Source organism: Helianthus annuus, chromosome 16 (genome assembly GCF_002127325.2).
Source record: "Helianthus annuus cultivar XRQ/B chromosome 16, HanXRQr2.0-SUNRISE, whole genome shotgun sequence".
In the NCBI taxonomy this organism is placed as follows: Eukaryota; Viridiplantae; Streptophyta; class Magnoliopsida; order Asterales; family Asteraceae; genus Helianthus; species Helianthus annuus.
Genome location: NC_035448.2, coordinates 203814785 through 203886873, shown reverse-complemented (window position 1 = coordinate 203886873; position 72089 = coordinate 203814785). Strand labels below are relative to the sequence as shown.

General features: G+C 38.1%; 3 protein-coding genes and 1 long non-coding RNA gene across 5 annotated transcripts; 3 read left to right on the top strand and 1 right to left on the bottom strand.

Annotated features, from left to right (window-relative positions):
• The first annotated feature begins 7975 nt into the window (after window positions 1-7975).
• On the top strand, window positions 7976-10604 carry LOC110915598. The gene is made up of 3 exons (XM_022160324.2): window positions 7976-8448; window positions 8537-8653; window positions 10338-10604. The coding sequence occupies exons 1-3, from the start codon at window positions 8134-8136 to the stop codon at window positions 10413-10415; spliced, it is 510 nt and encodes a 169-aa protein (XP_022016016.1). The 5' UTR covers window positions 7976-8133; the 3' UTR covers window positions 10416-10604.
• An 8777-nt stretch (window positions 10605-19381) lies between these two features.
• LOC110915597 lies at window positions 19382-31656 on the top strand. The gene is made up of 4 exons (XM_022160323.2): window positions 19382-19511; window positions 19602-19799; window positions 20284-20349; window positions 31536-31656. Exons 1-4 carry the CDS (start codon window positions 19383-19385, stop codon window positions 31635-31637), a joined length of 495 nt encoding a protein of 164 aa, XP_022016015.2. The 5' UTR covers window position 19382; the 3' UTR covers window positions 31638-31656.
• A 7777-nt stretch (window positions 31657-39433) lies between these two features.
• On the top strand, window positions 39434-41626 carry LOC110915596. Of its 2 annotated transcripts, XR_002579101.2 has the most exons (6): window positions 39434-39678; window positions 39751-39945; window positions 40604-40880; window positions 40986-41055; window positions 41200-41433; window positions 41510-41626. It is a non-coding gene; the product is annotated as an uncharacterized LOC110915596 (long non-coding RNA). The 2 variants fall into 2 exon arrangements; XR_002579100.2 differs by having other exon boundaries at window positions 40986-41433.
• A 6059-nt stretch (window positions 41627-47685) lies between these two features.
• Window positions 47686-48348, bottom strand: LOC110920408 (velvet complex subunit 2-like). Its single transcript, XM_022164620.1, has one exon. It carries the CDS (start codon window positions 48346-48348, stop codon window positions 47686-47688), a length of 663 nt encoding a protein of 220 aa, XP_022020312.1.
• Window positions 48349-72089: the final 23741 nt, after the last annotated feature.

The following is a 72089-nucleotide window of genomic DNA, read 5'->3' as shown; positions in this document are numbered from 1 at the left end:
TTTTTTTTACTTGAACACATCATGTGTTGTATGCAAATCTTCTTTTTTAATCAAAAGAACTATACTTATCAAGATAAACAGAGAACCGAACAACTGGAGTGATTCACTGCGTAAAAGCAAACTGAGATAAAAATTGATTGCCAATATGTTTGGAGTACAATAACGAAGGCATATAACGACGGGAATGAGAACATACCCGAATAACACAAAATATTAAAAGATTACAATGTAAAACATATGTCACTTGCACCATGTTTTAATTATGTTCACAAACAAAAACCAACATATGTCACTTGCACCATGTTTTAATTCTGTTCACAAACAAAAACCAACATATGTCACTTGCACCATATTTTAGTTCTGTTATTTTGATTCAATCATACGTTTTTGCCATATTTTTTGTTTTTTTCATTCTTGGGTTAGATTTAATTAAATCCAAACATGATAAATACGAAAATCATAGAAAAAAAACGGATTGAATCGATTGAAAACAACTTGGAATAGTACCTTGGAGGGAGATCGTAACACTTGTTCTTGATTTACGATGGGTGATTGAGGGGAGTAGAAAAGGGTTTGGGGAAGAAGGGCGATTGGAGAGTCATAGAGAGGGCTAACATTAAGAAACGCACATGAATTATAAATTGAATCTAAATGACATTGAATACAGTTTTTTAACTATAAAGATGAGACGAAAAACACCTGTATTACAAATTTGAATTTAGATACAGTGAATAAAGTTTGTTTTAATTATAGGAAAACGCGTGAGTTAAATCACAAATAACAAATGTGAACGGTGCGTCTTTTGTTTATTTGACAACCGGGGCCTTTATTAATTAACCAAGGGGATGGTGTGAGGCACATATCTTGTGTATGTTGGTTTTTGCATTATATAAATAATGAACCAAAGGGTGTGACTTTTAAACAAATGATTTAAAAGTAATTTGAAGGATTATGACTTTTTGAAGGGATGTGAACCAAAGGGTGCGACTTTTAAACAAATGAGACATAACGCAAGTTACTAATTGTATAAGGGTATAATGTTGGTTATAATTTATTTCTATTTAAGAGGATTGGTAAAATATAAACATTAAACCTTAGTTAAGAAGTTCTTTCTGTTTTTTCCCTTCTTTTCGAGGTATTCACATTTGATTTGATTTTAATTTTAAGTTTGTCGGTTTATAATTTTTTTTTATTTAGGAGGATTGGTAAATTATAAATACCATATCTTTTCGAAGTTCTCATTTGATTTGATTTTTTATTTTAAGTTTGTTGGTTTCTAATTTATTTTATTTAGGAGGATTGGCAAAATATAAATATGATACGTTAGTTAATTTAAAAAGTGCATATATCAAGTCAAATTTTCCTATTGTTTCTTTAAATTAAGTTTAATTAATTAATTTATACATTTTTTTCATTATTTTTTTTACCGATGCAAAAAAAAAGTCTTAATGCTTGGTTATTTGTGTTTCTTTTCTATTTGATGATATGCTTGGTTATAAATTCGTTCGACTTTATGATTTATATAAAAAACCAAGGAAGAAACAAACCATTTTGATTCTGTGATTGGATTGTATTTGATCACACATTCCCATTTAACAGGTTCCTTTGAGACTAACCACCTGTTAAAAAATGGTAAATTAAATAAATTAAAAGAATGACTAAATTACCCCTCTATTAACTTAGTATTGTTAGAGTATTAGTCATTTTGGATGGATTTAACAACTTTTTTTGAAACCTCGGTGATTCCTTTGAGAAAAAAAAAAAAAACCTTTTTTGGATGGATCTAGCAAATGTGAACAAACGTTAGAGACGATTTTTGCAATTTACTCGAGAAAGAATGTTTGGATGAGTGAAAATGAATTTTAGAAATAACTTTTTGCATAAGGCGGAAAAGTAATTTTGAAAAGTTAGGAAATCCTGACTTTTTAAAACTCCTTTTAACTTTTAAAGAAATAGTTACAAAAATGTCTTAACCTAACCCTTTTACATTAATAAGCTGTGCCAAACACCTTTTATAAAAACAACTTATTGACTTATTAACTTTTTTCACCACATAAGTTAATTCAAACACTTTTTTTAAAAACTTCTTTTAAATAAGTCATAAGTCAATAAGTTCTTTTGCCAAAAAATGTTTTTTTTAGTTAAGTAAGAAATCCCAAACACTCCAAAGTTGATAGTTGAAATTAGTATTTTGTATTAAATTTGTCTTAACATGTACTGTAACACTATTATTATGTCATCTAAAGTATTATATAGTCGTATAGATTAGCGTCAAAGTGTGAAGCCTTCGCCCTAGCCCGGTTCAAATTTATAGCCAGTTTTATTAGTTTAATATTTGCTTAGCCCGTTGTGTAGAGAAGCAAAAGCCCATATATAAGTGTGATTTTTTTAACTAAAGATGCCAACCCGGTAGGCTGGTAATATGTTTTATGGGCTTGTCTTCAATCATACTAGGGGTGTTCATGAGTCGAACCGAATCGAACGGAGGTATGCTCGTGTTCGGTTCGGTTTGAAACCGAGCCGCTCGGTTCGGTTCGGATTTAGGAAATCGAGCGGAAATCTTATGCTCGTGCTCGGTTCGGTTCGCTTTTGCTCAGTTTTATTTAAGATTTCTACACAGCCATTTATTCACCAAAATTCATGGTTATACATAAACACTTAAATAATTCAATACGTCCATTAAAAACAAATTCAAATGTACCAAAATTATCAAAACTAGAAAAAAAATCAAACTGTGATGAACCTCCAACGGAATAATATTCTACAAAATAAGAATCAAATTGGAGATATATACAAAAAATACGAATGAATTAAAGAAGAGGTGTTTAGCGTGGGTACTTCAAACCGTGGAGTGGTTGTGCGTTTTGATTGACCGGCGGCTAACGGACGGTGGAGTGGTGCATGACCGGTGGTGGAACGGTTGTACGGTGGAGTGGCGGTTGTACGGTGGACGGTGGACGGCCGGCGGACAATGATGCCTGCGGACGAGGGATGTGGACGGTGGAACTTGATCTGGATCTGGATGGATGTCAGTTGGATGTGTGACTAGAGTTGAGAGAGATTAGGTTTTTTTTTTTTAACTGAAGAAGGATTCTAGTATATGAGGATTTTAGGGTAGTTTTGTATGTCGGCTGGATATGTTAAATGTTTATATTTAATAAATATAATATATATTTAATAAATATAATATATATATATAATAAAAATAAATTCGATCGAAACCGAACGAGCGACGAGCGAGCGTACCTATGCTCGTGCTCGGTTCGTTTTTAAACCGAACCGAGCTGCTCGGCTCGGTTTTAACCGAGCAAAGAATCGAACGCGCAAATTTCCGAGCTTTTTCGAATGATCGTCGAACGATCTTCGAGCGCCGAGCAGTTTGGACAGTCCTAAATCATATAATAAAAAAGGATCAAGAGAAAAAACTAATAAATTAACAATTGTAACATGGTTTTATTAGGAATATTTTTACTTTTTAAGTTTTTTCTTTACTGCTGACTTGTAATTTTCAGGTCAAATTTGACTTATATAACGTAACTTTATTTGATTTTAAAAACTTTGGTCTCATATTAATTTTAAAAACTCTGAAGGGGTATGGTCCCAAAAGAGAGTGTGCATGTGCGCACCAGAAGAGACCTTACCATTTTAGGAACTTCGTTGTCTAGATAGATCTAGAACGTCGATGGACAGACCCGACGACAGACGTGGGGCACCACTGACAATGGCAAGAAGAGCATTAGCGACAGCTAAGGAAAAGGACACCACGTGGCACCAATCATTGGTTGTCAGACTCTGGTGCAAGATCCCCAGGAGACAGCTAGCGACAACCCGATATGAAGCACTAGGGGAAGCTGAGGTGGAACGACTAACATCATGTCAAGTCAGCCATAGTACGGATTAACGGCCCTGTCATGTCAGAGGGGACAAAACGGATATTCCCCCACGATTGACACCTGGCTCCTACCTCCTTCACAATCCTTCGGCTATAAATAGAGGGCTTCACTACCAGATTCAGGGATTGTTTCTCTTACTCTCTCACTCTATACACACACTTATTTCCTCAAAACGAGTTCTTATTCTCACGCCGGAGGTTGGTTACAAGGAGAACCCCTAACCTCTCCTCCTTGTAACGAGTTCACCGGTGTTGTTTCGTTTTGCAAGATCAATTGAAGATAGTTAGACCACTTGTTGAGGAAAGAATAGAGATTAATCATTGTTGACGAGATAAATCTGCTAAGCCTAACCTTGAGTTGACTTAGTGTTCCTTCAAACTCTATATCCACGAACCAAGCTTATTTATCGATTTTTGCATGAGAATTTTATAGAAGTTTTTTTTGATGTCTTTGAATTCTTTGCAAGGAATAAACTTAGTACTATACAAGTTGATTTACTTAAAAAGATAATTAAAGTAATTGAAAATAGGATTAAAGTGTAGCAATCCATTGAATTTTATACAATTTAGTATGATGTGAAGATTAAAATGTAAAAATGGTATCATTACTTAAACCATTGAATTTTATACAATTTTAACTAGGATATACGCTAACACTTCAGTTCTATTTTCTAAGGTTTTTTTCTCTAACAACGGATATATTATACTCAAACAGACGGGCTATCACAAAACTAGAATAGTTAAACCATCATTACAATGATTTATCTAAGAAGACACCTTTATGATCTAAACATGACTCGACACCAATTTTCCCACTCAACCAAATTATCGTGAATGAATACCCAAGAAATTGATTGAACGTTAGTATCTTCCATAATTTTGTCCACATCATTGCATACCCACATTTCTTGATTTCCAAAGAGTCCACTGTTTAGACTAAGCAACAAGAAGTACTTTGAATGTATATGTGACGTCGAGTGCTTGCTTGAAATCCAAAAACTACCGTTCAAGTTTAACTTAGTAATATTTAGAATATAATAGCCTATAAACATATCCCTTAAAACTTATAATATAATAGCCTATATAGAATATTGGATTTTATCACTTTCAACTATTGGGTAATGGGCGTTGCCATTTCCAACTATCACTTTGACTTCCACTACTCGCAAGTTAATACTTTGTGTGTTGTGTCACTCCCGTTGAGTGGTTTTTGGCTCCCCTTTTCTGTTTTAGGAGTAAATTCACTTGCAATCATTAGTAATTCGCAATGTGTTAGGTAGGAGGCTTAGATGGTGTGCGGGGATGACTTCCGCACAGGAGCCGTGATTTCGCAGGGCATATGGTTTTTAAAAAAATCCGAAATATATAAGTTAATTTTTTTAAAATAGTAAACTCATACCAATTTCAAGTAAGGCTCCTTTACAAATCATTTTTTATGGTTTATACTTTAGAATTTAGCCCACTAGGTTAATTGAGCCCATTACTAATTGAAAACGAAGTCTTAGATAATATAAATTGTGAAGAGTTGATCCACCAATTTGTTATGAAGAATGCAAAGAGGACTGCACGAATCATTGGTTAGCTATTAGCTTATTAGTTATTAGGTATGTAATGTAACTCATTTGAATACTATAATTTTCTCATTTTTCATAATTGCATTGTTTATCGAATACTACAATTTTGTCATTTTCGTAATTGCATTGTTCATCGTTAAGACATAAGGGCACATTTTTCAAGTTCGAACAGGGTACATGAATTCTCAGAGACGCCACTGGTTAGCCGAATATCACCAATAAATCATGGTTGCAAGAGTCGCTAGTCCCTTCCTAGTCGGATTTGAGAGTACTCGGGAAGTACTCAGCCTAGGCGGAGATTACTCGGGGAGTAATTAGCATAGGCGAACAGTACTCGGGCCTCGATAGCCTACCTTGTAGCGAGCATTCGGGGAGTACTCGGAGCCTAGACGGGACTTTTACAACCATGCCAATAATATAAGTCAAACACTAAGAAATATTCACCTACAAAGTGACACTACACACAAAATGTTTAAGTTGAGAGTGGTGGTAGTTAAAGTGATAAGGGGACTCGGGGCGGGCACGTTATAGAGAAGTTCCACGCGTTGAAAACATTTTGCACACCGCCGCCGCCCCTTTATTAACGCGTGATATAATCAACGCGTGGTGCACATAACGCGTTGAAATTTCAAAAAAACGACCGTTGCATATGACCGTTGGTTGTTGAACGGTAACTTTAATAAAAAAAAAATTAATCCATTTTATTTATATATATATCCACATTTTAACCATTTTTTCACACACCAAACTCTATCTTTTAACCAATTTAAACCCATTTCACACAATTTTTATATCTTTCTCAAATGGAATTCCCTACCGATTCGACGTTTCCGATGTCTAGCGATACCGATACCGAGTCGTCTTCCGACAACGACACGCTAAACTATTTTGTGTCGGTGTATAACGAGCTTGATGCCGAGTCGTCCCGCCCAAAGAAGAAGATGGTCGGCCGTGATCGTATACGTGCCAACGAAGTTTTGATGAACGATTATTTTGTGGAAAACCCGCTATACAATTCCGAAACGTTTAGAGATCGTTTTCGTTTACCCAAAGAATTATTTTTAAAGATTGTTGGAGACATCGAGGCAAGCGAGGGATGGTTTCAAGAAGGTTACGATGCGAGGGGCAAACCAAGTTTCACGCCGATTCAAAAATGCACGTCCGCCATTCGCCAACTAGCGACAGGTAACCCACCCGATCAATATGATGAATACCTAGCTATGTCTGAAAGAACTTCACGTGAGTGTTTGCAATTTTTTTGCAATGCGGTCATTAAGTTGTATTCTAACGAGTTTTTACGTAAACCGACGAGCCACGACATCTCACGTATTTATGCCGCACACGAGGCTAGATGGCATTTTCCCGGGATGCTCGGTAGCATCGATTGTACACATATCGAGTGGAAAAATTGTCCAAGAGAGTTGCGAGGGGCGTATGTGAGGGGAGACATCAAAAGACCAACCATCATACTAGAAGCGGTGGCGTCGAATGATTTATGGATTTGGCATTCGTATTTCGGTGTCCCAGGTTCAAACAACGACATCAATGTGTTGCACACGTCGCCGTTGTTCCAAAGCGTAACGGATGGTACCGCACCTTCCTCTCCTTTCTATGTTAACGGTCGACATTACAGACGAGGCTTTTATCTTGTGGATGGTATCTACCCGTCTTGGTCTGTTTTTGTGAAAGCTCCCTCATTTCCCGTCGAGGCTAAAGAAAAGGCGTTCAAAAAATTGCAAGAATCGGCAAGAAAAGATGTTGAGAGGGCGTTTGGTGTTTTAAAGGGTAGATGGGGTATACTACACCGACCGGTTCGTTCGATGACCAAGAAAGCAATACATAGCATAGTGTATGCGTGTATCATATTGCACAATATGTTGATCAAACACGACAGACGTTGCAATATCTCCGGATTGGGTACCGGATCCTCCTACACAAGTTCAAGTTCCACAAGATATCAATTTACAATTGCGTAACGAAGAAACTCACTTTCGGTTGAGATACGATTTAATCGAACTAGTAGGTTCTCTAGGTTTGGAGTTTCCGGATTCGGACGAGGAGTAGGTTTTTTTTTTTTTTTTTTTAAATTGTATGTTCCTAGTATGTTAAATTCGAGGAGTAGGTTTTTTTTTTTTTTTTTTTTTTTTTTTTTTTTTTTACAAATTGTATGTTTCTAGTATGTGAAATTAAAGTAGTATGTTTTAAAATTAATGAAATTTTTAATTTTAGTGTTTTATTGTTAATTTCTAATTTAAAAATAAAAATTAAAAAAATTGGGAGGAAGTGATAGAATTCCATCACTAGTGATTCCACCCCTCCTACATTTCTATCACTAGTGATGGAAATTGGATTGATGACATGGCATTACTTAATTGGATAGTGGGAGTGATGGAATCCATCACTAGTGATTCCACCCCTAGTCCCCTAATTGGAAGTGGCAACGACCAATACCCAAAAAAAAAAAAAAAATATATAATGAGTAGTTATGTGTAGAAAAATTCTATGAAATAAAAAAAAAATTGTTGTTTAACACATCTGTTGTACTTCACCCAAGCGAAATTAAGATTTTTATAAGAACACTTCTGGACCAACGGTTTCGAATCTCCCTGTTCTACAAACAAACACAATAATCTTTACATTTGCAGGTTCAATCCAACAACAAGAATCATGCATATGCAATCATTATCCATCACCAATTCACACCCCCATCGTCTCCCCTTATCCACCTTCACAAAACCCCTAAAAAGCTCCCCTCTTTTCACCGCCAAAATCCATCAAAAAACCCATCAAAATTTTCCCAGAAAGTTAACAGTGTTTGCTGTCAAAGAAGACGAAGAACCACAATCAACACCTTCTTGGGCCAAACCCGGATCCGAAGAACCTCCACCGTGGGCCCGAAATGAAGCCCAACAAGCTTCATCTAGTATTGAGCTTCCTTTTTTTGTTTATTTGCTTGCATCTGCTATCACTGCCATTGCTGCTGTAAGCTTCTTTCTGTCTGTTGGATAATGTGTTTGTTTGTTTGTTTGTTGATTATTGTGATTGATGAATTGTGGGTTGTTTGATGTAGATTGGGTCGGTGTTTGAGTATGTGAATCAGAAGCCGGTGTTCGGGTTGTTGAATTCGGATAGCGTGTTTTATGCACCTGTGCTTGGGTTCTTTGCGTTTACTGGTCTCCCAACTGCTGTAAGTTTAGCATTTTAGGAGTGTTTGGATGTGCATTTTCAAGATTATTGTTGTGTAAGCAGCTTGAAAGCAGGGTAATAATCCCAAGGTGTTCATCAGTTCGGGTTGGAAACTAATTCGGTTTGGACCAACAACCGAATGTGTAATTTGGTTAGCTTTTAAATAGTTTCATTTTCGGTTTAATAGGTTCGAAACAGAGTATCGAACACCCCTACCGAACAAGCTGTAAAAAACTAAGGGGGCGTTTGGTCCACAGAATGTTTTGGAATTGGAATTGAAATTTGTATAGGAATTAGAATTTGAGGGAATTGGATTTGGAATTTAAACATTCCAATTGGAATTGGAAATTGTTGGAATTGGAATCTCAATTCCATTTTTGTTGTGTTTGGTTGTCAAATGAATTGGAATCCATCACCGCGTCACCCACAACTCCCGGTTCTAATCGAAACGGTACGGGTCAAAACGGTTCGCGTCGAATCGGTTCGTGTCGAAATTGAGTCGGGCCAATTTTCCTTTTTTTCCTGGGAGAACGGGCTAGATTGTCAATATGATTCTGAGCATGATTTTCTTTTCTTAAATCATAGTGCTGAACGTTTATTGGGTGTTGACTTGATTGTCAAAAGTCAAAACAGCTCAATAACCTTTTGACTATTCTCGTCGCGACTAAACGGTACGGGGCGAAACGACTCGGGTCGAAACGGTTCGATTCGAAACGGCACGGGTCACACGGTTCGTATAGAAACGGTTCGCTTCGAAACGGTTCGCGTCAGAACGGTTCGATTCGAAACGGTACGGGTCGAAACGGTTCGCGTAGAAACGGTACGGGTCGGAACGGTTCGCGTAGAAACGGTTCGTGTCGGAATGATTCACGTCGAAACGGTACGGGTCGAAACGGTTCGGATCGAAACCGGTACGGATCGAAACGGTCGAAGATTCCAATGAAAATACTTTAATTCCTTCACATATAGGAAGGATTTTGAATTCCTTCACATAAAGGAATTTAAAGGAATTCATGCTAATTCCAATTCAAATTACATTGTCAACCAAACAAATGAAGATTGGAATTGAGATTCCAATTTCATCAAATTCTGCGAACCAAACATATTAAGAGATGGAATTCAGATTCCAATTCACTTAAATTCCATTGAATTCCTGCGAACCAAACGCCCCCTAATTATTAACAGGTGTCAGTCAGTCGTGTAGGGTTGGCGGGGCTGATATGATGAATCCAAACACGACCCATGTTTCAAACTCATCAACCCTAACCCATACACACTTAAATAGTGTATCCTGGTTATCTAAATGAGTCAAACGGGTTGGTGGGTTGTAAACGGGTTAAAAGGTTGTAATCGGGCTAAACATTTCAAAAAACGGGTTGGAAAGTTCTAATAAATGAGTTAAACTGGTCTTGAAGGGATAGCGGGTTGACCTTTAAAAATAAGTGTACTTTCTTTGTTCCAATTTTAGAAGACTTGACCCATTCAATTGAACTATAGCGAAACAGAACACAAAATTGGTTATTAAACGAGTTAGAATGACATCAAAACCTGATTATATTTGTGTTCTATCGTGTCTTGTTTCTGGTAGTTTAGACTGAAAGTGCTGACCTTGTAATCAACTTATTAAGATTAATTATTTGTAAATTGATCCAAAAGACGTCTACTAAAATGAGCTAAAAATACAGGCGTATCTTTGGTTCAAATCGGTTCAAGTTGCCAATAAGGAGGCCGAGGAACAAGATAGGAGAGATGGTTATCGCTAGGTCAGTTGTTGCATATTGTTTCATGTAAAATGCAATCTCGTTTTTTAAGATTTTGTGTAACCATGTATTAATGTTAGTTTCTTTTCTGGCTTAACTAAGGTACATGTAAAGAAATATGTTTTATTTTTGTGACTCAAAAGACTCTGACCATTTGAGTCGCAAATGATTACACCCACAATTACTAATGAATGGTTTGAACCGGTCAAGTCGGTAAAACAAGAACAATTATGTATATTTTTGTTATTTATATTAAAAGTTGGACAAAAAGTGTTAGGGTGAACCTGACCCAGTTAATTTCGTCATGTAAAAAAGTTACCCAACCCATTCAACATGCCTATATTGTCACAATGTATGAAGGACTAACTGTACCTAAAAACGCGTCACTACTCACATGTCATAAAGACAGAACGCGCTCCCCCCTAGTGTTTCATGTAATTTGTCTTATAGAATTCAAACACGTTTCATGATTCTCCTGGAACACTTGAGGATTGTGGTGGCCGCACGCTTCCCATTAAGAACGAAACGAGCTGAGTGGACTGATTACAGAGAGCTCAGTGGCTATGGCCTATGGGCAGCCCTTTTAGGAGCAAATGTGGGTTATTTTACTACTTGGATGATGGGGCGTAAGTTAGAAGTGGGTTAAATATGTAGTGGTTTTGTTCTTTCAGTTATAGTTGTCTATAAAAGGTTTGCAAATGTTTTGATTTGTTATGAATGAAAGTCTACTTGTTGCTAATTTCTTTGGAGTTTGACCCATTCAACGGGTTATTACTTATCTAAATCCGATTGGTACATATCAGAATAGTAACAAACCGTTTAATCAAGTCAGTCTGGTCACGGGCCATTTTGGTCAGGGTTAGATTTTGCACGTCTTTATATTTTAGTCATGGTTTTCGGCATCTCTACATCGAGAGATGTATTATGACACCTTTAATAACACTCTTAGATGGTTGATATTAAATTTATGATTATCTCAAAGTCTACTTGTTGCTAATTTCTTTGGAGTTCGACCCACTCAGCGGGTTATTACTTATCTAAATCCGATTGGTACATATCAGAATAGTAACAAACCGTTTAATCAAGTCAGTCTGGTCACGGGCCATTTTGGTCGGGGTTAGATTTTGCACGTCTTTATATTTTAGTCATGGTTTTCGGCATCTCTACATCGAGACATGTATTATGACATCTTTAATAACACTCTTAGATGATTGATATTAAATTTATGATATGAATACTTGTATATTACTCAATAACAAATAAATTAAGGGTCGAGAGTATAGTCGGCAAAATGGGCAGGTTGGGTTTGGGTAACATGTCAAAACGAGTTTGGGTGTAGACTGGGTTCGGGTCATGATGGGTTTTGAGGAAAATAAGTTTGGGTCAAAATGGCCCGTGTTAAAAAGTTTATCAATTTGGTTCAGGTCAAAACAGGTTTGGTTTGTAGTTTCATAAAAAAATAAAAACGGAGTCAACACTACTATAACTATATTATCACGCTTAGTGGCGAGGGGTGGAGGTAGCTGCAACAATGACAATGGTACGGGCGTCGCAGTGGTGCCGATTTTGGCGACAACAAGGTGGTGGCGAAGGCAGCGATGGTGGTGCTGACAGTAGTGGCGGATGCAGGTGGCGGTGCCTGCTGGTGGAGGCGGCATCGGTTGTTAATAAGGAAGCAGTCATGGCTGCACTTTCTTTTTTTTTTTTTGCTTTGCTTTCACCTGCTAGGGATTTTTTTTTCTCTCTCTAGTTTTTATTTGCAATTTCTGTTAATTTAAAGCAGGTACGAATTTATTTGTGTACTTACTTATGAATGTGTATGTCGAGTTTAATTAAGATGATTGTATTTACCAAGTACATGGCAAGTGGTCTAAATAAGTTATAGTGTACACTTGATATCCTAAGATCCCTATGACACCCCCAAAAGTATAGTACCAAGATCAAAAGTTAGTGATCAGTTAACGACGTGGTGATATAACACACTAAGTGTTAAGTTGGGGGTGACGGACGTCAAAGTGATAGTTGGGGGTGACAGCGGCAAATAGCTAATAATTATGGGTGATAAAATCCAATAACCCTTATAAAAATGGCCAAAACAATACAAATACTTTCACAACTTCCACCTTCAACTTACCAACAATGGCGGTTAAAAGATTCATTTATCTACTATCCTTTACTCTACTCTTCACTCTCTCTCTTTTCTCAAATCCAATCGGAAGATCACCTGCTCCAGCTCCACACCCTCTCCGCTTCATCCATCTTCAACATCTCCCACCACCACACACACATACCTGAACGATGACCACCTCCACCACCCATTATGCCCACCACCGTCATCAAACGACCACCCACCCATACCCCACATCCCATGGCTATTCTCTTCAACCAAATCATCGGCCAATTCCTTTTCTATTGATGAATTCTACCAATTCCGAGCACTACACCGCGCATCGCTCATACTTCATCTCAACCCCTCAAGTTTTCCGGTAGGCCTCAAGTTTTCCTACTGACGTCGATTGTGATAGGGAAAATTAGGTGGCCGGATCTGAAGAAACGGGGAGAGTGAAAAGTAAAGTGAAGGATACTGACACCGTTTTGACATTTTTTAGAACTAATGACTGTAATAGTCATTTTTAACAAACCAAAGGGACGAAAATCCTAACCAACTCTTTGTTTATTTTAATTTTAATAATAGTGGCATTATGGTCATTTCAAATAAACTAACAGAATAACTGGATGACATTAGTGTGGGTGGACTGTAATAATTACGAAAGCGAAACCATAAAGACTATTTTGGCAGATTTTAAACTGCTGAAAGAATGATTTTATACACATTTGTAGCATTATACACATTTGTAGTATTTGTTTGTTGTAAATTTATAGCATTTATAAATATAAACCAGGACAAAATCTTTGTTGGGCCTAAAATGTTTTTTTCTTTTTGTTTCATCTAAGCAACACCCATGCGGCCATGCCATGGATTTGATAGTATTTTATATAGAACTGCAACGTGGACAAAGTGGCAGCCACTAGATCAAAACTTGCTAACTAAAAAAGACACGTCATTAATTAAACCTATCAGCGTCAGTCCAAACGTTCGTTTTCCAACCACGCCAAAAATAGATCATGACACCTTAGGCCGTTAGATCTGATCTGAATGGTTAAGATAAGAGTTAGCCAAATCATGTTGTACCGAATTTTCTTAAGCATTTTACACTGGTCATGTTTAAAACATGTTGTACCGAATATAATATGAGAGGATTCGCGTTCACTTGGAGGTCAGGTAATGGAAAGAAGATGAGCAAGATTGACAGGTTCCTTGTTAACTCGGAATTTTTCAATTTATGGCCGGAAGCTGACCTAGTGGTTCTCCCTAGGGTGTGGTCGGATCATAGCCCGCTTGTCTTATCTTGTAAAGCAGTGAACTTTGGGGCTCGTCCGTTTAGGGTGTTTAATTCGTGGTTTAATAAAGAAGGGTTTAAGGAGACGGTGGTTGAGGCTTGTGTCAACTTCTCGGATCCGGGGGGTTCTCGTGACTTGTTCTTGATTAAAAAACTTGGGGCTATTCGTGGTAAAATTAAAGAATGGCGTGACAAAATGATCAAGAGAGAAGGAGAGGTATATAGTCTCGCAAGAGAAGAAGTGGAGACTTTAGAAGAAGCTCTTGAGGTTAGGGATTTGACGGAGGAGGAGGAATGGGTGCTTTCGGAAAATAGAAACCTCCTTGCGGAGTTGGATTTGGCTAAAGTTATGGATTTAAAACAAAGATCTCGGGTTAGGTGGGCTTCGGAGGGTGATGAAAACTCGAAGTTTTTCCACTCGCAAATTAATTGGAGGAAGGCTAGTAATGTTATTCATGGGATTATGAGTGGCGGTTCTTGGGTATCTAAACCTTCGTTAGTCAAAAAGGAGGTGTTTTCGTTCTTTAGATCGAGATTTAAGGAGGAGTGCACGAACCGGCCTAGTATCTCCTTTTCTAACCTATTGAAGATCTCGTCGACGGATGCGGCTTGGCTGGAGTCTCCTTTCTCGAAGGAAGAAATTAAGGAAGCTGTGTTTGGCTGCGGTGATGACCGGGCACCTGGCCCGGATGGGTTCAATTTTCGGTTTTTCAAATTTTTCTGGGACCTGTTCGAAGAAGATTTTATGAGGGTGCTCTCGGATTTTCATGGGTCAGGGTCTATTAGCACGGGGTGTGGTTCATCTTTTATAACGTTGGTCCCGAAAAAGAAAGATCCCCAGTCTCTGGCCGATTATAGGCCGATTAGTCTCGTTGGAGTGATAAACAAGGTGATTTCAAAGATTCTTGCAAACAGGCTCAAGATAGTTCTTCAGTCGGTTATCTCTTATTCTCAATCGGCGTTCTTGGGGAATAGATTTATTCTTGATGGGCCCCTCATCATAAACGAGGTTTGCTCGTGGCTCAAGAGAAGTAAAAAGAAGGCTCTTATGCTCAAGATTGATTTCGAGAAGGCGTATGATAATGTTAGTTGGAATTTTGTGTTGGATGTCATGTCCCAAATGGGTTTTGGTCCGAGATGGTGCAGCTGGATTCAGGGAGTTCTTTCCTCAGCTAGGGCGTCGGTTCTTGTTAATGGTGCCCCTACTTTCGAATTTGGGTGGAGTAAGGGGATGCGCCAAGGGGATCCCATATCCCCCTTTTTGTTCTTAGTAGTTATGGAAGCTTTGTCTTGTCTTATTAATAAAGCGATGGAAGTGGGAATGTTCTCGGGTATTCGTCTTCCTGAAGGAGGGCCTTTGCTTTCTCACCTCTTCTTCGCAGATGATGCGTTGGTTATTGGGGAATGGCATGAAGAAAATGTGATTAACATGGTTAGATTGTTGAGATGTTTCTATGTCTGCTCGGGGCTCAAAATTAACTTAGAAAAATCCGGTCTCTTTGGCGTTGGTGTGGAAGCCTCGGAGGTGGGTCAAATGGCTGGGGTGGTTGGGTGTAGGGCAGAATCGTTTCCGTTTAAATACCTAGGCCTCAAGGTGGGGGCTAATATGAATAGGGTCTCAAACTGGCGGCCGATCTTTGATATTTTCGAATCAAGATTGGCTTTATGGAAGTCGACCTTACTTTCCTTCGGTGGTAGAATAACTCTGATTCGATCCGTCTTGGAAAGCCTTCCCTCGTTTTATTTCTCTTTGTACAGGGCCCCTAAACAGGTTGTTGCTGATTTGGAAAAACTTATAAGGAGGTTTTTGTGGGGTGGGTCGGGTGATATCAGAAAAACACACTGGGTAGCTTGGGATAGACTCGCATTGACTAAGAAGAAAGGAGGGGTGGGGCTGAGCAAGCTGTCCGTGATCAACGTCGCGTTATTAAGCAAATGGGGGTGGAGATATAAGAGGGACAAGAACAGCATGTGGGTTAAGGTGGTGGACGCCATTCATTCGAAAGGGGAATCATGGTCTTTCCTTCCGGTGAAGAAATCGTACAATGGTGTTTGGAATAACATTGTTTCTGTTATAGCCAAACCCGTTTCCGGTAATGTTATTCTTCGGGATTCGTTTAGAGGGGTGGTGGGTAAAGGTGATAGAATTATGTTTTGGTTAGATCCTTGGTTGAGGGAGAAGCCTCTATGTGAGATTTTTCCGAATATTTTTGCTTTGGAAGTGGTGAAATCGTGCTCTATTCGGGATCGCTTGGAAGGGACTTGGTTGTGGAAACATGATCCGGAACCGGGAGAGGAATTGGATGAGTTGTCAGTTATTATGGAGGAGCTTGCAGAGGTTTGTTTGAATTCGAATGAAGATGGTTGGAGATGGTTAGGTGATCCGAAAGGAACCTTTTCTGTCAAGTCGGTTAAATCGGTCTTGGCAGAGGCTTCCTCGGTTGGGGTTGATTTTGTGCTTGAATGGAATAAGTGGGTGCCGAGTAAATGTAATTTGTTGGTGTGGAAAGCGGAAATGGGTCGAATCCCCACTGCAGACGCTCTAAGTAAAAGAGGAATTGTCACGGGTGAAGGGTTATGCCCCTTGTGTAAGTCGGAGACTGAATCTGTCGACCACTTGTTTACCTCGTGCATCGTTGCAGCGGTCCTTTGGCAGAAGGTTAGTATTTGGTGCCGAATTCCTCCTATATTCGCGTTCTCCTTTAAGGATCTCCTGGAGGTGCACGTCTCCAGCCGGGTTTCGGTTTCTATGCAGCCGGTCATTCAGGGGGTTGTTTATACAGCCGTTTGGTGTTTGTGGCTGGCTCGGAACAAGGCTTCTTCTTCGGGCATTGAGGCGAAAGTGGAGAGTATTTTCTGTAATGTTAAGTCCCTCGGGTTTTTATAGTTTAAATATAGATCTAAAAACAACCATATCTCGTGGTTGGAGTGGTGTAATTTTTCGTTTTTTTAGTTTCTGTGGGTTGTAGTTGTTCTTGCCCCGGCTCGGGTTTCGAGTCGGGTGTGTGTTAATGAAGTTTTCTTTTCAAAAAAAAAAAATGTTTAAAACAAGTTCATTTTAAAACAATATTGTACTCTTCCACTGTGTTCCCGAGTTTCATTAAATGAGAGAAAAGAAAAGATTTGGAAGAAATAATTTTTAGTTGTGTTCCAGAGTTTCATTAAAGGAGAAAAAATAAGACATTTTTTGGCTAAAATTAATCTTTCCAAATTGGAAAGAAACAGAGAGAAAGAAAAGAAAAGGAGAGAATCCTTCCTTTTCTCTCTTTAACTTAACTCGGGAACACATTGTTCAAGTTCTTTAGTAATAGAATAAGAAACAGTTTAGTTTCAAATAGTCTTATTGGTTGTTTCTCGTCATCTCGAGCTGGAAGTTTGGCGGGTGTCATCATACAAAGTTCTTAAAAGGGGCTGAGACGTCGTGGCTCAGGGACCACCATCCGACAATTAAGTTAACAGGGGTTAACGATGAATTTAGTGTGTAAGGATGTACGTATTTATCATTTGTAATGTGTAATATGTATGAGAGAGGAAGAAAAGTTGTTGCGTAGAGGAAAGAAAAATTTCTAAAAAAAAAACAAGTGTTACCGTTTTTTAAACAATAGATTAGGCCAATCATAACGGGTCTATCCATACACTCTCTATAAAGATAAATCTAGAAAGTATGATAAAATAATATTAATTAATTCGTAAAATATGATCCACGAAAATAAAATCATATCAAGTTTGAACGTATCCTTTTATCGTGTGAAAGGATGGACGTATCGAAAATTGAAGAGGGCATGTGATGGCATGGGCAAGGTGGTTCTCACTTGTCATTGACATTTACTGGGAAGGAATAATTAATTCATAGAAAAATATTAGGATATTATAATCATATACAACTGTTTTTAGAGTCATACATAAATTGGTTATCTAATTGTATGATTAAGGGGCTGTTTGACAACTTTTAAATGGTTAAGTGTTGAACTAGTAAGAAGTCTGAACCATTAAGTATTGAACCAGTAATAAGTCTGAATTATTAAGAGCCAGTATAATGATTAAAAGTTCAGAGGCAATTGTTTGACTAAATCAGATTAGAGGTCTTAACCATTCAGACTCCCTATAATACTTAATCATTCAGAGGCAAATGTCTGAACCATTCACACATCTGCTCACGAAACAAACAATCTGAACCATTAAGTGCTAAACCAGTAAAAAGTATAAACCATTAAGAGCCTCATTAAGAGCTAAACAAAAAACCATAACTCTTTTTCTTTCTTATCATATCAGACGACCAACATTACGTATGGATACTCTACGATTATTTACATTAAATTGAATATGTATTATATGTGACTATATAGCTAATAAAGCTACATTGTTTTGATTCGGCTAGTTAATGTTCTTGTTTTTACCGCGTACGTTTAACAACATCCTTACAATATTTTTGTTTTAAAATTTAATATTCATGCATATCATTCGTGATTTGTGTTTTACAGGTCTAACGGAGTTTAAGGAGCTATTTGAAAGCTTTACGGAGCATCGGGATGCGACCAAGATCAAACGGGTGCAAGAAACGAAAAAACTGGAAAGCCAAAGCAGAGAGTCGCGTTGCAGAAGGCCCCGTCGACCAAAAATGTCCCGTAGACAGAAACGCACCACGTTGGACATGTAGACGCGTATCCGACGCGACGTGTGTTACCCTGACGTTTATTTTTGTATTTCGACTTGTTTTGACGGAAAATTGGGGGTTTTATGTGGAGTTACGAGTTTTGAAACAAAACAACTTGTTCTTGGAGCCAAGGAGAGAAACACCATCATCTACAACCCATCTTCAATCACCATTGATCACCATCTTCATCACATTCAATCCTAAACCCTAACCATCATCATCAATCGATCATCCACATCCATCAATCAATAATCAGCATCCAACCCTAACCTTCTTCGTTTCAAGACTCAAGATTCAATCAAGATGAATTCGTTCATGTGTTCCACATCTGTTGTGCTTGTTTCCTCGACCATGAGCGGCTAATCTCTTGGGTTTCACCCCAATGTAGATTTCTGTAAGATTTTCTAAGATTTCAAACATTGTGTTTAATTTGATTTGTGACTAGTTGATTGTGATATATGAAACTTATGATAATTGACTTGCATTTGTACTGAATTCGTAAATTGTCGAGTGAATCACTAAATTTGACTTTGCGAAATGTTTATGTGCAGTTATGCCTTGTCATAGGTTAGAATTTACATGTTCTTGGTAATGAAGTGCATTGCGGTCCGTTCTTGCAATGTTGATAGTTGTTGGCACCTAAGCCATGTGACACTAAGTTTGTTAATCATTAAATGCAACTAAATCAAGTTAAAACGTGTAGAAACCCTAAGTCTTGCATTTATCGAACTGGGTGTGAACCTTGTTCCCTAATAAAATTTTAAAATCAAGAAATCAGATTTGTGCAACTTCGAGTAATTTGTTTTCATAATTATTAAAATTTATTAATAATGTTAAAACATATTCATATAAATAATATTTAAAATTTATTACAACATAAATATCCACATCTTATTAAATCATTGCTCATTCCCTATGTCCATATCTCCACATCCCACCTCTTTATATTGCATCATATCTCAAAGTCTAAATGATTTGCATGAAAAAAATAATATGGAACCAACTTTGCCTGTTCTCCCAAGACTTGATCGTCTTGATCGATTGGTAACCAGTTAACTTCTTGTTTCTTTTCATCTTCTTTCTTTTTATTCTTCCATTTTTGACTTTGGAAAGTCAACATTGATTGCATACCAGTTAGAGCTCTTGGAAGAGAAGCATGGAAAACCAAGAATGTATGGATCTACAACCATGGCAACCCATGATGATGATGATCATAAAGATAATATTGTGGACCACCCAAATTGTAAAACGCTGTCGTGTGCCCTTGATGATGTTCATTACAAAGGCACCCTTATTGATAGGCTTGAAATGCTTGAGAATCGTGTTTTACAGGTATTATGTCACTTTTTTTAGTATATTTGACTTTCAAAAGTCAATTGTTCTATTGATTTGATTTGGAAAGATGTCTGATTATGGTGTTCAACTGAATTTAACACATTTTGAGTTGAACCGTTAACTATAGTTTTAAAACCGCAAATCAAACAGACCCGATTTGTTTGATCATTGATGATCTTGATATACATAAATGCATTTTCTAGAAATATAGAAAATTAAGATAAACAGCTTCAGATCCAAGTTTATATCTATCGGGCTTCTACTAGACAGTGGCGGACCGAAAAATTATTTACTGGAGGTGCGAACGTGGGTCTTAACCAATATTTCAAGGGGTGCAGTTGGGATTTTTGCCCATAAAATACACCAATTTTTTTTTTTTTCAAAGGGGTGCACCCGCTAGAACATGTTTTTCTAACTGTAAACTGAACGATAGTTTAACGTTATATGAGCAAAATAATTTGATGTAGGGTTTATTTTACAGTTGAGCTTAGATATGGAAGAGGGGAGCACATCAAGATCAAGTTCATCAACTGTTTATGCCACAAAGGTAAGGGTTTTCTTTTTTTTTTTTTTTTTTTTCATTTCATTATGATATATACTTCGTCTGTTTCCAAAAAAGAATGAGCATTTAATTTAAATACTCATGCAATATATTTAACAAAAGACTTTTCAAAAAAAAGAAATATATATTTAACATAAGAAAGTGTTTAGTTTGTAAGGAGATAGATAATTATATTATCTCACTGAAATCTTTAAAGTGAGTTTATATAGAATAACTTATTTAAATATTTTTACACGTAAAATTATATTAGTTTTAATTAGTTAAGTTTCATAAACTATGCAGTAAATCTAGATAGAACAGTGTTGAAGTTGAATAATGCAGTAATTATTAAATATATATTTTTTTAAACATCGTTATTTCATTCAAAGGTGACACTAGCAAGACACTAGCGTCACGAAACATACAGCAATTTACAATTCAAAATTACACCAATCTTTCCACCTTAAAGCTCTATACGGAGTTCTATTTTTGAACCATAAAAATCCCAACGATTTTATTGTCTCCATTGTTTTAGCCACCGTCTCCTCCTTCCCAAAAAGATTGTGTTGTTTCGCATTTTCCATATGCTCCAACATGCCGTGAAGATAATCGCTTGAATGGCTTTGCCTTTTTCTTCTCCAATCTTGTGTATTAGTTATAATATACGCACACACATATAGACCTTCATGTTAGAAGTGGAGATTTTATGCACACTTAATGAAGTGGGAGTATAATACAAAGTCTAAATCAGTAACTAATGCAATGTCATAGCAACTGAGGCTTGCTTTAGCCTAGTAGTAGAGGAGAAACTTTCTAGGTGTTTAGATAGGAGGACTGGAGGAGATCATGGGTATTATACCTGAGGAGTGTAATATTTACCCGTTTAAAAAAAATTAAACAACTAACGCAATGCAATGTCTATCGTGGGCGACATGCGCGCTCTAGCCATCTCATTGCGAGTGCTTTTAGAAGCTTCAAAAACCTCTTCTAATATATTCCTATTAACTATTAATACATGCATCTTGCAGGATTCAAACCCCCAAAAATAATTAATATAGCGTATCCATATCATTTCCCTTAGAAACTACAACACGTTGCTAGTTGCTACACCCCTTGACAAGCCTATGAATGCTCTTAGTTATGACAACGACGGGCCAATAATTTACCTTATCATTATTTCATGCGTACATAAATGGACCCCACATAAAACTTGTCCCCAAATTCGATAATAAAATCTATCTCAAGATTTGCCTTGATTCACTTTGGACACATTATCATGGTAACCCGTCAGGGCTGGGGTTTCCCCAAAGGCTGGGCCGATCCATGATTATCACTATTAATCCCTAAAATTTGATTTTTGTGTATCTTTTTAGCCACATACACATATGATCCTAATTCATTAGTTATACATTGTTAGCAGAATGCTTCATGATAATCAGTAGTGTTGGCATCTTATTATCATTTTCTACGAGCTCAACCATTTGTTATTCTTAGGATCAGAATACACACGAACACAGAACTCTCACACACACACTTTTCTGTTGAAGAACACAAAGATTTATAGTGGTTCGGTCTGGTTCTGACCTACATCCACTGTGGTAACTAGGAGTATTTGTATTAGTTAAGCTTGGTACAATTTTACAGATACATAACAATCTCATATATATAAGATTGAGGAAAGAGAAGAAAGTCACAAAACATGATCCGTGAAAAATGGGTTTAAGAGAAGATTAGATCATCTCAGCCCTTTATCTTCTTATCACGTTTTGATCAGAATGATTTCCTGATGTCTGATCACCAAGACTATTATTCCCTTATCAACTTGATCAGCTTTGCTGACCTCAGGTTGATCAAGTTGTCAAGTGGCTTGGCTTCGCACTCAACAATCTCCCACTTGAAGCCACGGAATAATCTTCACCTGTGCTTCAACTGTGCATCAGTATCTCTGTAAAAACTTTGATCTTATCACATTCCTAGTTACCCGGCCTTCTCTTCAATTAACTTGAAGACCAGTTGAAGCTATGCAAAGCTTCAACTTCTCTAAGGTGACAACCTTAGTCAACATATCAGATGGATTTTCACTTCCTTTGATCTTCTTCAACTTCAGAGTGCCTTCACTAACTTGCTCTCTGATGAAGTGATATCTCAGCTGTATGTGCTTTGTCTTCGAATGGAAGACAGGATTCTTTGCAAGATGAATTGCACTTTTATTGTCACAGAATAATGCACAATCAACTTGTTCCTTGCCGAGCTCTTTGAGAAAATTCTTCAACCATATAAGCTCTTTGCTTGCTTCAGCAACTGCCATATACTCTGCTTCTGTGGTTGAAAGGGCAACACTTTTCTGCAGTCTGGACATCCAGCTTAATGCAGTGTCTCCCACTGTAAAGACATAACCGGTGGTGCTTTTGTAAGATTCTTTACAACCACCAAGGTCAGCATCTGTAAAACCCTTTAGAATAACCTCTTTCCCCTTAAACTGTAATGCCACTATTGAAGTCCCCTTCAAATATCTTAGCAGCCATTTAACTGCTTCCTAAAGTTCTCTCTCGGGATTGGACATAAACCGACTAACAACTCCCACTGCATGAGCTATATCTGGTCTCGTGCATACCATTGCATACAAGAGGCTACCAACTGCCGATGCATACGGAACTTTAGCCATTTCTGCTTTGTCTTCATTTGATCTGGGTGACTGAACTTTAGAAAGCTTGAAGTGACTTCCCAAATGTGTGCTTCGAATCTTGGCATCTTTGAGGCTGAATCTTTCTAACACTTTCTCAATGTACTTCTCTTGAAAGAGTGTCAAAGAACCATCTTCTTTGTTTCTTAAAATACTCATCCCGAGTATTTGGTTTGCAGCTCCCAAGTCTTTCATCTCAAACTCTTCAGACATCTGCTTCTTCAGCTTCTTGATCTCTGTCATGTCTGAACCTGCAATCAACATATCATCCACATATAGTAATAGAATGATATAAGAACCCTTAAACCTCTTGATGTAACAACAATGGTCATTGTCACATCTCTTGTATCCGACTCTTCCTATGAAGTTATCAAACTTCAAATACCATTGTCTGGGCGCTTGTTTCAGAACATACAAACTCTTCTTCAACTTACACACCAAGTTTTCTTTGCAATTAACCTGAACACCTTTTGGTTGTGTCATGCAGATATCTTCTTCTAGGTCACCATGTAGAAAAGCTGTCTTGACATCTAGCTACTCTAGATGCAAGCCTTCTGCTGCTACAATACTGAGAACAAGTCTGAGGATAGTCATTTTCACCACTGGAGAAAATATTTCATTGAAATCAATTCCCTCTTTCTGCTGAAATCCCTTGACCACTAATCTTGCTTTGTACTGTTTGGTACCATCATGTTCATCTTTGACCCTGAAAACCCACTTGTTCTGAAGAGCCTTCTTCCTAGCTGGAAGCTTTGTTAAGTGCCAGGTCTTGTTCTTCTCAAGAGACTTCATCTCATCTTTCATTGCTAACTCCCACTGCAATGAATCTTTCAACCCCATGGCGTCTGAATAACACTGGGGTTCACCATTTTCTGTCAAAAGTATGTAATTGACGGATGGTGAATATCTGTCTGGTGGTCTAACGACTCTGGAGGATCTTCTTGGTTGAAACTGAGGAGTTTCTGGGGATTCTGGAATTTGAGGAGCGACCTCTTCTTCTTCTTCTTCTTCTTCTTCTTCTGCAGAATCATTACTAGAATCATCCCCTGAGCTCCCACTGTCGATTGACTCATTCCCATTTTCTGGAATGTCGACTGAAGCTTCTTTTCTTGTTTCACCACTTTCAAATTCAACATAGTCTTTCTGAATTTCTGGTCCTTTGGTGTTTCTGTATTTATACAATTCGTTTTCATTGAAGACGACATTCTTGCTTCTGATTACTTTTCTTCCTTCATTATCCCAAAGCCTGTAACCCATTTGTTCTGACCCATAACCAATGAATGTGCACTTCTTGGATTTTGAGTCTAACTTATCCCTGTCACCAGCTTCTAACAAATCGTAAGCACTACAACCAAAGACTCGTAAGTGTTCGAGACTTACCTCCTTTCCTTGCCACATTTCTTCAGGCAACTTGAAATCTAAGGGACCGATTGGTGAACGGTTGATCAAGTAGGCTGCAGTGCTAACTGCATGGGCCCAGAATGTCTTGGGCATCCCGGCATTTAGCCTCATGCTTCTAGCCCTCTCATTTAGAGTTCTATTCATTCTCTCAGCTACACCATTCTGCTGAGGAGTTCCGGGAACTGTCTTGATCATCTTTATCCCTTCCTTAGCGCAATAGTCAGTGAACTGCTTGCTTATGTATTCACCACCATTATCAGACTTTAAGCACTTTACCTTCAAGTTAGTTTCGTTTTCAACACCAGATTTCCATATCTTAAAAGCATCAAATACAGCAGATTTATGCTTGAGAAAATATACCCATACCTTTCGTGTTGAATCATCGATGAAAGTAACATAATATCTTGAGCCTCCTAGAGATAAAACTGAGGTTGGTCCATATACATCCGAGTGAACAAACTCTAACTTCTGAGCTTTCGGTGTCCTCCTTGTCTTCACAAAAGTAACCCTTTTTTGTTTTCCAAAAACATAAGGTTCACAGAATTCAGTTTCCACTTTCTTCAAGGCTGGAAACTTACCTTTCTGAGCCAACATCTTCAATCCCTTCTCGCCCATGTGTCTGAGTCGGTTGTGGCATAAATTTGATGGACTCGGACCGTGGTCATTGCATGAACACCTTCAGCAGAAACTTCTGCCATGTATAAAGTACCTTGCTTCTTTCCTTTGGCAATCACTAAATTGCCTTTGATCACTTTCCATTGTCCACCCCCAAAGTGAACATTAAACCCTTCATCATCCAGTTTACCAACTGAAATCAACTTTCTCCTCAAATTAGGAATAACCCTGACATTTTTCAATGTCCATATAGTTCCTAATGAGGTCTTCAAGTCTACATCTCCAATACCTGTGATATCAAGCATTTGATCATCTGCTAAACGAACTTTACCAAAGTTACCTGTTCGTAGATTCTTGACCATATCTTGGCATGAGATAGCATGGAAAGAAGCACCCGAATCCATAATCCAAGATTCAACTGAATCTTCAACAGAACAGATGAGAACATCACCTAATTCTTCCGAGGATACACTGTTTACTTCTTTCTTTGAAGCGGGTTTTGTACATTGGCTTCTATAGTGACCTTTTTCTTTGCAATTCCAACATTCAACGTCTTTTCTGTTCTTTGACTGTCCCCTTCATCTGGACTTGGACCTGCCTTGAATATGTCCTCTTTCGTTTCTTCTTCCTCTACTTTCTGTATGCAATAAAGAACTAGAATTAGAAGTCTCACCACTGCTTCTCCGTCTGATATCTTCGTTTACTATCAAGTCACGAATACTATCGAAAGTGAGTTTGGTAGTGCCAGATGCACTACTAACAGCTGTGACTGTGCCTGACCAACTGTCGGACAACGATGATAAAAGGAGTAGTGCTTGTACTTCATCTTCAAACTTTATTTCAACTGAGGCTAAACGAGAGATAATCGAGTTAAACTCATTTATGTGGGCGGTAACCGACATGCCTTCCTTCATCTTGGTGTTAACCAATTGTCGGATGAGGAATACTTTGTTTGAAGCGGATGGCTTTTCATACATGTTGGACAAAGCTTTCAATACACCATATGTGGTTGTTTCATTGATAATGTTGTAAGCAACACTCTTTGCCAAAGAAAGCCTAACCACACCCAAAGCTTGTCTATCCAACAACTTCCATTCTTCATCATACATGTCATCTGGTTGTTCACCTGACATAGACAAATGCAAACTTTTCTGATACAATAAATCTTCAATTTGCATTTTCCAAAATCCATAATCACTTCCATCGAACTTATCAATCTTGATTTTACTATCTTCTGCCATTTAAAAAAATTACCAAATTACTACTAACCAAACGAGTTTGTACTGCTAAGTGGTAATTTATACGAGCGAAAGCAATAATCAGAAACAAATAACTTATCTGGTTTCAAGCTTTAAATGGCAAGGGACAAGTATTTATGGATAAGGAGATCTTGTTCAAAGTTGAGGGACCATTCTTGATAAAATTGAGAAATTCAATTTTCTTCACCAGAAATAAAAGTTGAGGGGCTTTTCTGATAAATTGAGAACTTCAATTTCTCCATCACCAGAAATAAAAGATGAGGGACCTTTCTGATAAATTGAGAACTCCACCAGAAATAAAAAACACGTCTCTGGCTTCTTCTTCTTCTTCCTACGCACAGAACAAAGCTTATTTCTCCTTCTGAAATCCAGCGAACCCCAAGCAAAATCGAAACCCTAGACCTTCGATTTTGAAACCCTAGATGCGATATTCGGCAACAATGGTCTCTAATTTGAAACCCTAGGCAGTGGCGGCTGGCAGCGGGAAGATGACCGGCGGTTCTAGCAGCGGCGGTGGCGGTTCTGGCAGCAGCGACGGCTGCTGGTTCTGAACAGAAGACGGCTACTGTGAAGGGACGGCTGAAACCGATGCAAATCGGAACCCTAGTTCAGATTTCTGCACTGTCAGGTATCTCCTTCCTCTACACCTATGTTTCTGTTCGGTTTAACAACAAGAGCCTGAGCTCTGATACCAGTTGTTAGGATCGGAATACACACACGAACACAGAACTCACACACACGCACTTTCTTGTTGAAGAACACAAAGATTTATAGTAGTTCGGTCTGGTTCTGACCTACATCCACTGTGGTAACTAGGAGTATTTGTATTAGTTAAGCTTGGTACAATTTTACAGATACATCACAATCTCATATATATAAGATTGGGGAAAGAGAAGAAAGTCACAAAACATGATCCGTGAAAAATGGGTTTCAGAGAAGATTAGATCATCTCAGCCCTTTATCTTCTTATCCTGTTTTGATCAGAATGATTTCCTGATATCTGATCACCAAGACTATTATTCCCTTATCAACTTGATCAGCTTTGCTGACCTCAAGTTGATCAAGTTGTCAAGTGGCTTAGCTTGACTTCACACTCAACAGTTATTGCTATCTACTATAAATGTCTATGTAAAAACGTCAGCTTAACGAGTGGTTTTTGAAGCTTCTAAAACTAGTAAAAATACCATATAGAACAATAATAAAATAAACATTGACGGGATGATATTCAGCTGCATCTCATATATTTAGCCCCGGAAATTTGCCCCCTACCCGAAGGCTCTTTGTCCACATGCATAGAATGGGAGTGGAGGTTGATGTGAGGATTAAGATAGATAGGAGTGCTAAATGGGTAGTGTTTGTGAGTTGAAACTGACAAAAAAGACTCACGTATTTGTATGTCGACACAAACACTACTTTTTAACCATTATTTTTTATTTATTCTAACTTCTAAGATTTTTAATTTTAAAGCAATAAAAACAATTCTATATACCTCTACTCCGTTGAGGTTGCAAAACCTAACATACATTTCTCTTACAAGTTTTCTTTTTGACATTATGTTACGACATTAAATAATCTCACTTAAGAAACAGTTTCTTTTCTTTTTTTTTTTTTTTTTTTTGGAATAGTTGATAAAACAAAATAGAGATGAATAAACCATGAAAAAACCCTAGAATTTATTGGGATATGATTCTTAAGCACAGAACCTTGAAAGCCTAAAAATGAATACATATTTCCACTATATAAAAGATAACATGGCTTAAATGCCAACATGTTTGGACTTTATATATTCAAATTATTCAATTAGAGAATTTGGATTGAATCAAATGATTTGGATTGGAACAGTTTGGCTCATAAGATCGAAGCATCATTCGTCACCATTCTTTGAAGAGTGGGCTGATTTTTATAAAGATAAACTGTATCCGAGTACATTTGGGTCTTTAATTCAGGGCAAATTTATGAAAATGTCAGTTGACTAACCGTGTTTTTAAATTTGTCACCTTTCTGCGTCCGTGGACGAACCTCTAAGCATGGGATGAGTCGGCGTATCATGTTGAAAAGTCCATGTCCATCCGAAGCATCAGTGGACTCCTCCGAAGCGTCAGTGACTCTTCCGAAGTATCGGTGGACTCTTCCGAAGCGTCAGTGACTCTTTCGAAGCGTCGGTGGACTCTACCGAAGCGTCGGTGGACTCTTCCGAAGGAGCGTGATACATGGACTCTTCAACATTATACGTCGACTCATCCCATGCTCAGAGGTCCGTCCACGGACGCAGGAGCGCGACAAATTCAAAAATATGGTTGGTCAACTGACATTTTTGTAATTTTCCCTTAATTCAGTCAATGAGTCAACATTGGTCTACTCAAATTAGTTAACTATTATAAAACTTATTAGTTTTAGAGAGTTCTAAACGGGTTAGCATTAGCACTGCCTAGGAGCATTGTTTGTCTCAACCATTTGCTCTTTTTCTCTGGTATCAGCATCATTGTCATCGCCACTCCACCATTGATGTTGCCACTAACACGCCTGCCGCAGCCGCCTCCACCACCCACCCCACCATCATCATTGCCTCCATCACCCACCCCACCATCATTGCCACCTCCACCATCGACACCACCTCGTAGTCATCCCAACCACCGTCGCAACGACCATCATATACCCTTATTACCAATGATATAGTATATTTTATTTATGTTTTCGTGATTGAAGTATTAGTGAAGAAACCGAATTGTGAAATTAATCCAGTTGAATTATATTGTGGTTAGGGACAGGGTTGGCTTGGATTTTGAAGTAACTTGAACATTTTAGTTTCATTTCTTATGAACAGAAAACCGAGTGGATACATGCTAAACCAAACGAAAACCTTAGTTTATGGACCAAACATATATAAATCATTTTTACATAATAAATAAGTAACTGGCTGCGTCACGTGTTACTAGGGGTGCAAACGAGCCGAGCCAGAGCTTGGACAAACTCAAGCTCGTTTAATATATGAAAACTCGAGCTCGGTTCGATTCGAGTTTAGTTTCTAAAGCTCGAGCTCGGCTCATAGCTACTTTCTCAAGCTCAAGCTCTGTTTGGGTTTGACTCGTTTAGTATTTATTAATTAATTTAATTAATATATTATTATACATATAACTTTGTTATTTTCTCATATTTTTTATAAATGATAATTATTAATGTTTATAATATATATATATATATATATATATATATATATATATAGAGAGAGTATAATATACTTCACGCCTTAACGTACATTAACGTACTTCATGAAATATATAACATGCGTAATTATTTTTTTGACCAAAGTAACGTGCGTGATTTTGGATCCCATGCGTGATTATGTGGTCCCATGCGTGATTATGTGGTCCCATGCGTGATTATATGTTCCATGCGTGATTATACCCCTGATCCAACGGTTACCATTGTCTCCTACGTGAAGTATGATAAGCCGTGAAGTATGTTAACCTTTCTCTCTCTCTCTCTCTCTATATATATATATATATATAGGGAGCCGCTAGAATGAAAACCACCTCGAGTTGTAAGAACCGCGAGAACTACACCCCACGGAGCGCCGTTCGCCATGATTTTTTTTTACAAGTAGATGTGTATATTATAAACACAGCCGTAAAAAATCATGGCGAACGGCGCTCCGTGGGGTGTAGTTTTTTACACCACAAGTTTGGCGAAAAAAAAAGAAAAAAGAAAAAAAATTAAAAACACCAAACTTGTGGTGTAAAAAACTACACCCCACGGAGCGCCGTTCGCCATGATTTTTTACGGCTGTGTTTATAATACACACATCTACTTGTAAAAAAAAAATCATGGCGAACGGCGCTCCGTGGGGTGTAGTTCTCGCGGTTCTTACAACTCGGGGTGGTTTTCATTCTAGCAGCCCCCTATATATATATATATATATATATATATATATATATATATATATAGGGTGAGAGTTGGCTACAAAGTCCATTTTTCCTACAAAGTGTACAAAGTCATAAAACACCACAATTTCAGCCATAAAACACACTCAAAACCCACAAATAACATAGTGAAGATTAATAAAACACCATATTTGTGGGTTTTATGTTGTGTTTTGGATGATAAGATTTTGATTATCGAATGACTAATATTAGTGTGTTTTATGTTGATTATCATGTTGTGTTTTATATTCATAGTTATACGATAGTGTGTTTGAAGTTTTTAAGGACTGTTAGGGTTTGGATATCGTGTTTTAGTGATCTTCACTATGTTATTTGTGGGTTTTGAGTGTGTTTTATGGCTGAAATTGTGGTGTCTTACGACTTTGTACACTTTGTAGAAAAAATAGACTTTGTAGCCGAACCCCACCCTATATATATATATATATATATATATATATGTGTGAATGTCTAAATGAGAATGCTAAATATTGTGAGAACCGTGAGAACAAATAAAAAATCGCGAGAACTTGGTCAAAAACAATTCAAATTCAAAAATTTTTTCTACACTTATCATTATTATTCGAATACAATGTTGGAAATTTAATTTACATGTTTAAATTTACGTTAATTTGTAAATAAAGAAAATTTACACATGTGTAAGTTTGCCATTTACACATGTGTAAAAAATTTAAAAATAGTAATTTTGAAAGGAGAAATGAATTATTTGATTTTGTAAATTCTTCTTTTGATGTTATATCTTAATTACAATGAGGTTTGTATTAAAAAAAATTGGTTTTGATTGGTTTTTTCATTCGTTCTCACGGTTCTCGCAATATTTAGTGTTCTCAATCAACACTCCCCTATATATATATATATATATATATATTAATTAAAAAATATATAAACAGAAAGTTCGTTTAGGCTCGCGAGTCGACTCGAGCTCGATAAACGAAGCTCGGGCTCGTTTACTAAATAAGCTTTTTTTCTAGCCGAGCTCGAGTAGCTCGCAAGTAGCTTGGCTCATTTGCACCCGTACGTGTTTAAACTTCAGGAGCCCAAAATTCTTTTTCTTATTTTACTTATTTCATCCCTTCATATTTAATTTTATTTTAAAATGTCAATTAAAGTTAACAGCGATAAAACATAATATATTAAATTATTAGGTGTTTCTTTTATAAACAATTTAATATTTTCTTTATTCAACCCCTTCAATACATGAATTTCTAACCTAATTAATATAAGATAACAACAAAATATGCAACTTCATCAATACAACTAATTTAATTAATCTATTGCATTTTGTTTGAGCTCCAGGAGGAAAAAGACTTTCTAATTGATAAATGTTCCACAAAATCAAATAGCAAAGGAAAGAAAAGGATGCCCAAGTGGATGGGGTGGTTTGCTATGAGATGCTAGAGTATGCTTAACATGTCAAATTGGCAACAGAAAAAAAAAAGACACAACACAAATTATCTTAACATATGATATAAATGATATTATATTCTATGTTTGTATTCTAATTATGTAATGACAATTAGTGGTGGAGTTTGAAAAAAATCAGTGAGACCGGTGATAGAATCTCGTGACTAAACTTATGTAATTAGAGTATAGTCTAAATCTTTGATTTTTGGTTACACTTAGTCATAGGAAATCCTTTCTATATATATGCATGTAATTCAACAGTTTATTTTATTCACATGGCCACCTCTATTGTCCCTCTCCATACTCTCCACCTTCTTTCCGTTAAACTCATCTGCCAACTATCTATGTTGTGTGGAGAAAATAAATATCCCCACTGTTATCCTATCAAAAGATCACCTGTTACATCGACAAATCCTTATCTCCCCCAATCGGGACCATCACCACCAATCTTTATTTTACTGCTTGGAAAGAATCTGATCAGAAAGTCCTTCTTGTGATTCAGACCAGGCCCTACCTAAAGGCTTTCAAATCTAGGCAACGGCCTAGGGTCTCGATAAAAACAGAGGCCATCAAATTTTTAAAAATCTTCATATATAATATGTGTATTACTCTATTAGACCCAAAAAAATAAAACAAAAACTATATTTATAGCAAGCCCTAACAGAAGAATCAATCTTAAAATTAAAGGGGCCAAATTCCAACTCCAAGCAATATGCAATTTGTATTTCAATTAGGCTGTCATCGTCATACTTACTAATTGTAACGTCCACATGCATGTTCCGCTCAATGGTGTCACTGATTGGGGAAAAAATAGAGGTGAATTAGGGGAAATTAGTGGCGTCGCAAGGATAATCCAAGTTGCTTAACGAGTATTTTTATAGTAATCTCTATATACTACGATTTACTTATTCACTGTTTTCCCCTAAATCCCTAATTGATACTTTGAATCTTTGAATCTTTGAATTTTGATATTGTGTTTGTGAATGAGACTTAGAAGGAAGAAAGCAAAACCAATATTTTCTTTATACCAATTCAAAGGGCCACACCTTTTTAGTTTGCTTAGGGCCTCCAAAAACCTAGGAACAACCCTGATTCAGTCAACCTTGTCCGAATAAGCCACAACAGAAGTGCTTGGCCGTACAACCGCACGTGAGGTAAGGCTGGCTCTCGAGGCTGCCTACAGTCACCACTCGCTGGAACGAGTGCATACCCTTCAAGACACCCTTCGTCAAATACAAAAGGGTTCGTTCACAGTATTAGAATATGTCCAGAAGTTTAATCTTCTTTTTTGACCAACTTGTCACCATTGGTCACCACGTATCGGACAATGAAAAATGTCATTGGTTCTTTACGGTCTCGGATAAGCCTTTGAGACTTTCTCTACTGCCCAAAGAGCCATCCCTTCTTCCTCTGATTATCGTGATCTTCTGGCCAAGGCAGAAAGGCATGAGTTATTCATACAGGCTATTCACACTACTTCATCTCCGTAAGCCACATTTGTGGCACATCAGTCTCAGCTCTCTAATCCTTCTAGAAACACACATGGTTCTTTCTCTAATAGAGGGTGCTCTCAAGGATCTGGCTCGGGTCGTGGTCGTGGGCAACTACTACCTTACTTTCATCTATGTTGGAAAGCAGGACATCATGCCTCCTTTTGTCCAAACTATCAACATATGCTCAACATGCACCATCCTAATAGCATACATTATATAGAAACTAATATCTCTCCATATATTTAAAGGATTTAGTTGTAATTATTCTAAAATAGTGATTGTAATCTTGTGTATATATGGGATATTTAATACAGAGGAGGGCATCAACTCTATTATCCCTTTCATGGTATCAAGAGCGTAGCTCATAACCTTGCTGTCGCCGATCACTCTTTCCCCTCTCATCTCTTTCTTTTTCCAATCTCTTCTTCGTCTCTTACCACAATGGATATCATGCCGCCTAATCAATCATATCATGGCGCCTACACTCCTACGGATATCGAGCAAGCCTTAAATACAATGTCGCTTAATCAACCGGACTTGGTGTTATAGGTACCGGCGCCACCACTCATATGACGAACGAACAAGGTAACTTTCAGTCATTTTTTAATAACAACATGCATTCACCTATTGTAGCTGGTAATGGCTCGACTATCCCGGTACTCGGACATGGCACACAAACCTTACCCGCCCCATACCCACCCTTTATTCTTAAAAACGTTCTTTATGCATCTAAATTTATTAAAAATCGAATTTATGTACGCCGTTTCACAACTGATAATTTTGTATCTATAGAATTTGATCCATTTGGTTTTCTTGTGAAAGACCTCAAGACCCGGATCCCTATCCTACGTTGCAACAGCAGCAGTGATCTCTACCCATTGCAGCTCAGTTCCACAAGCTCTACACAGTCCACATTTGCTGTTATTTCTTCACATTTATGGCATCAACGTCTCGGTCATCCGGGGCGTCCGTCTTTACATTCTTTAAAACATTCTGGTTCTGTTAAGTTTGAGACTTTCAATAAAAATGTTTGTTCATCTTTTGTGTTTGGTAAAAGAATTTGTCACACCCCGATATTTCCACATATTACCGGTGGGCCCGGTGGGGAGTATCGTGACGTAGTTGATATCATCATTGTCAATACACACAATATAATAGCACAACGGAAGGCTTGGTAAATAAACTATTACAAACCATAGTGTCTGAGTGTTCGAGTGAAAGAATATACAGACTGGAATGTAATAAGATCCACAGGCGGATCATAAAAAGTACAAAGAAACAAAATAACAAACTTCAGGTTTCTATGGATTTGCAAGATCCTCTTATGCCACCTAATAGCTCCAGCCTATTACGAGAGGTACCTGTCAATCAGTCTTTAAGAAAATACGTCAGTTTACACTGGTAAATACAATTAACTGAGTCTTTTGAAAACATTTATGAAAATTGATTTAAGTGCACATGGCACAAATCATTTATAACTTGGGACAATTATTTAAAAATAATCTTGTATACAGATTTACATGTTTGTCATACAATTGGGGCCGGTTGGAAGCCGGTCGTGATTAACCAACTCACCACTTATAGAACCCACAAAGGAGTTATTCCCAACATGTGGGTTTATATATTATTTAGCATTTGCATCTGTCAGGTGTATGCCTACACCCCGTGCATAGGTCGTGGCCATTTTCAAATGAAATGAGCCGAGGATATCCATAACACGGTCAGATTAACCCCCAATGTTTATGTTATCAAACAAGACAGATTAAAACGGGTTATGTAAATTTATTAATCACAATCCGATTAAATGATTTCATACCCGACCAAGCGGTATTATTATACCGTATACCAAGCCCGTATAAGGGAAAATAAGTTAAAAGTATTTACCTGAGCTAATTGTGAAAGATAACTTAGCAGTAAAATCCTAAGCTGTATGATGGTACCTTCTACTGGATGCTATTTAATCTGTATATAAGGTTTAATAACCTATTAGGATGCTAACGGGTCTTTAGTTAAGTCAAGGACTTAAACCGGCTAGCTAGAAAGAGACTTTACGGTTCTAAACGCTAGATTAAGCGGAGACCGGAATAGAATGTGGTTTAGACCCGACAAGCTTGGATACTTGTATAATATGGGTAAACTAATCACATTCTGGAAATTGAGGAATTAATGATAAGGTTAAACCACGTGAAATTTTTATCACTTATTCTTAGGAGTATATTTGAATATTTCGAAGCCTCGGTTTCATTAAAAGGTCACTCAGAGGTCAGCATTAATATGTTGACACGTTTAACCCTTGTAGTTTTATAATCTTCCGATTATTTTCACAAACGGCTTCTTATATTCAATTAATCACTCGATTAAGAATATATTCATCACGTATGGTCATTCAGAGGCTCAAGTTTGGCATGTTGACACTTTTAGTCCCTTCGCATACATATTTTCTCTATTTGTCAACTTTAGTCCTTCAAACTCAATCTTTCACATATTTAGAGTTTAGGACACGTGTCTATACATAATTGGACTCGTTTTTACGTGGTGTTACATCCTCACCCCCTTAAAAGAAATCTCAACCCCGATATTTACTGGAATAAGTGAGGGTACTTCTATCGCATAGTGGACTTGACTTCCCACGTAAATTCGGGACCTCTACGGGCATCCCATTTGACCTTTACTATAGGCACATGCTTCCTTCAGAGCTTTTTAACCTGTCAATCCTCGATCGATATAGGTCTTTCAACAAATCTCAAGCTTTCATCAATCTGTACGTCTTTATGAGACATAGCTAGAGATTCATTGGCTAGACATTTCTTGAGATTACAAATATGGACTACATTATGAATTCCACTCAGCTCCTCAGGCAAGTTTAGCTTATAAGCTACACTGCCGACACATTCAATAATCTCGAATGGTCCAATATATCTAGGGCTTAACTTGCCCTTTTTACCAAAACGCATCACACCTTTCCAGGGTGACACTTTCAGTAAGACTTTATCGCCAACCTCAAACTTTAGAGGTTTTCGCCTGTTATCAGCATAACTTTTCTGCCTATCCCTGGCAGCTTTCAGGCGATCACGAATCTGGACAATCTTGTCCGTAGTTTCAAGGACTATATCAGGTCCTGATAACTGAGATTCTCCTACTTCTGCCCAACAAACAGGCGTTCTGCATTTCCTACCATATAATGCCTCAAAAGGCGCAGCCTGAATGCTTGTATGGTAGCTATTGTTATAGGAGAACTCGATTAAGGGTAGGTGGTCATCCCAACTACCACCTAAATCAATAACATATGCACGAAGCATGTCTTCCAAAGTTTGGATTGTACGCTCACTCTGTCCATCAGTCTAAGGGTGGTAAGCAGTACTAAAATTCAACCGCGTGCCCAAAGATTGTTGGAAACTTTTCCAAAAATGTGAGGTGTATCTAGTATCTCTATCTGAGATAATAGACACCGGTATGCCATGAAGAGACACAATCTTATCTACGTACAACCGGGCTAATTTATCAGAGCTATGAGTCTCTTTGATGGGTAGGAAATGTGCTGACTTAGTCAGTCTATCAACTATAACCCATATGGTATCATTTCCATGCTTTGTCTTAGGTAACTTGGTTATAGAATCCATAGTTACCATTTACCACTTCCATGTGGGAAGTTCTGGCTGTTGTAACAGACCTGATGGCTTTTGATGTTCAACTTTAATTTAAGCACATGTCAGGCACTTAGCTACATGTGTGGCAATCACTACAAGAAAAATGACCATTTGGGACTAAATTATGAGGGACTGATCTATCAGTCTCGGATACATAGTATGGGGGACTAATTTATTAGTTACTAATTGTATTAGAGACTGATTTTTTTGTGACTGATGTCCGTGACTAATAATCAGTCCTTAATACTTGGACAACTTATCTGAGACTGAATTTTAGTCACAAATATGTTTGTCTAAAAATAAATTTTGGGGGGAAACTTATTGGTTACTGAAATTCAGTCCTAAATAATAGACACCATTAATAAAAATGGCGCCATTTTATTGGTCACTAATATTCAGTCACTAGTATATTGACACCGAGGGACTAAACTATGAGGGACTAATCTATCAGTCTCGGATACGTAGTATCTGGGACTAATTTATTAGTTACTAATTGTATTATAGGTTGATTTTTTTGTGACTGATGTCCGTGACTGAATTTTAGTCACAAATATGTTTGTCTAAAAATAAATTTTGGGGGGAAACTTATTGGTTACTGAAATTCAGTCCTAAATAACTGACCCATTAATAAACATGGTGCCATTTTATTGGTCACTAATATTCAGTCACTAATATATTGACACCGAGGGACTAAACTATGAGGGACTAATCTATCATTCTCGGATACGTAGTATCTGGGACTAATTTATTAGTTACTAATTGTATACGAGGTTGATTTTTTTGTGACTGATGTCCGTGACTGAATTTTAGTCACAAATATGTTTGTCTAAAAATAAATTTTGGGGGGAAACTTATTGGTTACTGAAATTCAGTCCTAAATAACTGACCCATTAATAAAAATGGCGCCATTTTATTGGTCACTAATATTCAGTCACTAATATATTGACACCGAGGGACTAAACTATGAGGGACTAATCTATCAGTCTCGGATACGTAGTATCTGGGACTAATTTATTAGTTACTAATTGTATTAGAGGTTGATTTTTTGTGACTGATGTCCGTGACTGATTTAACTAAATAAGACTAACCCAGTTAAAAATTATAAAAGGATTTCTATTAAAAAGACTAACCTAGTTAGTCTTTTCAGTTAACTACTTCAGGGGCTGATTTGGTTATTTTTAAAAGTATTTTAACCTTATATTCTAACCGAGTTAATGGATTTGTAAAGGTTCCTTATTAAACAACTAACTTAGTTAATATACCCAGTTAATATACCCCTGTGGTTCCACATTGATCAGATAACCCATTAACATCGGGGCACGTTCGAAGTTGCTTTCAAATCGGTCACCAACAAGACTCGAACCCGCGCCCCTCGAACACACACACACATGCATAACCGGCTGGACTACCACCATCGTTGTTCATATCTCAGATTTATGTTATATATATAGATACACTTTAGAAATATAAAATATATATATTTAAACCTGCATATCCGCGCTGTTGACCGGACTTCGACAAACCCCGATGTTAACGGGTTATCTGATCAATGTCGTTGCACGCCTATTCTCTGCACCTCAAAAGCAACTTCCCACGCGCATTTAATTAATTCGAACGTGCCTGACTTCGATGAAACCGAAGTAGTTTTTATAAAATTAAAAGTGGAATCTACCACTAATTTCTGTTGATGTAATGTCCAAATTGAGGCGTTTTATAAAAAAAATTAAACCAAGCGTAGAAAAAAGTTGTAGCAACATCCGTAGCAAATCTGAGGAAAAAAATATAAAAAAAATAACGTAGCAAAATCGGTAGCAAAACGAAATGTTTGAAAATTAAATAAAGAAGTTAAATAAACCTGGTAGCAAAATTTGTAGAAAGTTGGATGTAAATAAAACTTAAACCCCAAAATAGGGTTTTCTTATATGCAACCAGTTACTCCACCACCGTTCACGACCATCACCGCCCATTCCACCGGAATCACGACCTTCAAATTGAGTTTCGGGCCGAGACGAGGTTCGTACACACTACAAAAGAACTACACAAACATGGATATTCTTGTTGACCAATCATATTCTTTCTTTATGACGATGTCTCAAACTAGAAGCAATGATTAGTAAGCAGCCATCTTGCATAACCCATCTAAACTGTATTTGCATAAAATTAAAATAACTAACATGACATTAAAATATAAAAATAAATAAAAAAACCTAATTTAACTATTCATCGTCGGAATCCGCTAAAAGGTGGGGTATTCCGTATTCCGTAACAACGTACGAGTACAAATAACAGTTCAAGTTAAAATACCAACTAACTTATATATCAATTATGTAATCGGTTTCAATTAATGGTCAATAACACAAATTTGTTACTCCTCAAGTCGATTTTCTTTACATATGGAATATTTATACTTAATCAAATTTGTTACCCAAACCCTTTCTTAGCAAAAATCATAAATCTCTCTCAAAAAAAAAAAGGGATTTGTTTTTTGTTAAAATAAAACAAAATGGGTGAATTAAAAAAAGCAATATTCTAGCACTAACTGATTGGTCTATTCAAACTCACACGGATCGCCATGCTATCACCATCATCCGTTGATCAAAACCAATCCAACGGCCACAAAACCCTACAACACTTGAAGCAGACAACACCCCCTATCTCCTCACCTCTCTCTCGCTCATCTCCCCCCTCTCTCTCCAGCAGGTGGCCGACACCACTCCGGGTGGCGGCGGCGCCAGCTTCTCGGCGGCAACGACGAACACAGAAGGTCGACGAAGGTTTGAGCGGCGGTGGCGGCGGTAGATCGGAACGACGGGCGGCGGCTCGATGGTTCAGGTTCGAGTTCACACACGTTCCTGTTTCGGGTCGCGATTCGGGTTTCGAGTTTAATCGGTTCAGGTTAGAATCCGGTTCAGGTCTTGTTTGTTTGAATTCCGATTCAGTTTTCGTTCAGTTTTGTTTTTGGTTCAGGCCATCGGAGCTCCGGCCCGGCTGACAATGGCAACGGATTCAGGTCTCGGTTCGGTTGAATCGGGTGGCTCGGGATCGAGCCTGGGTTTGATTCGGTTCCGTTTCCGTTCTCTTGAATCGGGTGGCTCGGGAAGGTTTGAAAATTCAGATGGAGGCGTTGGGAGATACAGATCCCAGAGTCGCTGAGACTTGCAGGTGAAGTTATTGATCACAATTCTCACTCTGATTTCAAGCACTTTAATGACTTTATTATATGTTATGTTATATGTTTTAAGTTCCAGTTATTGCTCTATTTATTCTTAGGCTTTGATCATGTATCTGTTGCTGACTTGCTGGCCTTTTGTTTTGTATAATTATTTGTTTATCCAGTTAATTTCGATCTAGGAGTACAATTTAATTAGGATATGCTTCAACTGTATTGAACGTTATAGAGTTTCCTTTTGTAATAATAGAACCAGCTCCCAAACAAGGTAGAACTGTAGGAGTAGAACCGTAGATGCGATAGCCAAAAACGGCTGTTTGACACCTGAAGCATGAACATGTTATGTTAATATGTGTTTTATAAGTCCATTGGAGCAGGTAACTGTTTATAGATAATAATGCAAATTCACATTGGTAGTGGTTTCGTCTGACAATGACAAATGTTTGTGTTGAACTAGCAAATGTGTCACTGGGGCAAATTGTATTACTGAATGGGAACTGATAACTTCTACATGGCTTTAAGAATTATCATTGCTTAATATATATACTTTTTGATCACTAGGTGATCTTATATCTTTGTATTGTCCGTCATTTCCCTATGATCCCATTTTTAGTAATCCGTATTTAAATTCATGGTTCTTCATTTCTGTAGATACTTAGCTGAGGCTCTTGTTCAAGCAATGCAATTTGATGAAGCAGATACCTTATGCAAAAGAACCCTTGAAATCCACAGAATACACAGTGCACCTGCATCACTTGAAGAAGCAGCTGATAGACGATTAATGGCCCTCATATGTTTTGTCGCTGATTGGTGACTTGCTATTGTTGTTTGTTGATGTTTGTTAATCAGGCTGCTGACATTACCGACCGACTCCAACGACATCGAAAGGTTGTAGGACTATGACGACCGACTCCAACGACATCGAAAGGTTGTAGGCTGCTGACATTATGCTTCATTAGCTGTTTTACGATGTCATTTCACAGATATTATGGCGTCAACGACTTATATTCTTTTGTTTGCTTGCATTTCACAGATCTGTGGTGGTCCCCTTGTCACAGAATTATCGACTTCAAACGCTGTATAAACATGGGCTCTACCTTAAGGTACCTAATTACATTTCGTTGTACTTATCGTTATTCTTGTCGGACGCCGGATTTACATGAGACGCCGTCATGCTATACTTGCCTCTTTTTGGTTACATGTCAAATTGCTGTCAAAGTCGATTAAAGATTGTAGAATTGATGCAGGGGCTTATGGGTATTATTGAAAATTGAAGGTTTCTTTTAACAAAATTGGACATGTATCTCGTTTTAAAACCCCGGTTAAACCGAATGCAAGAAAATGCCCGGTTTCTTCTGATGAACCGGAGACTACAGTTTCAGATGATGATTCGTCTTCTGATGAATTGGGGACTATAGTTTCAGATGATGACGCTTCTTTGTGGTTGAGTGAAGATCAAGAACATGGGATCAAGATTAAGGGTTTGTTGAAAATATACATATATGTGTGTGTGTTTTCATTTAATTAATCTTTTTTTTTAATTTGATTTGATTTTAGATGAAGGTGAATGTTCAAGTAAAGCAGGGGAGATTGAAAAGGGTAAAGCTGATTTCAAAAGTGATAAATCCTTCATGGTTTATATAAATCAATCACATCTTACTAATCGCGGAGTGGTAAGTGTAACTAACTTCATCTTTGTCAGTTATATATCAGCGTCATAAAACAGTCACTAATGTTACCACTAATATAATTGCTTTCATATGATGCAGTATCTACCAGTGGAGTTCAGAAAGAAGTTCTCGAGGGGTCACAAGAGCGATCACAAATGTTCGCTTCAACCTTGGAGTTTGGTGGATGTGGTAATGGTCGCAAGCTCACAACTTATGTGTATTTAACCATGTTCTTTGAAATGACAGTTCTTAATATATTAGTTTGAGTTGGAACTAACTTTGTGGTTTAAATTTGTATTTTGTTGAAGTTATTTGTATGTTTTATTGTTAAATTCTTGAGCTTGAGTTGGATGTCTTGAATAATATGGTAAACACCCTCAACGTCACTTTTCTTTTTTGTTCCGCGACGCTCGATATTTGCTCGTCGCTCGTTCGAAAAATACTCGGATCGAAAGACGCTCGTTCGAATTTGACTCGGTTGAAAAAACACTTGGTTCGGTTCGTTCGGTTTGTAAACGAACCGAGCACGAGCAAAGGTCCAATCGGTTCGGTTAGGCTCGTGAACAGCCCTAGCATGCATACTATCGACTATCAAATGTAGTATCAAAGACTATTTTTTAGTCTTCAAAAAAATCATAACAAGAAACAGTCATAGCATCGGCGACTATTATTTAGTTACGAAATTAACATATTAGGGATTGATTATCAGTCTCTAAAAAAACATATTTGGGATTGAAAAAGTTCTTAAAAGATACAAAATTTCAGTCTCTAAAAAACATATTCGAAACTAAATAAGATGACATCTAAGATTATTTTTCAGTCCCTAAAAAATATATTAAGGAATGAAATGGCATGTTATCAGGGACTAATTCTCAGTCTCTACAACGTCTATTAGAGACTGAATTGTCATGGAACCCAAATCTAAGTAAATGTATTTGGGACAAAATAGACAAGGTTCAAGTACTGATTTTCAGTCCTGAAAGGCCTAGTATCAAGGACTGATTTTCAGTCACCGACGAAATGTATTCGAGACTGAAATGATGTTGTACTACAACGTATATTGAGGACTGATTTTATATGTATAGGAGACTGAATATCAGTCTCTATTGGTGTCATACAATCGGGACTGAAATTTAGTTACTAATGAAAGTATCTAGGACTAGACAATTAGGACTGGCTCGGGACTGGCAAAATCAGTCCCTAATAACCATTAGGGACTGATTTAGGAGTTTTAGAGACTGATTTTTCAGTCTCAGATTGCAATCTTTTTTGTAGTGTATTTCTTCAAACCTATCCACCAATAATTAGCCTTCAAATCCTGATACATTTTGTCACCTCCAGGGTGAACTGAGTACTTGGAGTTGTGTGCTTCTTGGAGAATTACATCTAGAAGTCCTCCCTGAATAGGAACCCAAATTCTTCCATTCATTCGGGGGATTTCCATCCTTGCCAGGTGCTAACTGCTCAGCAGTTACACCCAACTTTTCGTTTGGAAGGTTGACTTCCAAAACAACATCTTTTTGTGCAGCTAATAGCCTTTCATTCAGACTATTCTTCAACTCAATGCTCTTCTCATTGATCCTGATTGGTTTAACTCTTTCCTTTCGGCTTAGAGCATCAGCGACCATGTTCGCTTTACCTGGATGGTAGCGTATCTCGCAATCATAGTCATTCAGAGTTTCCATCCAACGGCGTTGTCTCATATTGAGCTCTTTTTGATTGAACAAGTGTTGAAGACTTTTGTGATCCGAGTAGATTACAATTTTGTTCCATACAAATAATGTCTCCATAGCTTTAGTGCGAATACAACGGCACCCAATTCTAAATCATGGGTGGTGTAATTCTTTTCATGCACTTTCAGTTGTCGTGAAGCATAGGCAATCACCTTGCCTTGCTGCATGAGCACACATCCCATGCCGGTGTGTGAAGCATCACAGTATATGACAAACTCTTCAATTCCTTCGGGTAAGGTCAACACCGGAGCATTGCTCAACTTTTGCTTCAAAATCTCAAAAGATTCTTGTTGCTTTGGACCCCAATCAAATTTTACATTTTTGCGGGTCAAGGAAGTTAATGGTGCCGCTATTCTCGAGAAGTTCTCAATGAATCATCTATAATATCCAGCTAAACCCAGAAAGCTGCGGATTTCTATAGGCATCTTTGGTGCTTCCCAATTCATAATGGCTTCTATCTTGGCGGGATCAACTTGGATACCACGCTCACTAACAACATGTCCAAGAAATTGGACTTCACGAAGCCAGAACTCGCACTTGGAGAATTTAGCATACAATTTCTCCTGTCGAAGCAATCCTATGATACACCAAAGGTGCTTCTTGTGATCAAGTTGGCTACGAGAATAGATAAGTATGTCGTCTATAAAGACAATGACAAACTTATCTAAGTACGGTTTGCAGACTCTATTCATGAGATCCATTAATGCTGCAGGCGCATTAGTGAGCCCGAAAGGCATCACCAAAAACTCGAAATGTCCATACCTTGTTCTGAAGGCTGTCTTTGGCACATCTTCAGTTCGGACCTTGAGTTGATGATATCCAGATCTCAGATCAATCTTAGAGAAATAGCTCGCTCCTTGAAGTTGATCGAATAAATCATCGATCCTGGGCAAAGGATAACGATCCTTGATCGTTACCTTATTCAATTCACGGTAATCAACGCATAAGCGCATTGATCCATCCTTCTTCTTCACGAACAGTATTGGAGCTCCCCAAGGCGAAGAGCTGGGTTGAATAAAACCTTTCTCTAGTAAGTCGTCGAGTTGAGTCCTGAGCTCTTTCATTTCCGTAGGTGCTAGACGATAAGGAGCTCGTGCAATAGGTGCAGATCCTGGTAGAATGTCTATCCTGAACTCTACTTGCCTCTCAGGAGGTAATCCAGGTAACTCGTCTGGGAAAACATCAGGATATTCAGAGATGATCGGAATGTCTTCAATCTTAGGCTTTGGATCTTTCACAGACACTTGTGCCATATAAATGGCACATCCGCTCTTCAAACATTGCGATACCTTGAGAATAGACACATTGCTGGGTAATCCATATTGTGTATCTCCTTGAATAGTGACTGATTCGCCAGAAGGGGTTTTGATAATAACTAGCTTTTTATCACAGGCAATTTGGACTTGGTTATGCGACAACCAATCCATGTCTAAAACTATATCAAACCCAACCAATTTCATTGGCAAGAGGGATAGCTGGATAGAATGATTCTTAATGGATATAGAACATCCATCAAGAAGAGTGGAAGTTGTTTCTAAAGTACCATCGGCAAGCTCTACCTCATATTTTATGTCTAGAGTTTTAATAGGCAAATTCAATATCTTACAGAACTTATGGTCTACAAAAGACTCTAGCATAGTTATTATTGATGAGGAAGGTACCTTTTATGACGTTCTCATCATTCACCGCTTCCCTTGTGTTCATCTGAAAGACTCTCGCATTTGCTTTCTTCGCCTCCTCGGGCTTCTTTGCATTCTTGGGGCAATTTGTCTTGATGTGCCCCTTTTCATTGCAACCATAGCAGGTTGCACCCTTGATATTTCGGCACTCAACAGACTTGTGCCCTTTCTTCTTACAAATCCCACATGGTTTGACCTGTGGGTCTTGGTTGCACTTTCCAAAATGCCTTTTGTGACATATCTTGCACCTGGGCCTGTCATTTGACTGCCCCTTTTTGGAACCAGAGTTCCATTTGCTCTTTTTGTTCGACTGAGGAGACTTGTCTTCCTCTCTTTTCCTCTTCCCTTCATCGGTAGCTTTCTTCGCCCTACTCCTCACAACTTCAAGAGTGAGGGACAAAGATAGATCCACAGTAGATCTATAAGTGGTTGGCTTAGAAGCCATAACATTCCCTTTTACTTCAGGGGCCAAACCACCGATGAAACGCGCAATGCGTTTGGGTTCAGGAGTGACTAAATATGGAACAAGCCTTGACATTGAGTTGAAGCTAGTCACATAGGATCTACAATCCACATCCTTCATTACCAAGGTGAGGAAATCAGTCTCTATCCTCTCGACTTCATGTTGAGGACAATATGTGTCCTTCATTAGATCAACAAACTTACTCCATGAAAGATTATACAAAGGAATCTTTCCGGTGGCTTGTACTAATGCTTTCCACCAAGTGAGGGCATCGCCCTTGAAGGATTGCGACACAAACTTCACTATATCCTCTTTAGCACATCTGCTGATGTCTATCACAGTCTCCATTTCGTCCAACCGTTTCATGCAATCGATTGCTCCCTTTTCTCCTGTAAATTCCCTCGGTTTACAGGAGACAAAGTACTTATAGGTACAACCCTTGGTGTACCTGGGAGTCGGTTCAAGAACAATCTGTTTCTGAGGCTCACTCCTCTGATTAGACGAGTGCTGAGACTCATCTTTCTTAAGTGTATGCGAATGAGAATGGGACTTTGAATGAGTCTTTGACCGAACGTTGCTCGGTTCCTTGAATATCTTATCCACCGCTTGAGCAACCGCAGTGTCGATCATTGCTTGCAGTTCAGCATTTGTAAGATTTACTCTTGCTTCATTATTGTTTTCTCCTCGAGGGTGGCTATTTGCCTCGTCAGATCCAGCCATTTTCAAGTACTAGATCAAACAATAATGATATTTAAATTATACAGTGATTCATCGCATTGATGATCAGATGGTCATGGTATTATTAAACCATATAGACCATTTTAAATAAATTAATTAAATCATAATTTGCATAGGCTACAACAGAACCATGATAAGCAATTTATAGGATAGAATCCTTTATATTTATTAGACAGAGGATATAAATCATAATTGTCAATGTCATGGAAGACATTTTTATTTAGCACAAGGCTCGTCTCGAAGGACATTTAGATGGCACAAAAGGCCTTGTCACACAGACGAACATAACCAACGATCTCTTGGATCATTGTTCTTTTAAGGGTTGAACACAGTTCATCGCCTTTTTGACAAGAAGTTTATAAATAAAACTATCATTGTCATTATTACACCTTTGCTTATAAGCATACATCTCTAATGGATGTTTTGTTGTATACATCATATTGATGTTTATTTGCCATGATTCGCATTGATCATATAGGCTATATATAAGTGACTTGGAAAACCCAAGTACATTTGGAAGCTTGTGTTGTTTCTCATACCGCACAGCTAGGAATATTAACATGTTTTCAGATGTTAATAGAGATTTATTGTCTTAAAAAGGTTGTACCATCATAGCCATTTTAATAATTTGGCTAGGTTATACCTCTAAGAAAATTTCTTTGGCGGATCAATAAAAATTGAAATGATAAGGCATGATGATGTATTAAAGTACATAATTAAAATCCAAAGAAATTTCATTAAATAATAAACTACTACAAGTGCCCTAAACGGGTCTTAAAGAGAACATACTGCCCACGCAGGGACTACAGAAACAGAAACAAGTCCTCGCAGGGACTTGGTACAGAAAACGAAAATAATGTCCTCGCAGGGACTAAATTAAAGAACAATACAAGATAAAGTAACTTCCTATTTCTTCTTGCCCTTAATAAGGCTTATAAGGCCCTTGAGGAAGCTATTATGCTTCTTTTTGGTTTCACTTGCTTCTTGCTCAACCCTGTCTAGCCTTTGCAGTATTTCTTCAGTTTGCACCTGTTGGGGAGGAGGAGGCTGCTGATAAGGCGGGTATTGATAACCCTGCACCGGGTATCCAGTTGGATAAACTGAAGGGTAAGAAGAAGGGTAAAGATGGTGGTATTGTGCAGCTGTAAGGTACGGATCATGAGTTCCATAATCCGATGGATATCCCGATGGGTTTTCAAAAGGATTGTACCCAGAAGAACCTGGGTAAGTTGGGATTGGGTTGTCAGAACTCAGAACCCATTGGCGGTGGCGGTGGTGCATATGAAACTGGCGGAGGATCGTTTTCTGGCACCGCGTTCGAGGGTCCACCCATTTGGGGGTCCTCAAGAATAGGAGGGTAAGAACTTGAACCCTTAGGAGAACTGAAACGAGATCCTCCTTGCACGGATATACGTGCATTCCTCCTTCGCCTCGGAGGCTCACGAGGTGGCTAAGGTGGCTGTTGAGGCGGCTCCTCAACAAGAAGTGGTGGAGGTGAAACTGCTTGAAGCTGGTGTTCAACCAAAGGAGGTTGAGCAGGAGAATCATGGTACGAGGGAGTAAAGTCCCAATCATACACGGCCATCCTCTCTTGGTATGAATCGGGCACACGGTACGGTGATCCCTGAAATGGGGAACCGCTTGAGATGCGCATTGGGTGACCCGGTGTTCCGGTTTGCATTTCTGGGTCCGGATCGTCGTCCATCTCCATTTCCTGAGAAAAGTGATCCTCAGGTCCCAAAGGGTTATAGCCCAAAAAGTCGTTGACATAATCATTCGGATTAAACTGTGTCGGGGAGTAGGTAGAATCCGAATGATGGAAGGAATGAGAGTGCAACGAGTGGTAAGATTGGTGAGATTTATGGGAGTGATGGGAGTGTTGAGAATGTTGCGAATGCTGGGGCTCGTCTGGAACAGGCGGCCCGAAAGATGGATGGAATGAAGGAGATGAGCTCAATGAGACAGAGTGTCTCGCTGGTTCGAAAGAGTGACCCCATTGATTGCGGGAGTCAGAACTGGAAAATGACGCAGACGGGGTGCGTCGATGTGAAGGTCCTGCTGATGGTCCCCCTCGCATGGGGCCCATTCCTTTACCCCTAACTCTTGGCGGCATGGTAGTTGATTATTCCTGTCAAAACAAAAAAACAAAACAAAATAAAATATAAACAGCAAAGGAAAGTTAAGGATAAATCCTAGGTCATTGGCCTAGACTCGGAAGTGTAAGGATTGTGCTTATTGTGTCATTGAGATTAAACACAAAAGGTTAGTGTTTAATTCACTCAATGTTGGCTCTGATACCAACCTGTCACACCGCGATATTTCCATATATTACTTGTGGGCCCGGTGGGGAGTATCGTGACGTAGTTGATATCATCATTGTCAATAGACACAATATAATAGCACAACGGAAGGCTTGGTAAATAAACTATTACAAACCATAGTGTCTGAGTGTTCGAGTGAAAGAATATACAGACTGGAATGTAATAAGATCCACAGGCGGATCATAAAAAGTACAAAGAAACAAAATAACAGACTTCAGGTTTCTATGGATTTGCAAGATCCTCTTATGACACCTAATAGCTCCAGCCTATTACGAGAGGTACCTGTCAATCAGTCTTTAAGAAAATACGTCAGTTTACACTGGTAAATACAATTAACCGAGTCTTTTGAAAACATTTATGAAAATTGATTTAAGTGCACATGGCACAAATCATTTATAACTTGGGACAATTATTTAAAAATAATCTTGTATACAGATTTACATGTTTGTCATACAATTGGGGCCGGTTGGAAGCCGGTCGTGATTAACCGACTCACCACTTATAGAACCCACGAAGGAGTTATTCCCAACATGTGGGTTTATATATTATTTAGCATTTGCATCTGTCAGGTGTATGCCTACACCCCGTGCATAGGTCGTGGCCATTTTCAAATGAAATGAGCCGATGATATCCAGGACACGGTCAGATTAACCCCCAATGTTTATGTTATCAAACAAGACAGATTAAAACGGGTTATGTAAATTTATTAATCACAATCCATAGGATGTTAACATATATGCCCAAAAAGTAATTTAAACCAATTTAAGTCCCATAAGGGCATTTTGGTAATTTTAATGCTCATAAAAGAGTTTAAATATTAATCTGAGTTTCAGGTCTGATATAATCAGGAGAAATATGTATTTCTATCAATTATAACAGTAGTGTGTTGCATATATGTGAAATTTATCTTTTATAACCATACTTGCACCGTAGGGGCATTTTGGTAATTTAACATAAGCTTTAAAGGTCAAAATTAGAATTCTGAGTTTAAAACTTTGGCTTACTATTTAATTTCATAAATTAACTTAAAACATCAGTAGGTAATAAGTTTTATGTGCCAAAAATAGTTTTAACTCATACTATGCGCTTAAAACGCATAAAAGTCGGTTTTAAGAGATTTTCGGGTTAAAATAGGAAATCTGAGTTTTTGATCAGTTTATAAAGTTTAAAATATTGTATTTATCATATAAAATCAGTAGAAAAAAGTTTGATATCAAAATGTTATGTAAAACTCATTTTATTCAAGAAAAGGGTATAACCGACATTTACCGAATCAAAGCTAGAACCCTAAGTTATGCTCCGAATCAAAGCTAGTACCCTAAGTTATGCTCAGCCTAAAAATAAATAAAAATCTTCAAAAATCCCAAAATATTATTTTACATCAGTGGATAAAAAGTTTGGTATCAAAATTTGGGTTTAAATAGGCTATATTCTAATTATGCCGTTTAATTAATAAAAAGCTTCTTAATTACGATATTGAGCATAACTCCTAATCTAGAACTCAAACTGAGGTCAAATTTTTAGGGCAAGTCTAAATATCAGTAGCAAAGGTTTTTGTCCACTCACATTGCTAAAAATCTCATTTGTGTGTCAAAAAGGGCATTTATGGCATTTTTAAGCATATTAACAATCAAGTGCATATAATCTAAACTACTAAGCACCATGCAATATAACTCCAGAGGGTTATACTACTGAGTAATGTGGTCCTAATGGAAGCTTAAAAATGGAAGAATTAAGCTTGAACGGGTCAGAACTGAAAGTCAAAGCAAAAGTCAAGCTTTTGCGACTTTCGGTTATAAACTGACCTTAGACTGATAATTGCCGGGTTAGGACTGATAAAACATGTTCTATTATTAATTACCAAGTCATTAGAATGTTAAAATATAAATTAGAACCTCTGTTTTATTAATTTAAATCATTTTCAAACATTCTGTCCAGTTTGACTTTTTGTCAAACTAGTTTGACCCGACAATTAATTAGTCAAACGAGATAATTAGGAGGTGCCCTTTTAAGGGTTAATCACCTACATTAATATGGTTCCATAACCACTTTCGTTTCGGTCAGTGGCTGGACCATTTGAGATTAAAACGAAAGTCAAACCTAAATTACGACAAGTTTGACTTTTTGGTAATTAAGCTAATTAAAACGACTAAGCAGGTAATTAAACTCTTACAAAGGGTCCTTGCTGTCTTTTCTACACTTGTAAATCTTCTCCTAATACTTGCAAGCTCCAGATGTTTGTTTGAAAGATGTTGCAAATGAAATATGCATATGAACTTAGAACTAGAGTCCTTTATATAGCAAATTCCAAGCTCCTAGATTACTTGCAGCTGTTATGGAGCATCCTAGGAGCACTCCAGGTGTCCTAGTGGATTTATTTTACCGTTTACCAGCCCCTAGGATCGTTACAATCGAGTTTAAGGCGGTGCAACAGCTGATAACCTGCACCTGGCAGGTTTTTCTGCGCTGGGCACTTTTACGCGGCTCGCGTAAGAGTCCTTTAAGGCTTACGCGGCCCGCCTGGAACCGGGAAGCAGGTTAAACAAGTTTCTAACTTGGCAGCTTTAGTCCCTGATCGTTTAAAACCCATTTTAACCTCATTTTTGGCAACCAAGGCCCTTGTAGTTGGTTTGTAGAGGCTCAAGGATGTATAAACAAACTTCGTTAGGCTCGGTTTCGTTAAATATCACTATAAATGTAAGTTCATCAAGTTGACACTTATAGCCCAAAGTCTTGAAAACTTGCTTAACGATCTCGAAACCACGTGAAATTTTATCACTTATTCTTGGGAGTATATTTGAATATTTCGAAGCCTCGGTTTCGTTAAAAGGTCACTCAGAGGTCAGAATTAACATGTTGACACGTTTAACCCTTGTAGTTTTATAATCTTCCGATTATTTTCACAAACGGCTTCTTATATTCAATTAATCACTCGATTATGAATATATTCATCACGTATGGTCATTCAGAGGCTCAAGTTTGGCATGTCGACACTTTTAGTCCCTTCGCATACATATTTTCGCTATTTGTCAACTTTAGTCCTTCAAACTCAATCTTTCACATATTTAGAGTTTAGGACACGTGTCTATACATAATTAGACACGTTTTTACGTGGTGTTACAGTATTCAACTACCGTTTCACACTTCACATATGCACACCTATGATGTGTGCAAAATGTAACATATAAATTACATCAAATGAGACATAAAACTAACCCTTTTTTAGTGCTAATGTTGGAAAAAGTGTGTTTTTGTTTTCCTTTTGAATTTAGAGGACCAAATGAGCTTAAACAAGTAAAAGGTCAAATATACAGCCAAAACCAACATAAATACAAAGAAAAAGAATAAATGTGACATGCCCGACCCCTCGGCAACATCCCCAAACAAAAACAAGACAACAGAGGAATGACCATGGGGCAGTGCCCACTGGACACGGGGGTGTGGTCAGTTGCCTGCTGAAAAGACAAACCTGTAGAAGCTTCTACACCCACCACGGGGGCGTGCCCGGCTCAACACGGCGTGTGGTCAACACTAAGATACGTAGAATCTTGCAAAATCTTGATAGTACAGATACGATTCTAACCACGGGGCCATGCCCACTGGACACGGGGCCGTGTGGAACCCTCTGCTAACAACTGCATTTAATGAAAGAAGAGAAAAGGCTGGCCACGGGGGCGTACCCACTGGACATGGGGCCGTGGCCAGAGCTCTGTGCAGGCTATAAATAGGGGTGCTTGGCTCACTTCAAATGCATCCCTTGGCAAACCACTACTCTCCCACTTTGCCACCACTCCACCGCCACTACAACACCAACACCCACCACCATCATCCATCATCCATCTTTAGAGTGTGTAGTAGTCTCGGGATCCAAGATTGATCGTAAGGGTTCTTACCAATCAAAGGCCATGTTTGGTTATGCCTCTTACATCACTTGGTGAAGACAAGTCTTTTATGTATTACTTTTGATTTTTAATCTTTCGGCACTTTTTATTTGGTTTTGTATTAATGACTTTAATAACTACTTTCTTATGTTGAAGGTGAATTTTCTTTATCATTTGTTCATGGTGTCATGGCGTTACTTTACTGTCTATACTCTATATCAAGTAAAAGATTACATCATTCATGTCTCTAAGGTCTATATAGAGGCATGTTGGCCACTTGGTCGGGGGTTAAGGGAATGGTTTAGTAAGGTTCTTGCCTTGTTCAGTGTATAGATCCTGCAAGGACCTGGTTCAAGCTTACTAGGACCTCCTTCAATACCCACTGGTATTGGATGGCGCGGGTGCGAATAGCTTGAAGCCCTCATACGTAAACTACTATTAATACATTAAACCGGCTACTTGGGATTGTATCCTTGCTGACTCAAACCACTTAGCCGAGGGTAACGTCACCTTCAAAAGTGGGGCCTACCACTTTTCACATTAATAACTTAATTAATTATCTTTCAATATTCCGACCCTTTGGGATTGTATCCTTGCTGACTCAAACCACTGGGTTGAGGGTAACGTCACCTTCAAAAGAGGGGCCTACTACTATAACTAATATAATCTCTTAAAAAGTCTGAAAGTGCGAAAATTATCAAAGGATACATTAAAGACGAGTCGGATCCAAGTGATTCATCTTGTCTATCTGTTTTTATTTTATTTTATTTCTGCATTTTTAGTTTTTATCTTTCATGTTTCAAACCTTTTCTCAAAAATTTAGATTGGTTAGATGTTGAGGATAAACCGGTACTAAAAGCTCTTGTGTCCTTGGACGACCTCGGTATCTTACCAACACTATACTACACTCATGATGGGTGTACTTGCCCAAGTGTGTGTTTAGTGTTAGTGTGACAATTGTCAAAATTTGCATGTATCCGTACAATGATTAAACAGTAATTAGTATCTTAATGACTGTGCCGATTTAAATTAATGACATGAATACTTTCTGATTACTGTTATCATACATACATGTGCATCATATATAGTGCATAACGTCATATCATTATTGCATGCAACACCTTATTAATTCAAACGATGCACGAAACAAGTAAGCACAGTTATCAGACAAATCAGAAAAATGCTGACGGGAGTTCAGTACATAGACAGACATGGTATTGAGACTCAGAATGGGCCAGAAAACAAGAGTTACATGAGTATAGTGTGTAGGAAAGTAAGGATCATAAAACTGCCTTCCTATTGGCAGTTTAAGTGCCGGAAAGTGCCTAGAACTCACATAAACTGCAGAATTCTGTAGAATTCAGCAAAAATCGGCTTTTAGACAACTTAATATTATGCAGAATTATGGTTAAATAGTCCAGAATGCTTTCCTAAATGTCGGGAATCAAAACTGTCACAAAAGGTAACATAAAGCACCCTAAACTGCATAGTTTAACACCTTAACAAATTGGTAACCAACCGAACAACCGGACACTACCCGAAATACCAAATTTTCACTAGAAGCATTGTTTTACCATTTCCAAGCTAGTTATGGTCCCCGAACATCATAACACATCATATAATGACATAACAACTAAATACCCTAACTTAAACATTAGATTTCAACTATTATCCTAACTATCCATTACAAGCTAGCCTATACCCCCTCCTATTCATGGTTAGATGAGGGTGGCCCCACCCTTGATTTTCCTTGATTAAATTATTAGATCTTGTTTCAACTTTAGAAACACATAACACAATGGATTAAGGACTTGTTAGAGGATTTAAAGATAAACCACAAGACCAACATTCTCATTTCCTCAAACACACTAGCACACCCATTCTCTTCCTTCTTCTTCCTCTAGTCTCGGCCGAAACCACACACACATCACCACCTTTTTTGAAGCTTATTCCATCCATTCTCTAGTGATTAAAAGGTGTAAGGAGCTTGTTTAAGGAGCTTGGAGCCTTCGGGGAGTGAAAGACCTCTTTCATGTGCTATTAACCACCAAATTCATCATCATCTTCATCTTGTTTTCATCCCTATCCTTGTGTTAGTAGTAAGACCTTCTTAATCTCATTTTACATCTTGTTAAGTTGGTTAAAAGAGGATATGAGTTGCTAATCATGAAGAACACTAAAGATCAAGAATATAATCTTTAACATAAGACTAAAAATCACCATGAATCATGTTGTTTAAGTGTTATTATGCTTCTTGATTGTTGATTGTTTGTGTTAATAATGTTAAACATCATATGAGCCTTGCTAGATTGTGATTAAAGACTAGCAAGATGAGAGGATGATTATGTTATAAATCAAGATGATCATCGTTATGTGAAACATGAACTTGAAAGGTTAAATGTTTTTCTTGAATAATGATGATCAAAGTATAATATAAGTCTTGTAAATGTGTGAATTCAAGAATGATTTTCTCAAGAAACTAAGTTAAAATGCAAGATTTACATAAACTTGGTTCTTAAAGAAACTAATCACATTTTTAGTGGTTAATCAAGTGTAGAAACATATTATTACCAAGAAAAATTCAAGAAGAAACATTTTTAGAAAATCATTTTACAAGTTGTAAACATCTAAAATCTTCAAGAATGATGTTTTTAAACAAATAACCATACTTTAAAGGGTAACTAAGCTTACTAAACCCACTACCAAGTTACTACAATTTTTTATAAATTTTCAAGTTCATGAAGTTGTGATTATGGCTTGATTTTAGCACTTGGTAATTATTGTTTGCTTTGTTAACGAATTGTGATGATTTTTAAAAGAAAATGATATGCTTTGAAAGCATGGAAACCTCCATTTTTAAGGGGAAACTATGGCAAAATTTTTCTAGGAATTAAACACTTAGAAAAATATTTTTTAAACAAGTATTTACAAGTATATTTTAACCATGATTTTTCATACAAAGTTTGCCATAATTCTTGTTACAAAAATTACAAAATATTGGAGGTTGTTTTTTGATAATAAAAGTGACTAAATATGTATTTAGGAGAATATATATTTAGATATCACCATGTGCGTGATTACTTGTATATTATGTGTATTGGTTATATTATTTTAGGACTTGAAATAATATAACTCACTAAAATACCAAGAAATTACAACACAAAATATTACCAAAATTCCAAGAAATAAATATATAATTTATACCCAAAAATTGGAGAAACCGAACAACGAATATAACCTACAAAAATATTCCGGAAATTAAATTCATAAGTATATTTTGATAAACGGTATTTTTGAAACCAAAAGGACAAAAATATGATTTTTGCAAGTGTTACAAAATATATATCATATTTTTGACAAGAAGAAAATATATTATTTCTGAGTAAAGAAAAATATATATGTTTTCTTGAATTATTAGAAGATATATTATTTTTGGAAGAAAATATATATTTTCTAAAACAAATTTAGAATATATTATTTTTGAGTGAAAAATGGATTTATAAATATTTTCTAAGGTAATCTTGAAAATATATTATTTTTGAGGTGTATATGAAAATATAAATATTTTTGCTAAGAAGAAGTATAGATAAAGTTCTATAAATGATTTCTTAAAAATATATATTTTAAGAATATATATTGGTGAATTTTTATTAGAAATATTATTCCGGAAAAATAAATACGAAAATTAAGTATAAGAATACTTAATAAACACAATAAGAATACATATTCTCGTATGTATAAATACACCGGAATACGCCACCAATCCTTGGCAAAAATACACAAGTCTATGAGTGCAAGAGTAATGATACCCATCCACGGGGAAAGGTATACATGTATACATACATAATGAAACAAGTTAAAATATATTATTTTAACAAATATTCCAAAAATTAATAAATATAATTTAAGTTAAAATATTTATTATTTTAACAAATAATTATATACTTTGGAATAATATTATGACACAAAGAAATGTAACTCAAAGATAGTAAGTAAGACTAAAAGTCAAGGCACGACCCATCCGTGTAACAAACCGTAGCATGTTTGTAGGTAGTCGTGCGACGTAAAGGAAGCTTTGAGTTATTTGATCGAAGAACGCAAGACTGTGAGTTCATGTCCCCCTTTTCTTTTAACTGTTTTCGGTTTTATAACTTCGGGGGTGAAATACATGTTACAAATGATTACGATTACAAATGGTATGGTTAGCTAAGGAATGAACTGTTAGATCATGTGAATGGGTAGACGATTTACTTAAGACCATTAATCCTTGTATAAGGACCGAGGGGCATGAGTGATAGATCTATTGGGTGTTGCGAGCCCCGCCCATGAGCCTGCGGGTTGGACCATGTGGCGACTATGTCGTTCCCGCCGGATGGCCCGGTACGAAATACACATAAAGGATTGAGCCATTCCTACACCGTTGCACACATATTAATAGCCTTGCAAACCATTAATTGATCTGTTTCCTTGTTGCTTTCATACCGGTTTACAAATACATACATACATACATAAGTTTTACAAGGTTATTCGTGCACACATACAAAATACATGAACTCGCTCAACTTTTGTTGATGTTTTCAAACTACATGTATTTCAGGAAACTGATTATGGATCTGGCGGACGTACAAGATATCAAGTTGTGTCTTCAAATAAGTGATGTCATCCAGCACTAAAGGGTTTGAATCGTGTGTTTTATCCTTGATAGGATACATGGTTCAACGCCTCATTTTTACTAGCGTCTTTTGTGAAGTCCAGTATGGAACTTAAAACTCTGTTGTGTTGTATCGAAACTTGTAGTCTGTGTTTGGATTTAAGACAATGTTGGTTGTAATGTTTTGAAACTAAGTTATGGATGAACATCATGGTTTCTATCATATAGATGTTTGTTATGATTGAATGCAATGATATTAAGCAAGTCACACATAATCACGCTTCCGCAAAAGTCAGGGTGTGACAGTTAGTAGAATATCATGTTTTATAAATTTAAAACTTGACTAATGCGTAAAATGGGCTCAAAACATTAATAAAATCATATCACACCGAACGCACACCAACCTATCAACCATTTGATATAATGCACATTGACTAGACATCATCCATATTAAGCTCAGCAGGTTATCGTTACTACATTTTATTTTTGGACGACTATACTAATTTTCTGTAGACATATCCAATTTCCAAAAAGTCGCAAGTGTTTCAAACCTTTTGCCAACTTAACAAACAAATCCAAACTCAATTTGAATGACACATTAAACAGTTTCAGTGTGATAACGGTAAAGAATACGTTAATTACCCCATTTCATCAATTCTTCACTCATAACGACATGCTTTCTCGACTATCTTGCCCTCACACGTCAAGCCAAAATGGAAAATCCGAGCGGAAAATCCGTACCCTTTTACAATATGACACACACGATTTTAGCTCATGTATCATTACCAAATATTTTTTGGCACCATGCTCTTGAAACCGCCAACTACCTTCTAAACATCTTGCCTGACAAATCGTTACAAAACAAGACACCCACTGAATTGCTCTATCACCGCGTTCCGTCTTATGAAGACCTACATGTATTCGGGTGTCTTTGTTACCCCTTGCACCCTTCTACAACTATTCATAAACTCGATTAACGGTCCCGTCCGTGTGTATACCTAAGATACCCACCAACCCATAGGGGTTACAAATGTTTCGACTTGCAAACGAGACAAATCATACTCTGCCGACATGTGGTTTTTGACGAAACCACCTTTCCATTCACAAACACCATCCAACTCGTACCTTCATACGAGTTTTAAATTGACACCTTTCCCTCCCACTTTTGGCCTCACATTTAATCCACTACCACCACCCCTATGAATCAACCCACACCAACGGCCCAATCTGATACACATTCGCCTAGGCCCACATCCCCTCCTTTATCCCCTACGGCCCACTCCCCTAACCGAACCTCCCTGAAGCCCAACAACAAACAACTGAAGCCCCACCCAAACCTCTTCCCCAACCCCACATGTACCAACCGCCCAACCTGCATTAGTTGGTCTATCCCAAAACACCACTACCCACTCGACAACCGCTTCCGACCCGAACGCAACTGTACCCACTCACACCATGCGGATTCGTGGCATGGATGGTATAGTGAAACCAAAACAACATTTTAATCTTCACGCCCACACCATCCTACCCATTCCCAGAACCCCCGTTAGTGCACTGTCCGTACCGGAATGATTTAACGCCATGACTAATGAATACCATGCTTTTATTAAAAATACGACTTAGGAACTTGTTCCTAGATAACTACACTTGAATATTATACAGAGTATGTGGCTATTCAAGCATAAATTTAAATCCAATGGTAGCTTGGAAAGCTACAGCGCTAGGTTCTTACCAGCAGTTTAAGAATCTAACTGTCTTACACTCTATCACTAGAAGCAATAATTCAATGCAACAATGTAACTATTCAGCTGTTTTACTAACTACTGGCAGTTATATCATTTAATGAGTTGTTAGGGGTCGTTTCATGATGACGTCACCAGCAGTTCTCTTCTCATATATATATAGTTCTTTATACTCAATGTCATGTAACACTAAGAGCCAGAAGACATAAAAACTTAGTGAGAGAGAGATCACATGGTGAGGGGGAGTACACCTGTACCTTTGATTGTACTGTAAACCATTTTGAATGAAATCATTATGCAATCATTCCCAAATCCAACTGTGTTAATGATGATTTGTTTGTACAGTACCTTTGATTGTACTGTAAAATGAATTTCTAGAACAAAATACAAAGTTGGGGGTACGATTGACTGATACAAAGCTTGCTTAGTGGCGCAAGGTTTTACTCAAATTCCAGGACTTGATTATTTTCATACTTGTAGTCTGGTTATCAAAGCGTCAACCATTTGTATTATTCTTGCTCTTGCCACCATATACGGATGGTCGTTACATCAGTTCGATGTTAAAATGCCTTCCTAAATGGAAATCTCACCAAGACCATTCATATGGAACAACCACCGGGTTTCATGAATTCACACTATTCCGATCACGTGTGTCGGCTTCAAAAAGCTATATATGGCCTCAAATAAGCTACTTGAGCATGGTTTCAAAGTCTAAGCACGTGCTTGACTAAAAATGGTTTTCATTGCAGCCAAGATGACACGTCTCTTTTTATATTTAAGAGAGATATTGTGCTTCTCTGTCTTTTTGTTTATGTTAATGATATTCTCCTCACTAGTAATGATAGTTTTTATATACAGGCCTTTATCACTCAACTACACAAGGAATTTGCCATTAAAGACTTGGGGACTTTGGGTTATTTCTTAGGCCTTGTGGTCACACACACTAGCTCAGGCTTGTTTGTAAGCCAAGAAAAGTATGTCTATGACATTTTGTCTCCGGCTAGTCTTTTAGATACCAAATCATTTGCCACCCTTCTCGCTACATCTGATACATTTGTCTCCTATGGTGTGACAACTGTCAAATTTGCATGCATCCATACAATTAATTAACTATGATTAGTGCTTAATGGCTGTGCTAAATTACAATTAATCATTTAAACTGCTTTCTGATTGCTGCATCATACTTACATGTGCATCACATATTGCATACTGTCACATCATTTATCACATACAAACTTTAGTGACATAAATGATGCACAAAGCACAGTTGGTACAATTAGCGGATAACTCAGAAAAATGCTGACGATGTCAGTACATAGACAAACATTGATTTGAGACCCCGTAAGGGCCAGAGACAAGGTACTACACTAGTATGGAGTGCAGGGAAGTAAGGACCATAAAACTGCATCACTAGGTGATAGTTTAAGTGCCGGAAAGTGCCTAAAACCCACTAAAAGTGCAGAATTCTGCATATTTAAGCAAAATTCAGCTTTTTAACGGGCTAGTAATGTGCAATAATATGGCAAAATGGTCCTGAATGCTTTCCTAAGTGTCGGGAATTAAAAGTGTCACAAAAGGGTAGTTAAAAGTCATTAAACGGAATAGTTTGACACTTTAATGAACCGGTATCTAACCGAACAACCGGACATTACCCGAAACACCAAAATTATACTAGAAGCATTGTTTTAATGTATCTAAGCTAGTTATGATCCCCGAACATCATAACACCCCACTAAAAATATCTAGTAAATAACACTTGCAACTAACACTTGAAATGGAACCTTAATCTAACTACATGGTTCAATTTTACACTTAACCCCCCCCCCTGACAGTAATCGGTTCAAGTTGGCCCACCATAATCCTCTCAAGATCTTGCATGATCTTCCTAAATCTTCCTTAGATTACTTAAAGATTATGTTGTGTACTATAAGGACATATGATCCAATGGTTAATGAGCTAATGTTGGATATAAGTATGAACCTCTAGAACCATAACTCATCATTCTCAATATCACACAACACACCCACCCTTCTCTTCCTCTCTTCTTGGCTTCGGCCGAGATTAACCCCACCACAACCACCATCATTCATTCATCATCAATCAATTCCAAGCTTAAACAAAGGTGCTAGAGAGTGTATAAGGAAGCTTGGAGCTTTCAGAAGTTGAAGGACCTTCACCGTTTGCTTTTATCCACTTCATTTACCTCTTGATCATCCCTAGCCTTGAGCTAGTAGTAAGATCTCATACTCTTCATTTTACATCTATATTGAGTGGTTAAAAGATGTTACTTGATGAATACTTGAAGAACACTAAAGAACATAAGCTTGATAAATGAAGAAATCTTGATGAACTATGTTGTTTAAGTATTGTTTTGCTTCTTGATGGTTGATTCTTGTGTTTATGATGTTAGACATCATATGGAACTCACTAGATTATGATTAAACACATGATCTAGCAAGTAGAGGTGGTGATCTTGTGAAAGATCAAGATCATCATACTTTATGTAGACATGAACTTGAATAATAAAAAAAATGTTTTCATATGTGAAGATGATTTAAACACAATACAAGTCTTGTAAATGGGTGACTTCAAGAAATATTTTCTCAAGAAACTAAAGTTATACACAAGATTTACATAATCATGGATTTTAAAGAAAGTAACTATGTTTTTAGTGGTGAATCAAGTATAGAAATACATTGTTAACAAGAAAAATACAAGAAGAGTAATTTTTGAAAAATCATCATACAAGTTGTAGAGATCTAAAATCTTCAAGAATGATGTTATTAAATAAATAATCATATTTTTAAGGGTAACTAGGCTTACTAAAAACACTAGTAAGTTACTACAAGTTTTTATGAAAGTTCAAGTTCATGTTGTTATGTAAATAACCTTGTTTTGGCACTTGGTAAGTGTTGGTTAAATTGTTGATTGTTTGTGATGATTTTAAAAAGAATATGATATGCTTTGATAGCATGGACACCTCCATTTTTAGGTGAAACTATGGCAAAATTTTCTAAAAATATAAACACTTAGAAAAATGTTTTCTAACAAATGTTTACAAGTGTATTTTAGCCATGGGTTTTAATATGAACTTTGCCATAATTTTTGTTACAAAAATACAAATATTGCAGGTTGGTTTCTATAAATAAAAATGGGCAAATATATATTTAGAATATATATATATATATACATTAAAGACATGATGTGTGTGAATACTTGTATACTTCATGTATTAACTATATTATCTTAGGGATAAAATAATATGACTTGACAAAATACCCAGAATTTACAATCCAGAATATTACCAAAAATCACAAAGGAATAAATATAAGTTACACACATAATATTGTGGAACCGAATGATAGAACATAAGTTATAAAATATTCCGGGATATACCATTGTAAATATATTTTTGGTAAATATTATTTTGGATACTGAAGAAACACAGAACTAATTAGGTGACTAATCAGTTTGGTTTATGTTTCTATCGTAGTGGTTAATCTTCTTATGATTTATCTGAGCTCCGGCCTTGAAGTTTAACCCTACAAAACAGAACACCGTTACTCGTTAAGAGGGGAATGTGGGGGTTTCCTTCTTAACCGGGCTCCGGCGTGAGAATAAGCGACTGCTTTGGGAGGATAATCAAGTATTAAGAGTGAGAGTAGAGGGAGTGGAATGTTTAACCTGTGGAGTGAGGTCTCTATTTATAGCCGGAGAGGTGTAAGAGGATATGGGCTGATGGGCCTTGGGCCAGTAATTGACAACATAATGGACATGCTATTTGTCTCACTGGTGTCGACCGTTAGTGGTTTCTAGAAGCTCTCCGGCGCTGGCGCGCCTTGATTGGAGCCACGTGTCATTGTTGTCGGCCGTGTCGTCCTTCTGCCATCAACAGACAAGTGGAGATCGTGGGACAGGTGTCTCCGTCCTCTGATTGGTGCCACGTAGGCGTCCTTAAGTACTTCTCGTCAGACGATCGTGGCGCACGATTGAACAGAGCCTGCTGGATGTTCATTGGCTCCTTTTCTCTGCCACTTGTACTCTTTGTACCTTCATACTCTGGGCACGCGCTGTAACTTTTGTGTGAGTTGTGCGGGCTTGCAGGCAGTGAAGGCTCTTGTCAGATTGCTAAGTGTCGTAATTGTAGTTCTATTCTAACTGGGCCTCGCGCCTCTTCGTGGGATGTGTCAGTACACGCGCGAGGTTGCGTTAGCAATAATATTGTTGAATAAGAAGTATGGCCTTTGCGCAGCCTTGATGAAGGACTGCGCAACTTTTTTGGGGCCATACCCCTTCAAGTCCCCCCAGTCCAGTGCTGCACCATGCGCAAGGCAAGTGGTTGGAGCTCTGGACTTAGAAAAAGAAAATTATAGAGATTTCTTGTTTTGGGTTTATAGGCGCGCGCGTATAAGAGCCGGTGATTATTACGGCGCGACTGTACATTTGTTAGCTGATTGTTGCCCATTGAGGAAGCTGTTGCGCGGGTATCTTGTGTACATGGTAGATTACGCGCTTCTGGGTAACTTCTTTGTTAAGTGTTGGGAGATTTGGGCGGGAAATTCATCGAAATTTGAATTCTGACGGTTTGGTGACATAAGTCGTTGACTGACGCTTGAGTTGACTCCTGTCACGGATGTCATCATGCCGACTGCGACGGTTACACTTTCTGTCAGGAGAGTGAGGCCCCGCGCGTGGTAACCGTCACCCCTGCTTTTACGCGTGACGTGGCATCTTCTGGTTGGCCAGGAGAGCGGCGAGTGCGGCACGTTTACCCATCGCATTAAATGTGATGGTGAAGGGGTAAGGTCCCAAAAACCTCATAATAAGTGCTGGGACCATACCACAACCTTAACTTTCAGCCTGGCACCTTGCTCGGCCGTGCACTGGTCTCACAAAAAGAAAGTCTTAAAAGGCCTACAACAGTCAACACTCGCGCCCAAAGGGAACCACCAAGCCTTGCGCCGTTCCTACACAAAACAAAGGATGAGAATCCGAAGTCAGATACTTCCGCTTAATATCCAGACTTGGGATTTATTCACCTGTTTCCACACGATAAGGTGTCACACCAGATTGCAGCAGTAATCTTCTAGAAATAATACAATCGTGCACCACCAAGACGGTTACAACCGTCTGGACACGTGTCACTATATCAGTCATCCCTAAATTCACAACGAATGCATGCAAATGAAGAGTAATCTCCACTTAAGTCACTTTACACGTGGCTAATCCCTAGCCTTTGATCTAAACCACGATCCGTGTGCTATCACGTCGGATCAAGGAGTATTAACGGAAGGAAACATAACCGCTTACGGGGTTAGCATCTTCCGTCTCTTTTTCACTAACGGGTTTTCCCGCCTTTAAACGACTCCCGGCTATAAATACGAGAAAAATCAGGTATGAATACAAGTTACACACACTTCTCAAATACATCTTCTTCTTCATTACCAATACTTATTCTCACACCGGAGTCGGGTCAAGGAGAGAACCCTCTTCTCCCCTTGGCGAGGCTAACGGTGTTCTTTTTTTGCAGAATTACCGGAGAAGAAGGTATGTTAGACCTGAATCGATCGAGTGGAAACCAACCTTTTTTATGCGGATTCAAACCCCCTAGATATCTCGGTTCCGACCATTTATCTAGTGTTTCTTCAGATGGGTATATATATTCGATAGAGGTGAGAGGAAACGACTCATCTTATGCTCTTTTCTACTCGTTTCTCTCTAATCTTCATATCTTCTTCAAATCTTCAAGCCTGTGTAGCAGTTCTTCAAGTTCTTCATACTTGAATTTCTTGAATATTCAACTGTTCTTCAACAACTCCAATGGCAGAAGAGCATGCTGAAGATAATCCCGGAGAAGAGGGGCCAGTCCCAGTTCTCCGGTGGGACTTAGGCTTGTTTGAGCAGATCGTTAGGAGTTTCCGGTTTCCACCGGAATTGGATGCACGATATCCGGCCCAGAATCAGACGGCCGCCGACGCATCGCCGGGTTATATTACATTATTCGAAGACTTCTTCCTTCAAGGCAACTTTCGGCTACCGGCGACGAACTTCATGGGGAACATTCTGCACTTCTACAACTTTCATATTTCACAGATGAGCCCTCCCAGGATGGTTAGGGTTCGTCATTTCGAGTTCCTATGCCGAGCCCATGGCATTGAGCCTTCTGTTGAGAAGTTCCGGGCCTTTTATCAGCTTCAACGGACTATGGGCTTCTTTTCTTTTGCCAGCCGTGGTGCTGCAAGGAAGATCTTGTTAAACCCACCGAAGAGTTTCCACGATTGGAAACCTAAATTTTTCTTTATTCGAGAGGAGGTGCTTCCGATTGCCATGCCTTTCCGGGATTGGAGCGAGCCGGTGTTGAAAGAGGATCTTCCGATTCCAAAACACGAAAGGTGGTATCAACAACTAACTCCCACCCCTAACCGGGTATTTGGGGAGAATGTATTAGTTGCGGAGCGCATGAGTGACCGATGGTCACCTGATAGCGAGGAAGTTCCAGTCTTAAAGATTGGTGATCAAGGTCAGTGATTTCCTTAATTTCCCTGATTCCATGCTTCATGCCTTATTTTACTTATACGTTTTGATGTGTAGAGGCGCACTTGTATCAAGCTGCTTTCGCTACTTTTGGAGGGTCAATGGGCGTGCGCCCACTTTGGGATGAGGAGGAGCGCTGGTATGAGCAGATTAGGGGCAATTTCATGTATCCAGTGGCTGATGCTTTTGCCGAGCCACCGACGGCAACTGAAGGTGCGCCTATACCTAACCCTCGACCCTTGCGCTCTGTGACTTCTGCTGGGAAAGAAGTTGTTTATCTTTCCAGCGAGGAGTCCGTGCGATCATCAAATGGGGAATTAAGTCCATGGTCTCAAATCTTTGCAGGTGTGCTGCGCGATTTGGGGATAGACCCGGAAGAGAAGAAGAAGAAACCTCCGAAGAAGAAGAAGGTTATCAACTTGGACCCTGAGGTGACCAGCAAAGGAGCTGGGAGTAGCCGCGCAACTGTTGCTGCTACTGACAAAGGTACTTTCCGCCTTCGTCAAAGTAACCTTGAAGACTATGTTACTATCAGTGATTCACTCGAGGGTTTATCGCATATAGGAGAGACGAGAACCGGAGCAGGAGGCTCTAAGAGTTCAGGGAGCGCGGGCTCCCGTAATCCAGATGCGGGGGCTACCCCGTCGTCTGGCGCGCAGGAAAGGGGTGATGAAGAAGAGACGCCAGAAGAGCCTGCAGTGCAATTGATAAGGAAAAGGAGCCGGGAGGCTGCGCTTGGGGCCGCTGCATTGCCGAAAACAGGCGAGGCTCCTTTGATTGGGAAGAAGAGCAACTTGCGCTCACTCTACAGGTTCTCCCCTAGTTAGTATCTTGTTTACTTCCACTTGCAATATTCTCCTGTCTAGTACTCTATCCTTGCAGAGGCTGAAAAGAAGAAGCCTGAAAAGGGCATTACCATCACAGATCCTTTGGAGCCGGCACAGAAAAAGTCTCGGCCTACCAAAGTCACCATCAAGCCGTATATTTCTTCTCAGTCTGCAAAGGGGAAACAGAAGGGGGCTGAGAAGCCTGTTCGTGAAAAAGAGGTTGCGAGAGAGAGAGTTGTTGAGAAGATCGCTGAGAAGCCGCCTACTAGGCCGGGGGATCCTGAGGTCATCGCCCCCATTACCACTGATTCGGCGCAGGGGTCGGGGCCCACTCCTGTCACTGAGCATGCGCAGCTCATTACTAAGAAGGAGAAAACTTCGGAGGGGAAGAAGCATGTTGAGCCTTCGCCGAGTGCTGCCCATGTCCAGACTGGTCCGGCGGTTACGGAGCAGGCTACTGCTGCTGCTGGTGGGAGCGCTGGCTTTGTTGCCGGCCAAGCTGGCGCGGGGAGTCGTGGTGAATCGCTTCATGCTCCCATAGGTCTGATGGACACTTTGGGAGATGTTTATTATAAGTCTTACACCGAAGACAGTCGAGGTGAAGCGCTTCATCAGCCTCCATGGGGCCTTAAACAGAAGGATACTTTTCTAGAATTCACTCCCTGCCGCGATTGGCTTCTCAACTCTATCCCTCCTGGTGAGGTGAATCGTCAAAGAGAGCGAACCCACAGCGCGCTTTATCATGCATATGTTGTTGGTGAAGCCAACACTCGCGCTGCTAACCATCAAATCGTTCGCGAATGGCGAACTATGGTTAGAGAGAGAGATGAGTGGGAGAAGTATCGCGAGAGATTGTTGAAGCAGGTGAAAGCCTATGAGAGGTCGAAGGCTGCCTTTGAAGAGGAGAGGGCGAAGTTTGAAGCAGATAAGAAGGGTGAAGAATGAGGCCGTGAAGGCCTTAGAAACAAACTCCGTGCTGCTGAAGAGCTCCTCTCAAAGGAGCGTGCTGAGTGGAAGGCTATATGCGCCAAGGATAACGAGCGCATGTATGCGGCTCGGTCCAAGATCACCGAGCTTGAAGGCCAAGTTGCAGATCTGAAAAAGAAGGTTTAGAGCGCGCAAGCTGATCGAGAACAAGCCGAGGTATGTTAACTGCCCTGTGTTGCTTAGCTTTTAGTTTGTTTAAAAGTCTTCTAAGTCTTGTTTTCTATAGACTGAGCTGAAGGCGCAGGTAGCTGGCAAGGATAGAGATTTACTTTCTAAGGACGTTGATATCGCTGAGATGAAACGTCGTCTGCGCGAGTAGATCGAAAGGAGCGAGTCCTTGGAAATTGATCTCGAAGCTGAAAAATCCAAAGTTGCCACTGCCGAAGAAGCGAAACAGAAGGCTGAGGAAGCGCGAGCCATTAGCACCACTGCTCTTAATGTGGCATAGAATAACTATTCTGAGGCCCCAAAAAAGTATGTCATATTTTCGACAAAGAGAAAATGATTTTTGTTATTATTACAAAGTATGTCATATTTTCGACAAAGAGAAAATATGTTATTTTGGAAGTAAAAATATATTTTCCTGTAGTATTTAGAAGATATATGATTTTTGGGAAAAAATATATATTTTCTGGAAATACAGTATTTTTTGACAAAATAAGTTTATATATATAATTTCTAAGTAAGACTTGAAAATATATTGTTTTGGGAATATATTGGATATTTATGAAGAAAATACGTACACACCGGAATACGACACCAATACGTGGCAAAATATACAAATACAAATACGAATATACCCATCCTTGGGAAGGAAGTATGAATACAAATACTTGAGAAGTATTGTTACAAAATACTGATTAAACAATTTTTCCAAATTTAAATATTATTGAAAGTTAAAATAATTATTATTTTAACAAATAATTATAACTTGGAATAATATCAGAAACGTAACTAAAAAACGTAAATACTAAGGCAAGGCACGGCCCGTTCGTCTAATAGACGTTAGTACATTGTAGGTAGTCGTGTTTGCTGAGGAGATTTGAGTTATGAGTACTGAAGACGCAAAACAGTGAGTTCATGTCCCCCTTTTCTTTTAACTGTTTTCAGTGTTATACTTAGGGGGTGAAATACATGTTACGATTATTACAAACGTTTTATACATGGTATGGTTAGCTAAGGAGGGTTACTGCTAGATCATGTGAATGGGTAGGGCGATTAAGGCCATCAATCCTCGTTGTAGGACTGAGAGGCATGAGTGATAGATCTATTTGGGTGTAGCGAGCCCTACCCGTGAGTCCGTCGAGTGGACCATGTGGTGACTATGTCTTACAGCCGGAGGCCCGGTGCAAGTCTGCTAGGTTTGAGTCTTCCTGCATCACTTTACACATACCATTGGCTTTGCAACCCAGTGGTGATCTGTTTTTCCTTATTGCTGCATACCAGGGACTTACATACATACTTACAACATTTCAAAGGTTTATACATACACACAAACGAACACATGAACTCGCTCAACTTTTTTTGATGTTTTTCAAACTACATGTATTTCAGGGAAATTGTAAAGTGGATCTAGCGGGCGTTGGAAGTTTTTATGCTGCGTTAAGAATAAAGATGTCATCCATGGTCTTTGAGTTTGGTTAGTGTGTCTTATTCCTGGACGAGACACGTCTTCCAAACCTTGGTGTTAGTCAATATCTTTTGACGAGTCCTTAATGAACTCATAAACAATTTGTACAATTTGTAAAACTTGAATTTGAAGTCTACGTTTTAAAACGATGTTGTTATGTTTTAAACTTATTTAATGGATGACAAACCTATGGTTTTATCATATAATTGATGTTATGATTGAATGCAATGATATTAAGAAAGTCACACCATAATCACGCTTCCGCAAAAGTCAGGGTGTGACATATGGTGTATCATTTCATGATCCCACTTTTTACAGATCTCTGGTTGGTGCTATTCAATATCTTACCATTACTCATCTTGATCTCTCTTATGCAGTTAGTTAAGAAAGTCAACATTTAAAGTCGCCTACTATAGCTCACTTTCAATGGGTCAAGCGTATTTTGCACTATGTTAAGGGCACACTTGAATTTGGTTTAACATTTGACAGACCCGTTACAACTACCCTAGTCGGCTACTATGATGTTGATTGGGCTAGGTGCATTGAGACACAAACTCAACATATGGTTATTCTATCTTTTTTTTTTGAACGGCAAATATGGATCACTGACGGACCACTGGAGTATCATCGTGCCACCAGCAGAACCACCCGATCATATCCATCTCCACTAGGCAATAATGCCTATACACCAATTCAGGAGGAAACCCAATAAATCTGGGAAAAACCCCCTTTGTAGGAATCGAACCCATGACCTAATGATCATAAGCTTATCCCACCCCCAATACAACTAGGCTATAATTCCATAGGTAATATGGTTATTCTATCTATCTTGGTGGAAACATTGTACCTTGGAGTGGTAAAAACCTACTGTATTTAGATCCAGTTGCGAATCAGAATATCAGGATATGACAAATACAACAGTTGAAATCATATGGATTACCTATCTTCTCTGTGATCTTCATGCCTTACCTCATCATCATCCAACACTTTTGTGTGACAACAAGAGTGCTATCTTCTTGACACAAAATCAGGTGTCTTATAAACGGGCCAAACACATTGACATTGACTCTCACTTTGTTCGTTAGCTCGTCTCCTATAGATGTTTGTATACAAAATTTGTTCCTACCATTCTCCAGGTTGTTGAAGTATTCACAAAAAGCTTACAAGGACCGCTGTTTGAAGGCTTTCGTACTATGCTTCATGTTGGCCTCCCACCAGCTTGATTGAAGAGGGGGGGAGGGGGGGGGGGAGGAGGGGTGATAGAATCCCGTGACTTATGCAATCAGTTCCTAAACTTATGTTATTAGATTATAGTCTAAATCTTTTATTTTAGGTTAGACTTAATCATAGGAAATCTTCTCTGTATATGCATGTAAAGATAGTATTGAGAAAATCAATTCAACATTTTATTTTATTAATAGTTGGACTCTCAAAATCCAAATCACTGGAGGTCGGACTTTTAAAACTCCAATATTTACGTCAAAAAATTCAGAAGTTTTCAATAAAATTAACACTACGAGCGAAAAATCGGTGAAGGTTGGGTACCCCCAGGCCACCAAGAAGATCAGCCCATGATGACAATTTAACACTATGTTAATGCATGGTTGATCGTATGCTCACCCCATTTGGAAACAAAAAGGAATGATGTCGTTTTATGTATTAACATGCGAGATATCATGTTGGATATTACGTGCACTGAAGTCGCAATTTTTGTTGATTTTACCTATTTTAATTTTAAAACAGGTTGGATTAATCATGTAATCGTCTAATCGAATAATTTATAGAAATGAGTATCACACCAGGTGTATACGATTTTGTTTTCGACATCTATATACATGCTACAATGTATCAACGTTATGATTAAATGTTGATTTCTTGTATCACAAACATAAATACCCAAACGACCAAACTTAAAAAAAGATATTAATTGTTTGTCCTACTACACGATTAGCTTTATTTGGTGTGCATGTGTGTGTGGTGGGTGTGGCCGTGTGGATGTTGTGGGGGAGGCACGCACAACATCGTTAACCAGGGATCCCATTAATTACACATAGTGTTTTTATTAAAGTCAATGATCAGAATCAAGTATTTTAGAGGGACATGACATAATTATGACAGGTAATTCACATTGTTTAAAGTTATGTTTGAACTCTTGTTTAGATCGTAGTCAAATAAAGTTAAACAGACAAATAAAAAACATACACGAAAGTGTATTAAAGTGGCCGTGTTAATGCAATCAGGAGCGCAGCTTTGTAGGGGCCGGGGGCGCTTGACTCCTGAACTTTTCGCTCAGTAGTGTACAGTGTGTAGTTTTCGTATAGAATTTTTTTAGATATATACGTTTTCGACCCCCCGGTCAGCAGGGCCGGCTCCATAGGCTTGGCAACCTAGGCACGGGCCTAGGGCCACCAAAAAAATAAGGGCCTCCAGGTTTTAGAAAGGTTTTATATAGAGTACATGTATTGGGCCCAAATAAATATGTTTATTTCAAAACTAAACTGATTTTTCATTGAAGTAGCCCAATATAAATATTGTTTAGCAAACAAAGGCCAAGTTTAAAAACCCGTTTCGCCTTGATTTCCAATTGTTACAACACAACAACAATCGACCTAATCGTCAATATTTAGTGGCCTAAAGCCTCTAAATACAGCCGCAATCATCGTTCTCACTTCCCATCGCAACCGGCTTTCAATTTCTAGGCTATCGGCTATCACTAGACCAAAAATTAAGGGTAATCACCCATTGCATCGGGATTGGAGAAGAGTTTATCGGCAAAATTAGGGCCCATAATTCATAGTTCGCTTAGGGTTTCCAAAAATATAGGAACGGCCCTGCTGGTCAGAAATCTCAAGAAATCTCAAGCTTCGCCACTGAATGCAATGAAGGGTAGAACCTCACAGAAATTTAAAGACTGTATCACGTGAACCTGAACATGATACAAGATTTTACAGATTGACACAAACACAAACACAAACACGAACCCTTTAACCCGAAATATTATTACTTGAAATTTACAGATTTACAACTAAATATATAAACATATATATGATAATTACGTTTAATCTATATAATCTTAGTATCTTACATTCATTTTCCGTTGATCTTTTAAATTATGCATAAAACGGTCAACCAGCTTATGTTAGATGTAACTCTTTTTTTTAATGTATAAAAATAAACGAGTCAACCTGCAAAACCTGTTTAGTTCATCCCAAACAAGACTCAAAATTGCATCCTTACTCAAAGTTGAAGACTCAAGTTGTGGACATTTCCAAAGCAAAATT

What these genes read in the sequence shown, in the direction of transcription:
- LOC110920408 (XM_022164620.1), bottom strand. Translation starts at nt 48,348, where the DNA reads ATGCCGCCAAGAGTTAGGGGTAAAGGAATGGGCCCCATGCGAGGGGGA.
- LOC110915598 (XM_022160324.2), top strand. Translation starts at nt 8,134, where the DNA reads ATGCATATGCAATCATTATCCATCACCAATTCACACCCCCATCGTCTC. An exon ending in CTATCACTGCCATTGCTGCT is followed by an intron (nt 8,449 to 8,536) that starts GTAAGCTTCTTT and finishes TGTTTGATGTAG; the next exon opens with ATTGGGTCGGTGTTTGAGTA. An exon ending in TTACTGGTCTCCCAACTGCT is followed by an intron (nt 8,654 to 10,337) that starts GTAAGTTTAGCA and finishes CTAAAAATACAG; the next exon opens with GCGTATCTTTGGTTCAAATC.
- LOC110915597 (XM_022160323.2), top strand. Translation starts at nt 19,383, where the DNA reads ATGTCCATATCTCCACATCCCACCTCTTTATATTGCATCATATCTCAA. An exon ending in TTGATCGTCTTGATCGATTG is followed by an intron (nt 19,512 to 19,601) that starts GTAACCAGTTAA and finishes ATTGCATACCAG; the next exon opens with TTAGAGCTCTTGGAAGAGAA. An exon ending in TTGAGAATCGTGTTTTACAG is followed by an intron (nt 19,800 to 20,283) that starts GTATTATGTCAC and finishes TTTATTTTACAG; the next exon opens with TTGAGCTTAGATATGGAAGA.